This window comes from Ornithorhynchus anatinus, chromosome 11 (assembly GCF_004115215.2).
Source record: "Ornithorhynchus anatinus isolate Pmale09 chromosome 11, mOrnAna1.pri.v4, whole genome shotgun sequence".
Taxonomy (NCBI): Eukaryota; Metazoa; Chordata; class Mammalia; order Monotremata; family Ornithorhynchidae; genus Ornithorhynchus; species Ornithorhynchus anatinus.
In genome coordinates this window covers 53,832,214-53,893,161 of record NC_041738.1, presented here as the reverse complement: position 1 = coordinate 53,893,161, position 60,948 = coordinate 53,832,214, and the positions used below count along the sequence as shown (strand labels likewise).

General features: G+C 58.1%; 2 protein-coding genes across 2 annotated transcripts; one reads left to right on the top strand and one right to left on the bottom strand.

Moving 5' to 3' along the window:
* The first annotated feature begins 299 nt into the window (after nucleotides 1-299).
* Nucleotides 300-16,479, top strand: CXCR5 (C-X-C motif chemokine receptor 5). Its single transcript, XM_029075819.1, has 3 exons — nucleotides 300-447; nucleotides 756-867; nucleotides 14,890-16,479. Exons 2-3 carry the CDS (start codon nucleotides 820-822, stop codon nucleotides 15,991-15,993), a joined length of 1,152 nt encoding a protein of 383 aa, XP_028931652.1. The 5' UTR covers nucleotides 300-447; nucleotides 756-819; the 3' UTR covers nucleotides 15,994-16,479.
* A 2,902-nt stretch (nucleotides 16,480-19,381) lies between these two features.
* On the bottom strand, nucleotides 19,382-53,218 carry BCL9L (BCL9 like). The gene is made up of 8 exons (XM_029075690.2): nucleotides 52,543-53,218; nucleotides 28,329-28,702; nucleotides 26,791-26,913; nucleotides 23,942-24,146; nucleotides 23,723-23,807; nucleotides 21,171-23,526; nucleotides 20,743-21,009; nucleotides 19,382-20,564 (listed from the first exon to the last, which is right to left on the bottom strand). Exons 2-8 carry the CDS (start codon nucleotides 28,627-28,629, stop codon nucleotides 19,423-19,425), a joined length of 4,479 nt encoding a protein of 1,492 aa, XP_028931523.1. The 5' UTR covers nucleotides 28,630-28,702; nucleotides 52,543-53,218; the 3' UTR covers nucleotides 19,382-19,422.
* Nucleotides 53,219-60,948: the final 7,730 nt, after the last annotated feature.

Sequence of the window (60,948 nt, the reverse complement as noted above, 5' to 3'; positions counted from 1 at the left end):
TTCTCCTCTTCCAGCTGCAGCCCGGTGGGGGCCCCCAGCCCCGAAACATTCCCTTCCGTCCCTGAGATTGGAGGGGCTGCCCGCCGCCCCAACCGAAGCCCCGGCCCCCCTCCCGGGGCCCACTCCCAGAAGCCCCCATCCCCTCCACCCCTTCCCCGGGCCTGGGCCCTGTGGAGAATGGGGAGGGACCTGGGGTGGGCAGGTGGGGTGGGGATGAAGGGAGAGGGGCAGAGGGAGGCCCAGGGGAGAGGAGGCGAATGATGGGGAAGGGCTGCGTCTAACCTGCTTTGAACACTTGGGGATTTCCCTCTTTCTTTCTTCTAAAATCAGTAAGACTTAACAGTGTAGAGCAAGAGCAAGCGTGGCTGGAGGACGAGTTGAAGGTGCTGCTGGTGCTGGTGCAAAGTGTTTATATTGTGTTGGCCTCCGTGTGTAGCTGGGAGAGAGGTGAGGGCAGCTGTCTGTTCGTCTGCTTCTGCACGGCTATGTGTGTGCCCGGGAGGACACGTGTGTGGTTGTGAGAAGGTTTTGTGGCTATGACCGTCTGGTTATGAGAGGTGTGTTTCGGGGGCGGGGGGCTGTGAACGTAGGATAACCATGCTGCGTCTAGGGGAGCAGCTCTCTCTCCCTCTCTGGCTCCGACTCCAGCCCCATCTCCTGCTCCCGCTCCCTGCCTGGCCCCGGCTCCCTCTCCGGCTCCGGCTCCGGCTCCGGCTCGGGGCCCAGCTCATTTGTTTAAATTTGCCGCCCCCCAGGGAGCCTCGTCGCCTATTGCTTCAAAAGGGGAAGCAGCCCCACTCAGACCAAGCCCCGTGTACCATGAGCTCGGCCACCATGGACTCCCTGAACTTCTCCGAGGACGAATTTGTGAGTAGCCTGGGCCCTGGGACTTCTCGCTTCTTCCCCCTAAAAGCAACGTCAAGCCCAGGGTGTGGGAGGTCACCCAGGCTGGACAGGTACCCTCTTCACATAACCTCACCTTTAGGCCCAGTAAGGTCATTTGAGCTTGAGGAGGATGTCTTATCTCCCGGGAAGGAGAATCCTAGAGGGGAGGAAAGGCTGTGGGAAGAGGAGGCCATGGGTCCGGCCGGGGGACCTCCAGAGAGAGAGTCTCTCCTCAGAGAAGCAGCGTGGCATAGTGGATAGAGCACGGGCCTAACAGTCAGGAGGTCATGGGTTCTAATCCCCTTGCTGCCATTTGTCTGCTGTGTGACCCTGAGCAAGTCACTTTGCTTCTCTGTGCCTCAGTTACCTCATCTGTAAAATGGGGATTGAGACTGTGAGCCCCATAAGGGACAGGGACTATGTCCAATTTGATTTGCCTGTAATAATAATTGTGGTATTTATTAAGCGCTTACTATGAGCAAAGCACTGTTCTAAGCGCTGGGGGATACAAGGTGATCAGGTTGTCCCACGTGGGGCTCACAGTTTTTTTAATCCCCATTTGACAGATGAGGTAACTGAGGCACAGCGAAGTTAAGTGACTTGCCCAAGGTCACAGCTGACTAGCGGCAGAGCTGGGATTAGAACCCATGACCTCTGACTCCCAAGCCCGTGCTCTTTCCACTGAGCCATGCTGCTTCTCTATATCCACCCCAGTGCTTAGTACAGTGCCTGGCACAGAATAAGCAAGTAACGAATACCATCATTAGTATTACGGACCCACCCGGCTGTCCTGAAATGAACAGACACTGGACCCCAAGCCTTGAGCCTCACCTCTGCTTGCCTTTCCCACTGGACCCCGGACAGAGGAGGCTGCTTGGAGATCTCTTGTGAAGAGGTGGCAAAGACGCAGGAAGTCGGAGATCCTATGATGATAATAGCAATAACTGTGGTATTGGTTAAGCTCTTGCTCTGGGCCAAGAGCGAGGGAACATACAGTAGAAACCCCCGACCCGACCCAGCCCCTGTCCCACATGGGAGAGAGGATGGGTACTGAATCCTCATTTTACAGAGGAGGCAACTGAGACCCAGAGCAACTAAGTGACTTACCCAAAGTAGCCCAGCAGGCCCAGTGGCAACTTCTAGACCTGGGCTTTGTCCGATAGGGCCCGCTGCCCTTCTCTAATAATAATAATTGTGGTATTTGTTAAGCACTGTTCTAAGCGTTGGGGTAGATACAAGATAATCGGGTGGGGCACTGTCCCTGTCCCACACAGGGCTCCCAGTCTTAATCCCCATTTTACAGATGAGGTAACTGAGACACAGAGAAGTGAAGTGACACGGTCGACCAGTGATGGAGTCGGGTTTAGAACCCACGTCCTCTGAATCCTAAGCCTATACTCCTGCCACTTGACCATGCTGCTTCCCTGGCGTCTCTCACGCTGCCCAGGGAGGACAAAGTGGATGATTAGAACTGCAGGCAGTAGGGGTCTGGGCCCCCCCACCTTCATCCCCCCAGCCCTCACACTCAGACCGAAAACCCCTCATTGCACTCACTTGGTTCAGGTCATTGCCCTCCTCCTGCCCACACAGTCCGCCAAAGTTGAGTCAGCGGGGAGCGGCATTTAACCCCTGACCTGGTCCAACCAGATCCCCTCATCCACCGTCTTTGGTCTCGCCCCTGGGCCTTGGGAGACTCTCGAAGATCGGAGGACCTAAGGCTGGGAGAGGATGAGTCACCCAGGGTGATAGGGTGGAGGATCCCGTCACCTCCCACTGGGGCTGGGTGGAGAAGAAAGTGGGTCCCTTGTAGATCAGAGGGGGTCGGAGTCCCAGGCCTACTGGTGTGGGGAGGGGTGAGCCGGGGAAGGGGCTGTTCCCCGGCTGAGCTACTAGAGAAGCAGCATGGCCTCAAGGAAAGACCACGGGCCTGGGAGTCAGAAGGACCTGGGTTCTAATCCCAGCTCTGCCACAGGTCTCCTGTGTGATCTTGAGCAAGTCACTTAACTTCTCTAGACCTCAGTTCCCTCGTGTGTAAAATGGGGATAAAGACTGTGGGCCAGGGACTGTGTCCAACCCGATTAACTTGTCTCTACCCCAGTGCTTAGAACAGTGCTTGGCACATAGTAAGCACTTAACAGGTACCATAATAATAATTATTATTATATTGCCAAAGAAGGAGCACAGAGTTTGGGGATTCTCCTGTTGGAAAGAGGATGGTAGGGGGGGCGAGCCTCTGACAGGGGCCTGTTTGGATCCCAGACCTCAAATCCCCCTCTGACCTCTTGTGGGGGGGGGGGTCCCTCCCACGGGGGCAGGGGCAGGGCAGGAAGGGGAACCGAAACCCCATTGGCCCATCTTTGGCTCACGACCTCCTGGTGTGCAGAGTTGGCCACAGGCAGCTGCAGAGGAGGGATTGCTTGGCGGGGGTGGGGGACCAGATGCTGCAGGTGGCAGCTCCGTGGCCAGAGCTGGACCTTCCCGCAGGGGAATGGGGGGCCCCCTAATAAAAATAATCATCATCAGAATAATTGTGGTACTTAAGAGCTTACTGTATGCCAAGAACTGGGGTAGGTACAAGACACCACCCCTGCCCCACACGAGACTCACAGCCCAAGGGTGAAGAAGGGGTATTTAATTCTCCATTTTACTGATGAAGAAACTGAGGCATAGAGAGGTTAAGTGATGTTGACCAACAGGCAAGTGGTAGATCCAGGATTAGAACCGAAGACTTCTGACTCCCAGGCCCATACTCTATCCTGAGAAGCAGCGTGGCTCAGTGGAAAGAGCACGGGCTTTGGAGTCAGGGCTCATGAGTTCGAATCCCAGCTCTGCCACTTGTCGGCTGTGTGACTGTGGGCAAGTCACTTAACTTCTCTGTGCCTCAGTTCCCTCATCTGTAAAATGGGGATTAAGATTGTGAGCCCCACGTGGGACAACCTGATTCCCCTATGTCTACCCCAGCGCTTAGAACAGTGCTCGGCACATAGTAAGCGCTTAACAAATACCAACATTATTATTAACATTATTATCCACTAGGCTACACTACTTCTGCACACTTCCTCCTACTAGGGGCTTTTGAGCTGATCCCCAGGGAACCCCTGTGAATCTCCGAGAGCAGAGTTGTGGTGCCAGATGTCAGTAGACCGGAGCACAGTGGAGGCAGAGCTCTGGGCACTGGGGATGGCAGAAAGATGGTGGCATCTGGAGGGTATCCACCTGCCCTACCCCAGGCTCCCCCAACTAGACCTGTGGCAGCCATGTTACCATCTGTTCTCTAGAGAAGTAGCTTGCGATGGTGGAAAGAGCATGGGCCTGGGAGTCAGGAGAACTTGATAACAATAATAATCATCATCATGTTGGGATTTGTTAAGTGCTTACTGTGTTCCAGGCACAGTACTAAGCTCTGGGATCGGTACAAGCAAATCGGGATGGATACAGTCTCTGTCCTACATGGGGGTCACAGTCAAAATTCCCATATGACAGATGAGATAACCTAGGCAAAGAGAAATGAAATGATTTGCCCAAGGTCAACTGGGATGAGAACACAGGTCCTTCTAACTCCCAGGCCCACGCTCTCTCAGCTAGGCCATGCTGCTTCCCATGGGATGAGGGGTTCTTATCCCAGCTCCACTGCTTGCTTGTTGTCTGACCTTGGGACAGTCACTTAACTTCACTAGATCTCAGTTTCCTCTTCCATAAAGCAGGAATTCAATAAGAGAAGTAGCATGGCCTAGTGGATAGAGCAAGGGCTTGGGAATCAGAAGGACATGGGTTCTAATCTCAGGTCCACCACTTGTCGGCTGTGCCTTAGTTACCCCATCTGTAAAATGGAGATTAAGATGTGAGCCCTATGTGAGACAGGAACTGTGTCCAACCCAATTACCTTGTATCTACTCCAGGGCTTAGTACAGTGCCTGGCACAGAATAAGCACTTAACAAATACAACAGTTATTACTTGTTCTCCCTTCCCCCTTAGACTGTGAGCCCCATGTGGGAGAGGGACTGTGTCTGACCTGATTATGCCGTATCTCTGCCAGGGCTTAGTAAGGTGCTGGGCACAGAGCAGGCACTTAACAAATAGCCCAGTTATGAGTTTCCCCCATCCCAGCAACAGCATTCAAACCAGCACTAAATCCTGCTGGTTCTACCTTCACAATATCGCTAAAATCCGTCCTTTCCTCTCTATCCAAACTGCTACCAGATTAATCCAATCACTTATCCTATCAAGACTTGATTTCTGTATCAGCTTCTTTGCTGACCTCCCAGTCTCCTGTCTCTCCCCACTCATTCTTTAGTCTGCTGCTTGGATCATTTTTCTGCCAAAAAGTTCAGGCCACATTTCCCCTCTCCTCAAGAACCTCCGGCGGTTGTCCATCCATCTCCACATCAGAGAAGAACTCCTCAGCATTGGCTTTAAAGCCCTCAATCACCTTGCCCTCTCCTATCTCACCTCACTATTCTACTACAACCCAGTCCGCACACTTCACTCCTCTAATGTTAACCTTCTCACTGTGCCTCGGTCTTGCCTGTCTCGCCACCAACCTCTCGACCACATCCTGCCTCTGGCCTGGAATGCCCTCCTTCCTCATTATCGGACAGAGAATTACTTTCCCTCTGTTCAAGGCACACTGAAGGCACATCTCCTCCAAGAGACCTTCCCTGACTAAGTCCTCCTTTCCTCTTCTTCCCATTCGCTTCTGCATCACCCTGACTTTCTCCCTTTATTTAACTGTGCTCCCAACTGCACAGCACTTATGCACCTATCTGTAATTTATTTATATTAACATCTGTCTCCCTCTCTAGACCGTAAGTTATGGACAGGGAATGTGTCTGTTATATTAATAATGATGGTTTGTTAAGCGCCTACTATATGCCAAGCACTGTTCTAAGCACTGGGGTAGATACAAGGTAATGAGGTTGTCCCACATGGGGCTCACAGTCTTAATCCCTATATTACAGATGAGGTTACTGCCCAGAGAAGTTAAGTGACTTGCCCAAAGTCACACAGCTGACAAGTGGTGGAGCAGGGATTAGAACCCATGACCTCTGACTCCCAAGCCCATACTCTTTCCACTAAGCCACGCTGCTTCTTTTGTCACTGTATATCATTCTCTCCCAAGCGCTTAGTATGGTGCTTTGCACAGAGTAAGCACTCAATAAATATAATTGACTGACTGACTGACTCTGGGCAATCAATCAGTGGTATTTACTGAGTGCTTATTGCATGCAGAGCACTGTCCTAAGCGCTTGAGAAAGTACAACATAACAGAGTTGGTAGACGAGATCCCAGAGTTGGTAGACGGGAACCCTGCCCACAAGAAGCTTACAATCTACAGGGAGATGAACATTAAAATAGATTAGAGTGAGAGGGTGGGCCAGCTGGAGAGAGTTCTCCAGTTCAGGGCATCACAGGAGATTGCATTTCCCAAATGCCCCCAGATGGCAATCCACCGAACCGGCAAAACCTGTGCTGCCAGCAGAGAAGCGGGATCAGTCAATTGGTGGTATTGACTGAGCACTTTTGCCCTGAGCAGAACACTGCACTGTGGCTTGGGAGAGTACAGTAGAGTTGGTCGATCCCATCCCTGCCATCCCTGCCATCCCTGCCCTCTAGAAGCTTACCATCTAGTGGGGCACACAGATCTCAGGATCACTTGTGTCTGTTTATTGTTATAGAATAAACAAAGAACAGAGAAGCAGCATGGCTCAGTGGAAAGAGCACGGGCTGGGGAGTCAGAGATCATGGGTTCAAATCCTGGTTCTGCTGCTTGTCTGCTGTGTGACTTGGGGAAGTCACTTAACCCCTCTGGGTCTCAGTTACTTCATCTGCAAAATGGGCATTAAGACTGTGAGCCCCATGTGGGACAACCTGATCACCTTGTATCCTCCCTAGCGTTTAGAACAGTGCTTTGCACATAGTAAGTGCTTAACAAATGCCATCATTATTATTATTAAGGATGGGGAAAATGATAGAGATTTGGAATATTTATGTGTTACGGGCCTGGGGTGAGTATCAAGGGGCTTAAAGGGTAAAAAGCCAAGTCGATGCAGGGGAAGTGAAGGTAGGGGAAATAAAGGACTAGTCTGGGAAGGCCTCTTGGAGGAGATGTGATTTTAGGAGGTTTTTGAAGGTAAGGAGAATGGTGGACTGTTGGATATGAAGGGAGGGTTCCAGGATGAAGGGAGAATAATAATGAAGGGAATAATAGGGTAATAATATGGTACCTATTAAGCACTTTCTATGTGCCAAGCACTGCTTTAAGTGCTGGGGTAGATACAAATTACTCAGGTTGGAAGTAGCACCTGTCCCACATGGGGCTCAGACTCTTAATCCCCATTTTGCAGATGAGGTAACTGAGGCACAAAGAAGTAAAGTGAGTTGCCCAAGGTCACACAGAAATCATGAGGTGGAGCTGGGATCAGAACCCAGGTCCTTCTGACTCCTAGGCCCGGGCTCTATCCATTATGCCACACTGCTCGCAGAGAACTTGGACAAGGGGTCGGTGGCAGGATAGATTAAATCAATGCAAAGAGTAGGTCGGTGTTAGAGAAACAGAGTGAGCGAGCTGGGTTGTAGTAGGAAATCAGTGAGGTTAGATAGGAGAGAGAGAGCTGATTGAGTATCTGAAAGCCAACGGTGGGGAGTTGCTGCTTAATACAGAGGCGACAGTCAACCATTGGAGGTTTTTTGAGGATGGGAAGATATGGAATGAAGTTTTTTTTATTCCAGAAAAATGATCTGGGTAGCAGAGCAAAGTATGAACTGGAGAAGGGAGAGATAGGATGCAGGGAGGTCATTGAGGAGGCTGATGAAATAGTCAAGGTGGGATAAGATAAGTACTTGGATCCACAAGGTAGCATGGTAATAGTTTAGATGGAGAGGAAAGCGTGGATTCTATAGATAGTGTGAAGATAGAACCGACAGGATTTGATGCCAGATTTAATGTGTGGGTTGAATGAGAAAGTAGAGTCAAGGATAATGCCAAGGTGACAGGCTTGCGAGATAGGGAAGATGGGCTGCACTCTTCAGCGATGGGAAATACTGGGGAGGACAGGGTTTGGGTGGCAAGATGCGGAGTTCAGTTTTGGACGTGTAATGTTTGAGGTGTCGGTGGGATATCCGAGTGGAAGTGTCCTAGACACAGGAGGAAGTGTGAAACTGCAGAGAAGGAGAGAGGTCACGGTTGGAGAGGTAGATTTGGAAGTCATCCATGTAGAGATGGTAGTGGAAACTGCAGGAGTGAATGAGTTCTCCAAGGGAATGGGTGTAGATGAAGAATAGAAGGGGATCCAGAACTGAACCTTGAGCCACCCCTGCATTTAAAGGGTGGGAAGCAGAGGAGGAGCCTGAGAAAAAGGGGTCAGAGATCTAGAAGAAGAACCAGGAGAGCACAGTGTCAGTGAGGCCAAGGTTAGATCGTGTTGCAAGGAGAAGGAGGTGGTTCATAGTGTCAAAGGTTTATTATTTTGTTCTTTTTCTATGGAATTTGTGAAGTGCTTACTATGTGCCAGGCACTGTACTAAGCAGTGAGGCAGATACAAGCAAATCAGTTTGGACAAAGTCCACGTCCTACATGGGGCTCACAGAGAAGCAGCTTGGCCTGGAGAATAGAGGGACGGGCCTGGGAATCAAAAGGATCTGGGCTGTAATTCCAGATCTTCCATTTGTCTGTTGCATGACCTTGGGCAAATCACTTCACATCTCTGGGCTTCAGTTACCTTATCTGTAAAATGGGGATAAAGACTGTGAGTCCCATGTGGGATAGGTACTGTGTCCAACCTGATTAGTGTGTATCTAACCCCAGTGCTTAGTACAGTGCCTTGAACATAATAAGCGCTTTACAAATACCACAAAAAAAACCCTCATTTTACAGGTGAGGTAACAAACACAGAAGAAGTGAAGTAACTTGCCCAAGGTCACACAGCAGACAAGTGGCAGAACCAGGATTAGAACTCAGGTCCTTCTGACTCCCAGCCACGTGCTCTATCCACTAGACCTTGCTGCTTCTGCTAGGTAGCAGAAAAGTCGAAGAAGATTAGGATGGTGTAGGAGCTATTGGATTTGGCAGGTAGGAGATCTTTGAAGACTTTAAGGCAGTTTCCATGGAGTGGAAGCAGGAGCCAAGCCCACATACTTCGCTCCTCTAATGCCAACCTACTCAATGTACCTCGATCTCACCACTGTCTCACCCCCGACCTCTCGCCCATGTCCTGCCTCTGACCTGGAATGCCCTCCCTCTCTGTGTCCAAAAGACAACCGCTTTCCCCACCTTCAAAGCTTTGTTGAAGGCCCATCTCCTCCAAGAAGCCTTCTCTGACTAAGCCCTCATTTCCTCTTCTCCCACTCCCTTCTGTGTCACCCTTGCACTAGGATTTATTATTCACCCCTCTTTCAGCCCCAAAGGACTTATGTACAAACCTGTAATTTTTCTATTTATGTTAGCATCTGCTTTCTCCTCTAGACTGTAAGTTTGTTGTGGGCAAGGAAGGCATCTACCAACTTTGTTATATTGTACCCTCCCAAGCATTTAGTACAGTGATCTGCACACAATAAGCGCTCAAGGAATACAATTGATTGATTTAGGGGAGGGGAGAAGAGGGGAAAGAGGATGAGGGGAAGGGAGAGGAGAGAAGGTGAACAGGAGCCTGTTATTCATTCATTCATTCATTCATTCAATAGTATTTATTAATAATAATAATAATGTTGGTATTTGTTAAGCGCTTACTATGTGCCGAGCACTGTGCTAAGCGTTGGGGTAGACACAGGGGAATCAGGTTGTCCCACGTGGGGCTCACAGTCTTAATCCCCATTTTACAGATGAGGTAACTGAGGCACCGAGAAGTTAAGTGACTTGCCCAAAGTCACACAGCTGACAAGTGGCAGAGCCGGAGTTCGAACCCATGACCTCTGACTCCAAAGCCCGTGCTCTTTCCAGTGAGCCACGCTGCTTCTTGAGCACTTACTATGTGCAGACCACTGTACTAAGTGCTTGGAACGTACAATTCGGCAACAGTTAATTATCCATTACTCCAGGTTGGGCTGGGGGCTGGGGACAGAGGCCATTCCTACACAATCAATCAAATGTATTTATTGAACACTTACTGTGTGCAGAACACTGTACCACGCGTTTGGGAGGATACACTATAACAGAGATGGTAGATCCTTCCTCCCCTCAAGGAACTTACAGTCTTGAGGACTTGTAATCAATCAGTCTTATTTATTGAGCACTTGCTGTGTGCAGAGCCCTGTACTGAGCGCTTGGGAGAGTACAATATAGTGGAGTTGACAGACACTTTTGTATAGTCTAGAACTTACACACTTAGCCACTTGGACCTATAAGTGATTAACCTGCAAATCACTTGCAAATAGAGCACAAATCAGCCTTTGCCTCTTTTGAGGTCCTCAGCTCAAATACTTGTTGAGCTCCCCCTCCCCCTCTAACCCTAAACCCCCTTCCTGTCCCCCCCACCCCCAACCCGCCTTTGAATCCTGAATCTGGGGCAGCTCGGAGCGGGTTTCAGCGCACCGTCTCAGCGACTGTACCCCCTTTGCCCCCGCCCGCCGAGGAGATCTTGTCTCCTTTCTCTGTCTGACTCTCATAGCCCTTCATCCACCCCCACGGGTGACACTGGGGCAGATGGTTTAGCTCATCGGTGCCCTACACGTGTTCTGTGAGTTATAGGTTCCAGGAAAAAGAAGTGGGTGGTTGCATCGCAATGGGCAGGAAGGGTTACAGGTGTCTGGGCAGAGCCTTGCAGATAAAGCCCTCATCTTCTCTCCCAAATCCTAATCATCAAAATCATGGTGGCATTTGTCATGCTCTTACCATAGAAAAAGACAGGTAATAATAATAGTATTTGTTAAGCGCTTACTATGTGCCAGGCACTGATCTAAGCATTGGGGTAGATATAAGGCAATCAGGCTGTCCCGCGTGGGGCTCACAGTCTTAATATCCATTTTACAGATGAGGTAACTGAGGCACAGAGAAGTTAAGTGACTTGCCCAGAGTCACATAGCTGACAAGTGGTGGAGCCGGGATTAGAACCCATGACCTCCGACGCCCCAGCCTATGCTCTTTCCACTGAGCCATGCTCCTTCTAGAGTTAGAGGCAAGACCATCGGGATCAGGTTGAACTCGGTGTCTGCCCCTATGCAGAGTTCACAGTCTGACAGGGAGGGAGAGGCGAATAATGATGGTATTTGTTAAGGGCTTACTATGTGCCAGGCACTGTACTAAGCTCTGGGGGGGATACAAACAAATCGCGTTAGACACAGTCTCTGTCCCGCCTGAGGCTCACAGTCTCCATCACCATTTTCTAGATGAAGTAACCGAGGCACAGAGAAGTGAAGTGATTTGCCCAAGGTCACACAGCAGAAAACCGATGGAGCAAGGATTAGAACCCATGACCTTCTGATTCCCAGACCCATGCTCTATCCTCTATGCCATGCTGCTTCAAGACGTGAATTGAAGCCCCATTTTACAGAGGAGAAAACCGAGAGACAGGGAAGTTATGCCATTTGCCCAAGGTCACACGGCAGGCAAGTGGCCGAGTCAGAATTAGAACCCAGTTCCTTTGGCTCTGAGGACAGTGCTCCCTCCAGTTCTCCCTCCTACTGAGACTGTGAGCCCCATGTTGGATCTGATTATCATGTATCTACTCCAGAGTTAGTACAGTGCTTGGCCATAGTAAGAACTTAAATACCACAATTATTATCATTATTATCATTTTTCTAAAGCACTGTTCTGTCCACATCACTTCACCCCTCAAAAACCTTCAGCCTATCCAAACCTCCAGTGGTGGCCTATCCACCTCCACATCAAACAGAAACTCCTCCCCGTCGGCTTTAAGTCACTCCATCGGCTCTCCTCCTTACACGCTCTCCTCTCCCACTCCACCTCAGCTCGCACGCTTCATCCCTCTCAACCAACCGACTCTCCTTCCTCCTTCTAATCTCTCACTTCCAACCTTTCGCTTAGCCCCTCCCCGCTGGAATTCCCTCTCCTTGGAGTCAGAAGGACCTGGGTTCTAATCTTGGCTCTGCCATATGTCTACTGGGTGACCTTGGTCACTTCACTTCTCTGTGTCTCAATTACCTCATCTGTAAAATGGGGATTAAGATTATGAGTTCCGTTTGGGATAGGGACTGTGTCCAACCTCATTTGCTTGTATCCACCCCAGCAAGTACAGCAGTGTTTGGCACATGGTAATCACTTAACAAATTGTGTAAGTCCATCAATGGGCAGGGACTGTCTCTATCTGATGCCGATTTGTACATTCCAAGCGCTTAGTACAGTGCTCTGCACATAGCGCTCAATAAATACTATTGAATGAATGAACAAATACCACAATTATTATTATCTGGCAGTCCACTGCTTTCCCTATCTACAAAGCCCTTCTGAAAGCCCATCTCCTCCAGGAGACCTTCCCTGATTAACCTCTCCTCTCTCCCCCCGTAATCCCCAACAACTGCTGCCTCAGTGCTTTCATGTCTCTAGACATGTCACTATTCATTCATTCAATTATATTCATTCATTCATTCCACTGTATTTATTGAGCACTTACTGTGTGCAGAGCACTGTACTAAACGCTTGGAAAGTACAATTCAGCAACAGAGAGAGACAATCCCTACCCAATAATGAGCTCACAGTCTAGAAGCCGGAGACAGACAACAAAACAAAACAAGTAGACAGGCACAATAATAATAATAATGTTGGCATTTGTTAAGCACTTACTATGTGCAGAGCACTCTTCTAAGTGCTGGGGTAGATTCAGGGTAACCAGGTTGTCCCATGTGGGGCTCACACTTTTAATTCCCATTTTTCAGATGAGGTAACTGAGGCACTGAGAAGTGAAGTGACTTGCCCATAGTCACACAACTGACAAGTGGCCGGAGCCTGGATTAGAACCCACGACTTCTGACTCCTAAGCCCATGCTCTTTCCACTGAGCCACGTCCATCAAAATATATAAGCATAATCGTAGATATATACACATCATTAATAAAATAGAGTAATAAATATGTACAAATATACACAAGTGCTGTGGGCAGGGGAAGGGGGTAGAGCAGAGGGAGGGAGTAGGGACAATGGAGAGGAGAGGAAGAGCAGAGGGAAAGGGAGCATTTTATTTATTGAACGCTTACTATGTGCAGAGCACTGTACTAAGTGCTTTCCCACCCCACCCTATCCCTAGATTTTATATTCTATTGCTCTTCCTCACCTGTCACATATAACGTCCGTCTCCTCCTCTGGATGTTGAGCTCCTCGTGGGCAGCGATTGTGTCTACTCACTCTAACGTATTCTTCCAAGTGCTTAGTAGAGTGCTGTGCGCAGAGTAAGCGCTCAGTGAATTCTATGGGCTGAGGTGGCCGGCCTGGAGCTCTGAGGTCCTCTGGACTGCGTCGGTCTCTACTCCTTTTGATGCCGAAAGCTCAGAAAGGTTGAGCCAACTGCCCTAAGTAACCCAGCAGAAAGGTGTGGAAGCCTGTATTCTAACAAATAACCCCACCTGGACCTCACCTCTGCTTGTGGGGCTTCCTCTACACTGTAAGTTCATTGTGGGCAGGGAATGTGTCTATTATATGGTCATATTCTACTCTCCCATGTGCTTAGTACAGCTGCTTAGAGAAGCAGCATGGCTTGGTGGAAAGAGCCCAGGCTCAGGAGTTAGAGATCTTGGGTTCTAATCCAGGCTCCACCACTTGTCCCCTGTGTGACTTTGGGCAAGTCAATTCACTTCTCTGGGTCTCAGTTACCTCATCTGGAAAATGGGCATTAAGACTGGGAGCCCCACGAGGGACAACCTCATAACCTTGTATCTACCCCAGCGCTTAGACCAGTGCTTGGCACATAGTAAGTGCTTAAGAAGTGCAATAATAATAGTAAGTATCGTTATTAATATTATTATTATTATTAGCTGAGGCACCTACCCTCCCTTCTCCCTGCTCCGCCTAATGACGAGATTGGTGGGGTGGTTGGGTGGTGTGGGGGCAAAGGGGAGTGTTGATGGGGTCCAGAGAGGGAAGGGTCTACACAGGTCGGGGAGGAGGATGTGGGGGATGGATCCGGTGGCACTAGGAGGTGGGCTGGGAGGGAGAGAAGCCCAGAGGTCAGAGGATGGGGGCAGAAGATCCCCAAAACCCAGGAGCCCCACTCCCCTTAAAGTCAGAGCAGCTTCGATTAGTTGGGGATTCTGAGTCATTTCCCAAACTGGGAGAGGGTTGAGGAAGGAAGGGGGGAGGGGGGAACAGGCAAACAGGTGTCACTGCCGCAGCTGTGAGTGAAAGGTATGAAACACCCAAAAAGGCCTTCCGCTGTTGCGGTTAGCCGGATAAACAGCCTGAGAATGGGGGATGGGGGGAGGGAGAGGGTGTGCCAGGGCGGGGAGGGGAGAGAAGGGAGGCCGCATGGCCTCCAACACCTGGCCCGTTTCCTCCCCCTCCTCTATCTTCCCCGCCACCCTCTCCTTCCCCCTTCCCAGCCTTTCCTCCTCCCTTCTCTCTCCCAAGTCCTTTCCCCTTCCACCCATCCGGTTGGGGGGAAACGGGAATCCTGTCCAGAGCAGGGAGGGAAACGGAGGCAGGGAGGATGCCAGAGCTGTGGGAGGTGAAGGGGGTGTCCCCAGGAGGGGTGTAGTGACCTACGGCGAGTCACTTCACTTCTCTGGGCCTCAGTTACCTCATTTGTACAATGGGGATAAGAGCGTGAGCCGCAAGTGGGACAGAGACTGTGTCCAACCTGCTTACCTTAGATCTACCCCAGTGTTTGGGACAGTGCTCGACACATAGTAAGCGCTTAACAAGGACCGCAATTATTGCTATTATTAGTAAAGGGCCTTGCGGAGGGGGGCGGTCCCCTGTGGTCCCCTTGGCCGGCTCCCGCCCACTGAGCCGGACTAAGCCTCCAGGATTCCCCGGCGACTCCCGTGGGGGACGTGGGAGGGGGGAGGCCCATCCTGACCGTGTCCCCGCCGCCACCGCCCCCGTCACTACTGTCGTTCCAGAACCACCTGGACATGAGCGAGTTCACCAACTACATGGATGGCAGCAACTTCAGCGAGGTACCCCCGCTCCTCTTTGGCGAGTTCGTGTGCCCCCTGGAGGTGGGGGGCCAGGACCCCCTGGGCCCCTTCAAGGCGGCGTTCGTCCCGGCGGCCTACACTCTGGTCTTCCTCCTGGGCACGGCGGGCAACACCCTGGTCCTGGTGGTCCTGGAGCGGCACCGGCGGGCCCGCAGCTCCACCGAGACCTTCCTGCTCCACCTGGCCGTGGCCGACCTCCTCCTGGGGCTGACCCTGCCCTTCGCCGTGGCCGAGGGGGCCGCCGGCTGGATCTTCGGCCTGGCCCTCTGCAAGCTGGTGAGCTCCATGCACAAGGTCAATTTCTACTGCTCCAGCCTGCTGCTGGCCTGCATCGCCGTGGACCGCTACCTGGCCGTGGTGCACACCATCCACGCCTACCGCCGGCGCCAGCACCGCTTCTCCGTCCACGCCACCTGCGGGGCCATCTGGCTCCTCTGCCTCCTCTGCGCCCTCCCCGAGCTGCTGGTGGTGGAGGTCAGCCCCGTGGGGGTCAACGGGACCCTCCTCTGCAGCTTCCCGGCCCACCTGGGCCTGCTGGGCAGCGACGTGCGCCTGGCCTCCCGCTTCCTCTACCACGTGGGCGGCTTCTTCCTCCCCGTGGCCGTCATGGGCTGGTGCTACGCCGCCATCGTGCGCTCCCTGTGCCGGGCCCAGCGCCGGCCCCAGCGGCAGAAGGCCATCAAGGTGGCCATCGCCGTCACGGTCATCTTCTTCCTCTGCTGGTCGCCCTACCACGTGGTCATCTTCCTGGACACCCTGGTCAAGCTGGAGGCCCTGAGCCGGTCCTGCCGGCTGGACCGCCAGCTGGGCGCCGCCATCACCGTCTGCGAGTTCCTCGGCCTGGCCCACTGCTGCCTCAACCCCCTGGTCTACGCCTTCGTGGGCGTCAAGTTCCGCAGCGACCTGCTGCGCCTGCTGGCCGACCTGGGCTGCGTGGGGCCCAAGCGGCTCCGCCGCCTGCTGCCCAGCGGGCACAGGGCCAGCAGTTCCGAGTCCGACAACGCCACGTCCCTCACCACCTTCTAAGCGCGTGCCTCCCTCGTGTCCACCGCCCCGCCCCCTTACCCCGAGACTCCTGGCCGGTTGTGGGAGCGGAGGGGGGCGGAGGCAGGGACCCCGGCCCTGGGGTGCCCAGGACAGAGTGGGGGGCTCTGCGAGCCCCCGGCTGCAGGAAAGATGTTCCAGCTCCTCCCGGGCCCACCGGCCACAGGGAAGCCCAGCTGGTGGGGAACCTCTCCCCAACAATTGACAGAGCTGAGTGAAACTGCAGCTTCCCTTCCCCCCTCCCTCATCCTCTGACCGGCCACTTGTAACCCCAGGGGTTTTCTCGGCAAACAGGAAGCTTCGGTTGACCCAGTTCAGCTTCCCAGAAACCAAGACTGCCCTCGACCCCCACCCTGGGCCCTCATCCCCCCACTCCCACCCCCAACCAGGGCAGAGCAGTGGGGAAAAGGCCAAGGTGTGGGGTTGGTCCACTGAGCCCCAAAATAGACTGATGGGCAGTGATGGAACTGGGGCCTGACAGGTCCCCACCCACCCCCCTCCCCCGCCACCTCCCACAGGCCAGTCAGAAGGGACCCTGGGGCAGAGGAGGGATGAGCCCCGCTCAGGATGAAGCCTAATCAATCCATCAATGGTATTTGTTGAGTGCTTACTGTGTGCAGAACACTGTTCTGGGTGGTTGGGAGAGTTCAATCCAACAGAATCAGCAAACAGCTCCCATGTCCATTGTGAGTTACAGGCCAGGGTTGCGCCCGCTAATTCCTCAGCCTGGGCCAGGTCGGGGGGAGGACGAGGGCGCGGAATCCTGCCGGTCACCACAGGAAGAGACAGAAGCCCAGAGAGGCCAAGGAAACAGAAGTCATAGTGGGCAGGGATTTTCAAAGGTCACCTCATCCGGCCCCCCGTTTCTGAGCCTGCCCTAGTCCAGCCGCTCACGGTCCCGGGACCTGGACGCCCCCGGGGGGTCTTGTGAAGGGTGTGGAGTTAAGTCTGCGGGCCCCGAAGGCCGGGCCCCCATTTCTCTGGCAGGCACCGGGTGGACCCCTCCCAGAATGCCTCCACCCTCTCCCCCCAAGGGGTTCGGCCCGTCAGAAGGAAGCAGCCTCGGTGGGGGAAGTTCCGTCCATCCTTCCCCCCCAACCTCCGCCCGCTCCCCATCTCTAAGAGAACAGCACTCGCTTGGAACCAGAGGAAACTGCTTCTCGGTTGGTCGGTGCCCAGGGGGCACGGGGACCGGGACCGCCCAGTGCCGTTCTGGACCCGGACTCCAACACCCCCCACACCCTTCTGGACCACCTCAGAACTGTACAAAAGACTTTACCAGCTCAAGCTGATCTAGAGTCAGACCCCCTTCACCTGCCCCCACGCCCCGCGCTTCCCCAGCCCCGGAGGGCCCCAGAGGGCAGGGGTGCCCGGACGAAGCCAAAGATGCGGGCCCCTCCCCTAACCCGGTGGGCCCCACGGATCAGGGTGTGAGTGGAAACCGCCGGACACAGGATGCGGGCACGGGCTGGGTTTTGATTTCTTTTTAATAAAAAGGCACCTATAAAACAGGTCAATACAGTACAGCCAGCACAGAGACCCCCAGAACAAGCCTAAAAATTGTCTCAAAATAAAAACCGAGAGGATGTCTTCACATATTGTATTTATATATTTATATTTATATATATTTATATAATGATACAATGGGGGGAGGCGTGGACACGGGGTGACATCACTGTGACTGGGAAGCTGGTTTGGGGGTGAGGCAGAGGAGGCGGGGGGAAGTTGCGGGGGAGGAGGGGGACCCCCTACCCCTTTGAGGGCAGAGGACACAAGTCCAGAAGAGAAGCGGGGAGCTGGGAGGCGGGCACCGGGCACACAAGCTGAGCAAAGAACCACGAGACACAAGACGGGCACAGCTCCAAGCTCCCGGGCGATGGGCAAGGGGAAGGGGGGAAGGGATGCCCAGGCGTGGCATGGAGAGAGGGGCTCACCCACCTCCTAGACCCTCAAGGATGGGTGGGAGGTGAGGAGTCAAACTCAGAGCCATAGGACTCAGGAGCCAAACACTGACTCATCACGGACAAGATGGACCAGTCGGCCTGCTGGGTTCCACCAAACCTTCTTCCCTTTTGTTAATCCTTGACTGAGAATGGGGTGAAGGGCAGTGGGACCCAAAGAGGCCTCTGCCACTAGCCTGCCTCCCCCGACCCCGACCCAACAACCCTCCTCACAAGTGAAGAAAGGAGGTTTCTTCATTGGAAGGGAGAGAAAGGCTGGGTATGGCTTTTAATCCCCTAGACCCCCACCCCCCCAGCTCCTGGCTGCTGGTGGGGAGCAAGGGCGGAGAGAGGGCAAGGTTGGTGAAGGGGTAGAGCTCTGGGGCTGGGGCGGTCCCTGACTTTACCTTCCTATTCGAGGAGCTGGGGACGGAAGGGAAGGGGGTCAGAGAAGGGGCCGGTGGTGCCGGGGCCCTGAACCTGCTGGCCCCAGCCTGGCGTTGGGGGTGATGGGTGGGCGCGGAGGCAGGCCCGGGGAGGGCATACCCATTTCAGCCACACTGCCTTCCTGGGGGCAGGGTCTCGGCTGCCTCACTGGCAGAAGGTGGAGGCCCAGCCGGAGCAGAAGCCAGCGGCAAGAGGGCACCCCCTCCCCACGGCTGGCAGCTCCCCTTGGCAGCTGACAGGATGAGGAGGTGGGGTCAGAGATGGTAGCGGAGCCCACACCCCCTCGGCCCCTCGCCGCCACCCCTCCACCCCCCAAATCCCTACAATTCTTGGCTCCTGGAGGAGGGGTCTGGGAGGGGAGCCTGCCAGAGGGAGGGGTCAGAGGCCTGAAGGACCCGCAGGTGGCAGGGCAGGGGCCAGCCATCAGACCCTTAACCCGAGAGGGCGGACGGGGGGCTGAGTCGGGGGTGAGCCGGGGGACGGGGGGTTAGGGGGTGCTTTTCATCCTTTGAGTCTCCTCTTAAAACACAGAAATACAGAACACTCTTGAACCGGCACAAGCTCAGGGCTCTATTTACAGCACAGGCCAAGCCCACCCACCCATTTTCTGCTGCGGGGGTCGGGAGGAAACAGGAGGACCCCAAACCGAGGGAGGGGCAGGAGAGAGACAGAGAGCCGGAGCAACAGACAGACCGACACGGGGACAGAGCGGGAGGGAGGGAGGGCTAGGCGGCGAACGCCAAAGGAACGGGAAAACGAGGATGGTGGAGACAGAGGGAGGGAAGAGGGGAGACGGTGGGTCCCGGTGGCTGGAAACAAAGAGCAATTCCCCCCTCGCCCCCCGCCCCAAGCCGCCCACCCGTGACAGCACACGTGGATCCCCCCGCCCCGTCGCCACCCCGTCAGGAGAGGGGGACCGGTGAGTCCGTAATGTCGTCGCGAGACCCCTCCCCCGCCCCACTCCCCCACCCGTGTGCCACGCCGGCCCCTCTCCCCGCCCCCCCTACCCCACCCCGGCCCCCGGCTAAAAAGGCAGGTTGGCCATGTTGCCCGGGCCGGGGAGGTAACCCATCTGGCCGTCCAGGGAGACGCTCCGCTGGCGCAGGGGGTGGCTGACCATGAGGTTCTGCTGCGGGGGCGGGCCCAAGAGGGGGCCCTGCGGGGAGAGCATGGGCCCGGGCTGGGGGTACACCTCCCCCCCGCCCACGCCCCGCTGCTTCATCAGCATGAAATTCTGCTGCGTCATGAGCCCCTGGGGCGGCGACAGGACCCCCTGGTGCAGCAAGCCCTGCTGAGGGGGGCCCCCCGTCCTGCCCAGCATGGGCATCTGTCCCGGGTGGCACAGGGGCAGGCCGAGGCCCCGCTGGACGCCCTGCTGGCCCGGGGGCGGCCGGGCGGAGGCCTGCTCGGCCATCATGTTCTGCAGGTTCAGGAGATGCAGGTTGGTGGCCTGGGGCTTGGGGCCCGGCCCCTCGCTCTTGGGAAAGTACTGGAGCGTGCTGCTCGGCTTCTCGGAGGGGATGATGCGGGACAGGTCGAACTCGGGGATGCCCGTCGGGGTGGGCCGGATCACCTCCCCCAGCTCCGGATCGTTGAGCACCGAGGCCACGCCGGGCAGCACGCCCGGGTACGGCGGCTCCCCGAGGCGGCCCGCCAGCCCCTTCCCCATCAGGTGCTGCTGAGGGGGCAGGGGCCCCGGCGGCGGGCCGGGCAGGTCCTCGGGGGGCAGGGGCAGGGGCAGGCCGGGCGGGTAGTGCTGCTGCTGCTGAGGCTGCTGCTGCTGCGGCGGCTGCTGGAGGCCCGGCCCGGCGCCCGGGGGCATGGCCGGCGAGGGCAGGGCGCCATGCGGGGGCGGCTGCTGCAGGCGCGGGGGGAAGACCAGCGGGCCCGAGGGCATCATGGGCGAGGCGTTGGGCATGGGCCCGCAGGCCGGGTTCAGGGGGTCCTGGGCGCCTGGGGGCAGCATCATGGAGCCCGGGGGCGGCCCGCCGGGGCCCTGCGCGTTGGGGTGCAGCGGAATGTTGGCGCCCAGCGGGTTGGGCGACGGCAGCATGGCGGGCGGGGGCTCGTGGGACAGGGGCTGCTGGCCAGGCAGAGCCATGCCCATCGGGCTCTGGGCGGCGGCTGAGGTCAGGTGCAGTTGGCTGGGCTGGCTGCCCCCGAGGCCTGCCGGGAGAGAAGCCCGGGGGAGGGGTCACGCCCGCCGGCCCCTCCCCAGGCCGGCACCTCCCCCCCGCCCCACCGACCCAAGTCCCTCCCGGCTCCGGCGTGACGACCGGTCCTGGTCCCCCTGCCCGACCCTTCCCTCTCCTCCCCCGGGGGCGGGCGGAGGCGCCTCACCCACCTGGCATGGACCCGGGCGGGAGCATGGGCCGGTCGGGCAGCAGCTCGTCGTCGGAGGTGGCGATGGTCTTGATGGCGTTGTGGTAGAGCGGGGTGGAGCTGGGCATGGCGTACTTGGACATCTGGGACATCATGAGAGACAGCGGGTTCTGCGAGGGGGTGGGGTCCGGGGAGGAGGCGAAGGGCAGGCTGGGGTTCAGGAGGCCGGCAGGAGGATTGGGCGGGGGCGCCGCCGAGCTGCTCTGGGGGCCGCCGGGAGGGAGGGCGCCTGCGGGAGAGAGCGGGCAACTTCAGCGGGATGGGGAGGGAAGAGGCCCCGGGAGAAACCCAGCCCCCGGCCAACGCCGCGTGACCCCGGCCTCCCCCCTGCCCACACCCACCGCTCCGGGCAGAGGACGGTCCCCTCCCCCGCCGGCCCCGGCCCCGCACCTGGCTCCATGCCGCCCAGCGCGTTGGAGGCGTTCAGGCTGCCCGGCGGCGGCTTGCCCTGGGCGACCCCGGGGCTGGGCATGGCTGTCTTGGGCGAGGGCACCCAGCCAGGCGAGGGCACGGCCATGGACGGCGACTTGAGCCGGCTGGGGGAGCCGGTGGGCGAGCGCACGCTGAGGGAGGAGCCGAGCACTTGGGGCGACTTGAGGGGACCCGGGGGGTTGGCAGGCGGCAGGCCGACCATCTGCGAGGGCGTCTGGGGCGACTTGAGGTTGGCGGAGGGGGAGGTGACCAGGGGCGAGTGGACCTGGCTGACCGGGGGAGACTTGAGGTGCCCCAAGCCGGGCGAGTTCATCTGGTTAATACTGATGGAGAGGTCGGAGGGACGGCGGCCCAGGCCCCGGCTCTGGTGCAGGGGGGCCAGGGGGCCCGGGGCGGCCGGCGGGTTGGGGGCCGAAGGGGGCAGGGGCATGTGGCTGAGGCGGGTGGTGCCCAGCCCGCCCACGGGCAAGGAGCCCTGCTCGGGGCCAAAGAGATCCGAGGGATGGCCCAGGTCCTGGTAGGGGCCGGGCCCGGCGGGGAAGCCCGGCTGGGCCTGGCCGGAGAAGGGTGCGGCGGGGAGCAGCACCTTCTGGGCGGGGCCCCCCAGCCCCCCTCCGGCACCGCTGCCATTGGGGGCCCGGCCCCGGCCCAGTTCCTCCGGGCCCAGCCCCACGTCCTGGGGCCCCCGCAGCTTCTGGGCCAGAAGCAACTGCTGCTGCTGCTGCGGCGTCATCTGCACGTTCAGGTTCATGTTCATGTTCATGTTCACGTTCATGTTCATGTTCAGGTTGCCCGGGCCCATGGCCGCCTCCACCTCCCGCAGGCCCGACTGGCCCAGGCTGGGACTCAGCAGGCCCCGGCCCGCCCCGAACTCCAGGCCCAGGGGATTGCCGGCCAGCCCGTCCCCGCCGGCCATCGGCCCGGCGAACATGGCCGGCTCCAGCTGCCGGTGGGCCTGCATGACGCGCTCCATCTCCAGGCCCAGCGGCCGCTGCCCGGGCCCCGGGCGCTTCTCCATCAGCTGGTGGCGCAGCAGCTCCTCCCGGGCCCGCGGGGTCAGGAAGCGCTCCGCCTCCCCCTGCCCGCCCGGGGGGTAGGCCACGGCCCCCTGGGGGAAGCCCCCAGGCCCCGCCGCCATGGGGGGCAGCTCCTCGGTCCAGCCCAGGCCCGGCCGGGCCGGCCGCGCCACGGCGTTCACGGGCACCTCCAGGGGCACGCCCTGCATGCCGCCGAAGGCCGGCACCCGCTGCATCTGCCCGCCCGGGAAGCGGGGCCCGGGGAAGGGGTGGCCGCCCCGCAGCTGGAGCGGGTCCGGCAGGTCCAGGGGCCCACGCAGCTGGCCGCCCAGGCCCGGCGACCACTGGTCGCCCGGCTTGCTGTGGTAGGGGGGCGGGGGGCCCCGCAGCATCAGGCCGCCGCCCAGGGCCTGGGGCAGCAGCATCTCCTGGCCGGCCCGCCCGTGCAAGCTCAGCTGCTCCTCCTTGCGCCGCTTCTCCTCGTAGTACTCCTCCTGCAGCTTGCGCCAGGCCACCTGCTCGGGTGTCAGGCTGTCCTGGCTCAGCCGCTGGATCATCATGTTCATCTGCTGTCCCACGTCCCCGGCCGAGGGCGGCGGAGGCGGCGGCTGCTGGTGGGGGTGTGGGTGCGGGTGGTGGGGGTGGGGGGCGGGGGGCGGTCCGTCCGCCTCCAGCCCGGGGCCCCCGCCCAGGCTCTGCGTCTGCGAGATCATGGACTGCAGCGGCTCCTCGTACTTCTTCAGGGTCCCCGGAGGTGGCTGCGGGGGAGGCTGCGGGGGCGGCTGCGGGGGCGGCTGCGGGGGCGGCGGCTGTTGGGGCTGGGCCGGGGTGCCCCCGTCCCCTCCCGGGGGGCCCTTGAGGAAGGGCTCGGCCTCGCCGCTGCGCAGCAGCAGCCGCTCGATGTCCCGCAGGGTCTGCAGGGACCGCTCCCGGTGCTCCAGCTGCTCCTTGGAGAGCCCCTCGGCGTTCAGGGGGCCCCGGGGGCCCAGGCTGGGGGGCCCGTTGCCCGCGGCCGAACCCTCGGTCAGCAACGCGGGGCCCGGGGGGCCGGGGGGCTCTCCCGGAGGGGCGGTGGTGGCGGCCGTGGGGGTGCTGGGGTGGGTGCCCCCGGCCGCGCCGGACGGGTTGGGCGTCAGGTCCCGGCGGGCGTCCTCGGGCGGTCCTTCTGGGGGCAGGGGGCCGGGGGCGGGCAGGGCCGGCGGGGCGCTGCCCGGGGGCGCGGGCGGCTGGGACTGCGGGGTGCCGGCGGAAGGCGGGCCGAGGGGCAGCGATTCCGGGGCCGGCGGGACCTTCGGGGCCTGCGGAGGGAGAGCGGGATGAAGGGGGCAGCTGAGCCGGCACGGCGGGAGCCAGCCCCCTGCCGGCCTGACCCCCGCACCTGCTAGCGCTCGGTCCTTCGTCCCTCCCCCTGGGGCCGAGGAGGAGGGGAGCGAGGGGGAAGAGGACCGGGAGGATGGGGAGGAGAGGGAGCAGGCCTTGACTAGAGACGCTCACCTGATCGAGCTTGGCACGGGGCACATTCTGCTGGTGGTAGGTCAGGATGGAGTCAGCCCGGCCTTGCAGCACCGCCTCGGCAGCCCTGGAAGGGGGAGGGCGACCCTGAGGTGGGGGAGGGGGAGGAGCTGGGACGGCCTCCCCACCCCCCCTCAGTACCAACACCCCACCCCCACCCCCAGGCCAGCCTCTCCCGACGGGCGCCACCCGGGCACTTACGTGTTGGCGAGATGAGTGGTGAAGACGTAGACGAACTGGGCGGGCGGTTTCCCGGGGACCCCCCCGCCCGCGGGGGCTTCGGGCCGCAGGCTTGGGGGGGCCCCGTGGGGAGCGCCAGGGGTGCTGCTCTCGCTGAGGGGAGGCGGGGGGGCGGCACCCGGCCCCAGCTGCGCGGCAGCCATGGCTGGGTCGGCTACATTACAGTCTGCGGCGGAGAGAGGAGGGGTGAGGGGTCGTTCCCCTCGCCCCTTCTGCGTCGCCCTCGCTTCGGATCGGCACCCTTTATTCACCCCTCCCTCAGCCCCACAGCACTTACGTACGTAGGCATAATTTATTTATATTAATACCTGCCTTCCCCCGACCCCCGCAACTTTTTTAAATGGTATTTGTTAAGCACTTACTACGAGCCAGGTACTGTTCTAAGCGCTGGCATAGGCAAAAGGTCAACGGGTTGGACGTTGTCCCTGTCTCTCACGATAATAATAACAGTAATCACGACGGTCATTACTAAGCACTTACTATGTGCCCGGCACTGTACTAAGCACTGGGGGGAATACAAACAAATCAAGTTGGATGCAGTCCCTATCCCATGTGGGGCTCACAGTCTCAATCCCCATTTTACAGATGAGGTAACTGAGCCACAGAGAAGTGAAGTGACTTGACCAGAGTCACTCAGCAGACAAGTGGCAGCGACAGGATTAGAACCCTTGACCTTCTGACTCTCAGGCCCATGCTCTTGCCACTATGCCACGCTGCTTCCCCAAGCATGGGGCTCACAGTCATAACCCCCATTTTACAGATGAGGAAGCTGAGTCCCAGAGAAGTGAGGGGACTTGCCCAAGTCACTAGACTAGATGAGAACCGACTCCCAGGCCCTGCTCTATCCACTAGGCCACGCTGCTTCTCCATTCCCTCTCTAGACTGTAAGCTCGCTGTGGGCGGGGAATGTGTCTACCAACTGTTGTAATAACAATAATAATAACGTTGGTATTTGTTAAGCGCTTACTACGTGCCGAGCACTGTTCTAAGCGCTGGGGTAGATGCAGGGTAGTCAGGTTGCCGCCCGTGAGACTCACAGTCTTCATCCCCATTTTACAGATGAGGGAACTGAAGACCAGAGAAGTGAAGTGACTTGCCCAAAGCCCCACAGCTGAAAGGTGGCGGAGCAGGGGTAAATAATAATAATGTTGGTATTTGTTCAGCACTATGTGCCAGGCACTGTTCTAAACACCGGGGTAGATACAGGGTAATCAGGTTGTCCCACATGAGGCTCACAGTCTTCATGCCCATTTTACAGATGAGGTAATTGAGGCCCAGAGAAGTGAAGTGACTTGCCCACAGTCCCCCAGCTGACAGGGATTCGAACCCATGATCTCTGGCTCCCAAGCCCTGGCTCTTTCCACCGAGCCACGCTGCTTTCCAAGCGCAGAGCACAGTGCTCAGCACACAGGGAGCGCTCAACGATTAGGGTCGATCGATCGACTGATTGAGGAGGCCAAGCAAGGGTCCCGGCGCCGGCTGTGCGCAGCGCGGCCAGCAGGTGGCAGCACAGGCCCGGGATTCGCGGCCCGGGGCCTTCCCGGGGAGCGAGTTAAGGGGGTCGGGTCCCCTGCGCCCCCAGACCCTTCACCCGTCCACCCCAGGCCCCCGCCTCACCCTCCCGGGCCTCCCACACACCCAGCCTGGAAAGAAGGACACTCTCCCTCTTCTCTTCCAGACTGGGACCCCGTTGTAGGGATCGTCTCTCTATGTGGCCGAATTGTATTACCCAAGCGTTTAGTACAGTGCTCTGCGCACAGTGAGCGCTCAATAAATACAACTGAATGAAGAAAACTGAGGGGTATAGACAGTCTCCCGTCAGGGTCGAGAGGGCAAGGCCAGGAAGGGACTCTTGGAGGTGGGAATCGGCAGGGCGTTCTACCAGGGGTTGGGGAGGTAGGAAGCGGGGAGCAGGTCTCTTGGGGACTTTGAGGTTAATAAGTAACTTATTACTATGTGCAAAGCACCGTTATAAGCGCTGGGGCATACAAGATGATCAGGTTGTCCCACATGGGGCTCATCGTTTTAATCCCCATTTTACAGATGAGGTAACTGAGGCAAGTGAAGTGACTTGCCCACAGTCACACAGCTGGCAAGCGGCAGAGCTGGGATTAGAAGCCATGACCTCTGACTCCCAAGGACGGGCTCTTCCCACTGAGCCACGCTGCAAGCAACATAGGGAAGGCAAAGGAGGGGAGGAAGAGAGATGGGGGGACAGGAGGGAGGAGTCCCCTCCATCCCACTCCCCTCTCTCTCTCCCCACCCATCCCATCCCACCAGGTCCCGGCTCCCTCACACAGACCTTGGGCCTGCTGGGAATGCGAGCTCCAGGCCCATCCAGGCACTGCTAATAATAATAATTATAATAATAATAAAAGTGGCATTTGTTAAGCATTTACTATGTGCCAGGCACCATACTAAGCACTGGAGTAGATACAAGCAAATCAGGTTGGACACGGTCTCTGTCCCAATGGGGCTCACAGTCTTAATCCCCATTTTATAGATGAGGTAACTGAGGCCCAGAGAAGTGAAAATACTTGGCCAAGGTCACACAGCAGACAAGTGGCTGAGCTGGGATTAGAACCTAGGCCCTTCTGACATATAAGTCCAGGCTCTATCCTCTAGACCATGCTCATTCCTGCTGAGAAGATGGGGGAGGCAAGAAGCATCGACCCTGGCATTCAGGGTTCTGGGGCAGAGTCCCATTTGACAGCCTGGTAATCTGCACGGTAAACAGACAGGAAGTGTAATTAGCCCCCAGCCCCCCGGGCAGACCCCGAGGATGCCCGAGGTGGCCAGCGGGCACTCACTGTGGGCAGCGCCGACCGGTTTGTCGTCGTCTTCGCTGTCGGGCCCGGAACACCACTCATCCCCGCTGTACGGCTGCTTCCGCTCCAGCACACAGCGCCGCTTGCTCCGAGGCGCCACCTCGCCTGCCCGGGAGGACCGGGGAAGGGGAGAAAGGTGTGGAACCCTAAGAAAGGCCCACGGGCACCCTCGGCACCCAGCCTGGCCCATCCGCCACTCCCTTCCCCCTGGAAGCCCAGCATCCCATCAGTGCCTGGGCCACGGCCCTTGCCAGCGTCCGGTGACCCCTCATGGGCAGCGGGCCAACCGCAGCCCCTAGCCGCCAGCCCCGGCCCCTGCCCGGCCATTTGTTTCTGATTTCACTCTGAAGCCAGAGCCGCCCGCTGCCCCTCCCCCCCGTCCCGTTCCCTCCCTCGACCCCCGCCCGTCGTGTTCCCCCCCACAGCCCTGAATAATCTCCCAACCACAACTGGTTCCAATTAGAGCAGGGGAGTTGGGGGGGGAGGGGGGAGGAGCCCTGGCCCAGAGCCCCTGAACCCATCCAGTGGCTCTCTCCAGGCCAGGATGTTGGGAGCTGGGACCCCAGGGTCCTTGATCTTCACTGGGAGGAGTTTAATTAATAATAATAATGTTGGTATTTGTTAAGTGCTTACTATGTGCAGAGCACTGTTCTAAGCGCTGGGGTAGATACAGGGTTATCAGGTTGTCCCACGTGAGACTCACAGTCTTCATCCCCATTTTACAAGTGAGGTAACTGAGGCACAGAAAAGTAAAGTGACTTGCCCACAGTCACACAGCTGACAAGTGGTAGAGGCGGGATTCAAACCCATGACCTCTGACTCCCAAGCCTGGGCTCTTTCCACTGAGCCATGCTGCTTCCACACCCACCATCCTTTCTTATATATGTGTGTGTATATATTCTACCCCAGTGCTTACAACAGTGCTCTGCACATAGTAAGCGCTTAACAAATACCAACATCATCATATACACACACACATATATAGAATGGTATTGGTTAAGTGCTTACTATGTGGCAGGAACTGTACTAAGCACTGGGGTAGATAGACGCTAATCAGGTTGGACATGTCCCAAATGGGGCTCACAGTCTTAATTCCCATTTTACAGATGAGGCAACCTAGGCACAGAAAAGTGAAGTGACTGGCCCAAGGTCTCACAGCAGACAGGTGGCAGACCTAGGATTCGAACACAGGTCTGACTCCCAGGCCCATGTTCTATCCACGAGGCCATGCTGCTTCCCCTGGCTCCAGGTGAACGAGAAGGGGGCGAATGGACGGGGGCGTCTCCTGTCCAGCCTCCCACGCCAGGATGGGGAGGGGGGTGGGTTGGAGGTCGGGGGTAGAAGGCAGGAAGCAGGCTCCAGCTGAACTCTCACCCTGCAGCAATCCTGATTTTCCTACCTGGCACCACTTTAACCAACTTTGTGGGGGGAGAGCGGGGTGGTAAGGGGGGCAGAGGGGCAGGGAGCACTGAGGGGCACGGGGCAGTGGGCACAGGTGGGTGCCTGGGGGAGCACAGTACCTTTGACCTCGGGGTCCAGGGACGGAGTCCCGGCCTCCCTCTGCTCCCCTGGGTCCACGGACACACTCCGCTCCCTCTTCCCCTTCCCCTTGAGGGAGCCAAAGGCAGCCACGGCGTTGGGCGGGTTCTTCAAGCTCGAGTTCCCTGGAGAGATCTGGTTGGCCTTCCCGCCATGACTCCCGGCCCCCACGCCCTTTGACCCCAGGTTGCAGGTGGGTCCTTGGCTCACATTCTGGTGCTGGGATTGGCCCCCGCTGTTCCCCGTCTTGCCATGATTGGTCAGTTTATTTTCCGGGTGCATTGGATTGGCTGGGGCTTGGAAGCAACAGAAGCAGGGGAGAGATGCGGGGCTCCCTGTCCTCGGTGGAGGGAACCTAGGAGAAGAAGGGAAGAGAAAGTGTGAAGGTGGCCGGGGTCGCCCCCAAATCCCAGGCCCCCTCCTCTCAACCCCCCGAGGCTTCCCGGACCACCCGGTGGCCTCCAAAGATCTCCTGGATCAAGCAAGATGGTGTCCGTGGCTTCTTAATCAATCAACAGTATTCACCAAGTCCCTCCTCGATACAGAGTATTGTCCTTCGTACTGCATTTTTTTTTAAAGGTATTTGCTAACCCCAGCGCTCAGTACAGTGCCTGACCTATAGCAAGCACTTAATACCATAAAAAAAAGTGCTGCGACAGATACAAACTAATTAGGTTGGACCCAAGCCATGTCCCACGTGGGGCCTCACAGTCTTAATCCCCATTTTACAGATGAGGTAACTGAGGCACAGAAAAGTGAAGCATCTTGCCCACCATCACACAGCAAAGTGGCGGAGCCGGAATCAGAAACCGGGTCCTTCTGACTTCCAGGCCTGCGCTCTACCTGCACTGCTTCTTTGGGGAGTGCTTGGGAGAATACAAAAGAATTCATAGACGTGAGCCATGCCTGCCCTTAAGCAGTTTACAATCTAGTGGGGGAGGCAGACACCAAACAAATTACAGCTTGAAGGAGGTAACAGAATGCAAAGATAGGCACACACATGTTCGGGGGTGGGGGGTTGTGAATACTTCAGTACTTGGGGGAATGCAGAAATGTTTCAGGGGGTGAATTATTCCCCATCCCTTGCCCCAGGTGAGGATAGTGGCTAAATCCAACCCAGGCCAAGGGGTTGGAGTGTGGAGATCACAACCCCTTCCCAAGTGTGAGGGTGGGGGCCCAGTCTGGGTCCATCAGCCCCCAATCCACAACTAGATGGTTGCTATAGCAACTCCCTCTCCCCTACACGGGAAACCCCTGGAGGTGGTGTAGCCTCCAACCTCATCCCTTTAGCCCTCCCCCACCCCAGAGTGCTGAGATTAGGCTGATGGGTTTGGGTGAGGGTTTAGAGGGGTAATATTTTTTGTGTGTGTGTGTGTGTTTAGGGGACGCTATCGGTGGAGACACCTGACTTCTGCCCTACCTCCCCCCCCCAGCTCTCACTTCACTCCCCCTCGGAACAATGGGGAAACTGAGGCAGGGAAGAGGGGGAATATGCTGGGGCCCAAAACCTAAGTACCAAAGCTCCCTGTTCTCCAGTCCCTGCTCAACCGGGAGCTGGGGGGCGGGGGAGGGGGAGAGGCAGGGAGGCCCGGGGGCAGGGGGAGACAGAAGGGCAGACAGGGCGGTTGAGGGGTGGGGGTGGAGGAGTGAAGAGGAGGCTGGGAAGCCTGCTGCAGCCGGCCCTTTAAGCGCCAACCACGCTCTCCCTCTCTCCCCGGAGACCTATTAATAGCTGCTGGAAAGATCACATCACCGAGAGGATATGTGTGTGTGTGCGCGTGTGTATGTGTGTGTCCCCCTCCATCCCCCCCCACCTCATTCCACCACCAGCTCAGATTTATTTCAGCTCCCACTGCCCCCGCCAATGCCACCCGGCTCCCCCGACGGGGAGGCGAGGCGCGGGGGGCACCGTCTACACCTTCCTCTCCCGTGGGCACAGTCCAGGAGCAGGGAGCCCCTGAGAGCTGCTCGGGATGCGGCGGCCCGACCCATGGTGGGAATCCCTCAGCTTAATGCCATTCATCTGCCCCCCCCCCAACCATGTCTGGCCGGGTGCCCCCTAGCCCCTGCCCAGGGGCGGGACTCTGGGTGTGCGGCCTCCAGCCCCAAACTCCTCGCCACCCCCTGTGTCCTCAAGCCCCTCCATCTCCAAAGCCCTGAAACCAGCCCCCCTGCAGGCTCGACGCCCCTCCCCGACCCACCTTCTCTGACCCTGGGCCAGGGCCCCCCTCACCAGGAGCCGCATCGCAGGACTGGGCCGAGCAGGGCCGGGCACCCTCCTGCCCTTTCCTGACAACAGGAGCAACTGGGGAAGTGGGCAGGGGAGAGGCGAGGCTGAAACCGGGTGGGGTCGGGGTGGGAGTGGGCCTGGGGCTAAAGGCTGCAGGGCCCGGAGAGGGGCCCGTGGGTGCGGGCTGGGCGGGGGGCGGTGAGGTCGATTAGGCGCTAAGCGCACCCCCGCCCAGGTGACCTCTCCCAGCCCCCCACCCCTCCCTCCCTGACCTCCGAGGGGCTTCCGGTGTGAAGCTGGCAGGCCTGCTCTGTACCCACCCCGAAGTCCCCCAGCCTGGCAGGGGCACAGGGTCCTGCTTTTGGATGCCCCTGATCCCTGGCAAGCCGCCCTCCGTTGGCCACGGGCACAGCCTAGCAGCCTGCCCCATCCTCCCTTTCCCACCCCCCAATTCCGGAGGCCGTGGGGGGCCTGGGCTGACCCCTTCCCGGAGCCCCCGGCTGCCCGCACCGCACGTTGCGGGGAGGGTGGGGGGTCCGGCGGGGAGGAAGGGGGAGGGGGTCCGGCTGTGGTGGTCGTCAGGAGCAGGAGGAGGAGGAGGGCGGGCGGTGTCAGGAGGCCCTGCAGGCCTGGAGCTGCAGCTGGGCTCCTTCTGAGGCCAGTTGGGCTCGGATTCCTCTGCGACCGCAAGAATGCGGGAGGCTCCCCGCCCCCGGCCCCGCTCCCCCGCCCCCCCGGCCCGGCCCGGCCCGGCCCCGACACAGCTCGCCCGCCCCCCGAGCCCGGCCCCCGGACCCCCGGACCCCCAGCCCACCACGTTTCACGTGGGAGCTGACATGACTGCAGTGTAATTCCTCAGCCTGATGCTGCTGCTGCTGCCCTGCGCACGCACACACACACAGACACACAAACCTCCAGAGACACACAAATTCACCAGGAGCCACCCCCACATACACACACACACACAAAGAGGAAGGCACACACTGGGAGACCCCTACACAAAGACACACTGATTCACACACACAAACCTCCAGAGACACACAAATTCACCAGGAGCCACCCCCACATACACACACACACACAAAGAGGAAGGCACACACTGGGAGACCCCTACACAAAGACACACAGATTCAGACACACAAACCTCCAGAGACACACAAATTCACCAGGAGCCACCCCCACCTACACACACAAAGAGGAAGACACACACACTGGGGAAATCCCTACACAGATTCAGATACACAAACCTCCAGAGACACACAAATTCACCAGGAGCCACCCCCACATACACACACAAAGAGGAAGACACACGCTGGGAGACCCCTACACAAAGACACACATTCAGACACACAAACCTACAGAGACACACAAATTCACAAGGAGACACCCCCACCATACACACACACAAAGAGGAAGACAGACACAAAGACATATACTGGGAGACCCCCTATACAGATACAGGCACAAAAATTCAGACACAAATTCACAAGGAGACACCCCCCACGTACACACACACACAAAGAGGAAGACAGACACAAAGACACACTACCTGCATAGACAGATACAGACACACAAATCACTACACACACACTGATATATAAAGAGACCTCCTCACCACACACATAAGGAGAAAGGGAGATTGACACAAAAGCACACATCGGGAGACCCACAAGGCAAACGTTTAGAGAGAAATACATACATTCATAAGAAGAACAGCACAAGCCCAGTCACACAGACTCAGACACACAACCCACCAGAGACCTATACACAGAGATTCACAAAGAGGATCCCCCTCCCGACACACACACACACAGGGAGATAGACACAAAGGCACACAACGGGAGACCCACAAGGCCACACGTTTAAAAATAAAGACATGTACACCCACAGATCATTTAATATCTGAGAGTTTCCCGACACAGATATGCCCACGCAAACTCAGGCCCAAAAGACCCCCCACCCCAAGAGGCATCACAATCGGCAGCTACTTTCAGCCAGACTTCCACATCCCTGGACCCAGGGCTGCTTTTCCTTTTCCCTGTGACCCCGGAAAACCCTAAGGGCCGGATCTGGATTCCCATTCTTCCCCCAATCTTGGGTCCCAAAATGGGGGGAAGGGGATGGAATGTGCCAGCTGGAGCTTGGGCCCAGGTTGGGCACCCAGGTTGTACCCAGGAGGCGGGCACCCCCTCCCCCTTCCAGGTCTTCTCTGCCAGGCCCTTCCTAGAGCCAGCCCACACCGATGCCCCTGTTCAGGCTACTGCTCATTGAGGGATTTGGCTTGGGAGAGTGAAGGGGAGAGACAATAAGATAGCCATCGGGTTGGTTGCCCCCCCCAATAAAAGACTTTTGAACCCTTCCAGCCCTGCCCTCTCCAAACAAAACCCAAACTTTTCCTCAGAAACTCCACCCCCCAGCTCACCCCAACCCCAACCCCAGCCGCCGGCAAGTTGAGTCAAGAGGAGGATGAGTCAAGAGCAACCTGGGTCCCTCCATCCCTCCCTCCCTCCTCCTGCCCCCCACCTTCTTGCCCTCCAGGTGCTGGGCGGGGGGTGGGGAGCCCCAGAGAACAGACTGGTTCCAGGGTCCTGACAACCCCCACACCATGCCAGTGCTCGGCCCAACCTTCAACCCCGGTGGAGGGGGTGCCAGCCTTGAGGGAGAGGGATAGATTTGGGAGACGGGAAATCCTGGGAGCTGCGATCTCTCTCCCTGGAGGGGGGTGCGACACACAAACAGGCCGCAGGTGTGAGTCACCTGCGTCGGTGGGGGGAGGGGGAGAGGAGAGCATGGGGGCCACCAGATCTCATCCCAGGCAATGTCCCACACTCTTCCCCCACAACCCGAGCTCATCTTGGACAGAGGAAGGATTGCCCAGCCCCCATTCTCACTCACAACTGCCAAGGAATTAAGGGGAATCAGAGGAGGGTGAGGGGAAGGGCAGCTGGATGGCATCAGGGCCACAGCCAGTTTGGCATTCCAACAGCCAGAGTGGATCGGCTTCTGGGCACCAAGTTGAGCCAACCTCCACCACGACGTGTTGGCCTGAAGTGTGGGGAGCAGGGTTTCCCCCATCCCCGACCAACACCCAACTCTCATGGGCACCAAAAATGCCACCTTTCCCTCCCAACTGCTGGAGACACACCCTGGGCACCTCCCTCGTAGGTCTCCCAGCCAGCCCTCGCTGCCCTCACCCAGACAACTCTATCTCTGGGGGACAAACAGCAGGGCCCCGACCCCTTGCCCCCACTGCAGCTGGCAGCCAGGGTGTGGGTGCTGTACTCCCTACCTAGGAACAAAGGTAGAGAAGCAGCGTGGCCTAGTGGGTAGAGCTTCAGGGCCTGGGAATCAGAAGGACCTGGGTTCTAATCCAGGCTCCACCCTCGTCTGCTGTGCGACCTTGGGCAAATCACTTCATTTCTCTGTGTCTCCGTTACCTCATCTGTAAAATGACTGTGAACTCCATGTGGGACATGGACTGTGTCCAACCTAATTAGCTTTTATCTCTCCCAGCACTCAGTACAGTGCCTCGCACAGGATAAGCGCTTAAATACCATTTAAAAAAAGGGCAAAGATGGCACCATTGCTTCGGGCATTGCCTAGACATTGCCTAGGCAATGCGAGAAGCAGAGTGGCTTAGTGGAAAGAGCACGGGCTTGGGAGTCAGGGGTCATGGGTTCTATTCCCGATCTGCCACTTGCCAGCTGTGTGACTTTAGGCAAGTCACTTAACTTCTCTGTGCCTCAATTCCCTCATCTGTAAAACAGGGATTAAGACTGTGAGCCCCAGGTGGGACAACCTGATGACCTTGTATCTATCCCAGTGCGTAGAACAGTGCTTGGCACATAGCAAGGGCTTAACAAATACCATCGTTATTATTAGACCAAGAGAGCATGACCTAGTGGACAGCACCCAGGACTGGGAATCAAGAGACCTGGGTTTTAATCCCAGCTCTGTCACACGCCCGCTGGGTAACCTTGGTCAAACCGCTTTGCTGCTCTGAGCCTCAGTTTCTTCATCTGCAAAGTGGGGATGAAATTACCTTTTCTCTCTCCTTAGACCGTGAGCCCCAGATGGGACAGGGGCTGTGTCAGATCTGACTGTACTGAATTTATCCTAGTACAGTTCTTGGCACCTAATAAGTGCTTAACCAGGACCAGTATTATTATTGTCATTATTACTGTAAGAGGACAAGTGCCTTTCGAGTTGGGAAGTGCCCCTCCAGCCAGGGGCCTGAGTGATGGGCAGAGGCAAGCAGTCCCCAGGGAGTCCCCAAGGCTGGGAGCCCACCCCCTCCCCCGCTCCTGCACAGCTCCCACGCAGTTCCCTCCCCCGTCACTTCCGCTTCCGCGCCGGGTTGGAGATGGTGAGTCAGGCAGTGGGCGCTGCTGGGGGCAAAGGGCAGCCCAGGGGACAGGAAATCCCTACCGGGACCTCCACCCCCAGTCTGGGGACTTCCAGATCCCGGGGCCTCCCCACCCTCATCAGTTCCCGTCAGTCTCCCCGAGGCCCCCCACCACCCAGTGCCATGCAAATGCAGATGTTTTTAGCTGGGGGGTTTCCGGGGTCAAACCCACCCCCCCACACACACACCCAAACACACACACATGGCCTTGGAGACCCTGCTAGGAGCTGGGCAGGCCTGGATCCCAGCCACCTCCTAGTGGGCTACCGGAGAGTTTGCTGGGGAAGCCCAGTAGGGAGCCTGTTTTTGTCTCTATCTGTTGCCAAATTGCACATTTCAAGTGCTTAGTACAGTACTCTGCACATAGTAAGCACTCAATACATACTATTGAATGAATAGAGAAGGCAGGGGACTAAGGGGGAGAAAATGACTGGCTTGGTTGAACCTAAGCCAGCCCGGGAACCTCTCCCCTCACTCGCCCCCAGGCAGCCACTGCTAGGCCTAAGGTACTCAGCGTGGGTTTTCCATTCCCCAGAGCACTGCCCAATCGTACCATGCCTTCCCTCTTTACTCAGGGATGCCCCCAACCTTCAAAAGAGCCCCTCACCCTCCTCTCCTCCCCACAAGGGCCCCTGGAGTTGGGCCTGGAGGGGTCGAGGGGCAGGAGGAGGAGAAGTCTGGGCAGGAGACGCAAAGGATCCAGGCACAGCGGGGACCAGGCGCAAACAACCAACACAGGAAACCACAGCCCACCCCCGCCCACCCCACCCTCCCACCCCACCCCACCAAGCCCAGGCCAGAGGGGCCCCACCGAGGGGAGCCAGGAAGCAGAGAAGGTTGGGAGCAGCTCCGGGAGTCTCTGAGAACCAGCATGGAGAGACAAGGCCTGCCTGGGTTCCCCCTCCCACAGAGGACAAGTGGGATCAGAGGAAGTAGTACACTACCCTCACCACACCCCCCTCCCCAACCTCCTCCACGCCCCCCCAATTGAGGGCGAGTGAATAGGGCAGACTCGGTCCCTTTAAATCCACCGAAATCCTGGGCCTGGCCCAACCCCAGCTCAAGTTACACAGGAAGGAGATCAGGATCCAGGGGGCAGGCTGCCTCAGAGGCCGGAATGGTGCCCGGCCTCCCCAAAATATCTGCCCTCCGCCTGCCCGCCCTGCTGGCACTTCCTGTCCCTCTCCTCCTTGTCCCCCCTGCTGGGCACCCGTACCTGGGCTGGAAGGGCAAGCCCAGCTGTGCTCTTCTCTGCCCCCTCCAAGGCCTCACTCCCCAGAATGGGGCACAGGTTCTCTGGGCATGGCTGCCCAGGGACAAAAGCGGTCCAGCTCTACCTGTTTTGGAGGGCAGGCATTCTCACAAACCCAGATCTGGGGGGCACCCCGTTTCTGCTCATGGCCAACCCCCAAGGAGTTAAGCGTACCCGGGTTGGGGGTGGGGGGGATGGAAGAGGCAGGGAGTCTCCTTAAAGTAGGGAACAATAGGACCATTGTGGGAGGAGAAGAGTGCGGGCAGACTCCTGGCACAGCCCCCTTTGCCACAGGGAATAGTTCTGCCCACCCCCCAGGTGCTGCCGGAGAGCAGGCCACAGGCTGGTGGCAAGTCAGGACCACCAGCGGCTGCCCTGCCCTGCCCCTCTGGCCTCCACTCTGCCCAAGTGAGGCTTATTACCCTCGGATGCTTTGCCACCCGCCCCAGAAATGACCCTGGCACCTGCCCCCAGATGGAGGGGGGTTTGGCTGTGGATGAATCCAGGTCCCTGGGTGACCCTCTCTGCCCACAAAGTTGGGCATCAGAAGCTTCAGAGCCAAAGGTGGGGTCAACAGTGGGTACTGAAGAAAGGGCTGGGACAGGAACCAACCCTCCCCACAACATCAAAGAGGTGGGGAGGCCAGAGGGGGGCTGAGGAGGCAGAGACAGTGCCCAGGGGTCTATAACGTGGCAAACCTGGGCCATTGGTGGCTAGGGCTCGTGGGTGAGACACAGATTTGGACAATCCCCCGTCCCAGCCCCCTGCTCCTGACAGGTGGGGGAGTGGGAAGGGGGGGCGGTCCCAAGAGCCTGAGAGGTCAGCTCCTGAGGAGAGAGGCCCTAGAGGCTGGCCCATGACCCCAGCCTGCCCTCCCAACTGGACTTCCCTCCCCTCAGCCCAAATGGGGGGGGGGGGCGCCGCCAGGGGGCTCAGGCATAAGGGTATCTACCCAGCTGGGCCAGTTGGGCCCCCGGTCTTCCGTTGGTTGTGGAGGAAGGGAGATTGACTGGCAAGAAGACCCTCCTTCACCCATGCTCCCCTCACTCCTCAGACAGACCACTGCCCAAGGCTAACCTCTGGTTAGCAAAGTGGGCTAACTCTCATTTCCCCTCCACTAGCCCTTCTCCCAGCTCCAGCCTGCTTTACAAAGCTCCTTCCTAGCCAGCCAGCAAAAAAGAGTTTTCTTTTCTCCTCAGAAGCCCCCAAGAGTCTTGCCCTCTCCCTACTGGTCTCCCCAGGCCCTGCCCAGAAACACTCTCTATTCCCCCTTTTCCCATCCCCGGGGTCGCTCTGCTTACCCCCTTCCCAGAGTCCCCACTCTGCGAAACCTCAAATCCCAGGGCGGAGGAGGGTTAATGGGGGCTGTGGAGACCCCATAAAGGGTTAACCCAGCCCTATAAATATCGGGCTCCCAGCAGGGCTAGCTTCTCTCCGGTCTCTCCGGCCATCTGTTCTGTTCTCTCTCTCTCTCCTGCTCACATTGTAATATCTGAAACCAGCCTCAAGTCCCCAGCCCACTCCCAAAATAGCCCTAGGCGGCTGGGGGGAGTACATGGGGGGGGGGCTGATCTGGGCGGGGGGCCACAGGAGGGCAGGGGAAGGGCCAGACCCTCCTGGAGGAAGTAGCAGGAAGGAGGAGAAGGGGGCTGGCCAGACAGAGTTGCCCACCCCACCCACTTGTGTCCTGGTCTAGAGCGCCCAGAAAGGAAGGGCACGGAGAGCTGGTGAAAGCTTCTGGAGGGTCTGCTGGGAGCGGGTGACCGATGCCGCCCCCCGCCCCCGGGGCAGCCGGCTAGATAGGGGCACCGCCAGGGACCCCGGCGTCCTGGCGCCTGGCCACTGGCACGGGGAAGGAGTCGGGCCGTTTCCGCCTCTAATCCCGGGCCGCGGCCTCCACGTTCCCCGCGTGGCACACCGGCCACCTGTCCCAGGGTCCTCTCCTCGACCGACCCCAGCCGTTCTGGGGACTCTGCCTTCCGCCCGCTTCACACCCATTGCACCTCCTGGGCCCCCCACCCTCATAGCCCTTTGGACCCCAGGGCTGAGCTGCTGCTGATGAGGGTGGTATTTATTAAGTGCTTACTGTGTGTCAAGTACTGTTTTAAGCGCTGGGGTAGATGCAAGGTAATCAGGTTGGACACAGTCCCTTGTCCGACCTGGGGCTCACAATCTTCATTTTACAGATGAGGTAACTGAGGCCCAGAGAAGTGAAGTGACTTGCTCAAGGTCATGGAGCAGATAAGTAGCGGAGCTGGGGCTAGAACCCAGGTCTTTCTGCCTCTTGGGCCTGTGCTCTATCCACTACATCATGTTGCTTCTCTTCTGAGCTGCCAAATCTGCCTCCTCTCTGCCCTCCACAAGGGTCCTGTGGAATCCTTTAGGGTCAGAGTTCGACCCCCACCCTCGCCATCTGAACCCAAATTAACAATTCCTCCCTGAGCCCAGCAGCTTCTCCTGGATGACCCCTACCCCCAGCCCTGCCCTCCTTCCCAATGGTCCCACACTCTCCTCTCTGGCACCTTTTCGATTCCTGGCATCCTGCCCCCCTCCTGCCCTGTCACCACCCCAGCCAAAAACCAAGATCCAGACTGGTGCCTGTGCCTAGGCTTCAAGGAATTCTGACCCTGCCAACAGCCCCCCAGCCCTCCAGGGGAAAACAGTAGGAAACCGAGGGTCCAGGAACACGGGCCCCAGAAACCTGGGCCCCCAGCAAGGGTTCCCCCAAACCCTTTGCTCACTGCAGTGCCCCTGAAGAGTAGCCCCTGGTGGAGAAGCAGCATGTCATAGTGGAAAGAACATCGGTTTGGGAGTCAGAGGATGTCGGTTCTAATCCCGGCCCCGCCACTTGTCTGCTCTGTGACCTTAGGTAAGCCACTTAACATCTCTGTGTCTCAGTCACCTCTTCTGGAAAAGGGGGATTAAGACCGTGAGCCCCACATAGGATAACTTGATGACCTTGTATCTACCCCAGCGCTTAGAACATTGCTCGGCACAGAGCAGGTACTTAACAAATGACATCATTACTATTATTATTATAACTTGATGACCTTCTATCTACCCCAGCATTTAGAACAGTGCTTGGCACACAGTAAGCACTTAACAAATACCATTAAGTAGTATTATTATTGGAGGGGAGGAGCAGAGGGAGTAGAAAAGGGGCAAAGGAGGAGGTGTCTCTCAGGGAAAGAGGCATCACATGGTTGGAACTGGCCCCAGGGGAATACGAGATCAAAACAAGGCAGAGTCTCTGCCTCCATGCCAACACTGGCACCCAGCCAAGGGGGCAAAGTCCCCCTCCGGTCCCCCAACCTTCCCTGTCCCGCTGGCCTCACACCCGTGAGGCCGGCTGGCAAGAGGCAGGGTTGAGGGGGCATGGGGTGGGGGGGCAGGGGGGTAGCGGAAGGGAAGGGGAGAGGCAGGCATGTATAGGTTACCATGACGATGCCAAAGCCATGCAGTCCTGGCTCCTCCACCTGTCTGGGCAGCCGGGAAGGAGCCATGCCATCATTCCAGCTGCCTTGGGGGCTGGGGACTGGGGTCAGTGCCAGCAGGACCAGTCTGGCAGGGATGGGGGCGGCCGTCCGAGGGCCAGAGGTGGGATCGGGGAGCGGTTCAGCCACCTATCAGGTGCCCTCCCCCCCCACCAACCTGAAAGAAAGGGCAGGGCGGTCGCGGTGACCCCCCCCACCCTCCCCGACTCACTATCAAGCCGAGGGCAAAGGTCACGCGGGGCCAGGCTGGGCCGCCCCACCCTTCCCCCACCACCTGGCTCCAGCCCCGGTCCTGTTGCCCAACTCACCTGAAAGGGACTCAGCGTGTCTGCCTCCGCCCAATCCAATCCCCCTACCCCTCCACGGCCTCCCCTGCTTCCCGGGGCAGCCGAATGCCCCTGGCGGACCTCGGTTTCTCCATGGGCCTGGGTGGCAGCCATCTCTGGGGGGGAGGAGCCCCTCCTCGCCCAAGGGGAAATCTTGGGACGGTTGGGGGCGGGGGGTGCCCTCAGGACACTCTCGGCTCTCCCGGGGGGGGGGGGCCCTGGAGACGTGGCGTAGGGGAGAACAGCGAGGCACCCGGTGTTTGTTGTGCATACAGGGAGCTGTTGCTAAGTAGGGAAGAAGGGGAAGAAAAGAACAGGAGGGTTGGGAGGTTGGGGGGGGGGTGGGGGGGAGAGGGGGCGGTTTTGTGGCCTGCCACCTTCCAGGACTGTGACTCAGCCAGCTGGGGCTGGAGCCACTGAGCACAGTGGGCTCTAGCAGACACTGGGTGGTGGGGGGAGGGGGAAAGGGTCTCTCTGGTCTCCTCTGGGAGGGAGAGTGGCCCACCTCGGCTTCAACTCCGGGGGTCCCTTCGGGCCCCCTGATCCAGGGCACAGGCCGAGCCGAGGGGAGGCAAAGTGACGGAAGACACGATCTCAATCAATTTCTTTCTTTCTCCCCTCCCCGAACAACCCCAGGATCCTCTTATCAAACAATGGTATTTATTGAGCACTTACCGTGTGCAGGGCACTGGACTAAGCATTTGGAGAGTACAATACTTGGCAAACAGGATTTCTGCCCACAGGGAGCTTACAGGCTATAGGGGGAGGCAGACATTAAAAGCATTGACAGAGGAAATGGGGTAGTGTAAAGATTTGGACAAAAGTGTTGTGGGGTTGGGGTGGGGTGACTATCAAGTGCTTAAAAGGGACAGATCTGAGTGCATAAGGTGGTCGGTCAGATGAGGTTTATGTACATATCTCTAATTTTATTTATCCCTTTGTTCTTCCCCCTTCCCAGCCCCAAAGCACTTATGTACATATCTGTCATTTTACTTATTTATATTGATGTCTGTCTCACCCACTCTAGACTGTGAGTTTGTTGTGGGCAGAGACTGTCACTGTTCATTACTGTATTGTACTTTCCCAAGCGCTTAGTACTGTGCTCTGCATGCAGTAAGCACTCAATAAATATGATTGAATAAGTGAATGGATGGGGGTGGGAGGGTGGGAGCAGAGAGGGAAACCTCCTGCCCTTGAAAGGATTACCTGGGGGCGGGGGTGGGGGGGCACCCAGCTTTTCTTCTGCAGGCCTGCAGACTGGCAATTCCCTCCATATTCTCAATCCAATGAACCCCCAAATCACTCTCCTCCTCGACCTCCAGCACTTATTCCCCCTCTCTTCCAGTCCAGAGAACTGTTCACTGCCTATCTGTTTACAGTTTCTCTAGACTGTAGGCTCCTTGTGGGCAAAGTCTACCAACTCCGATATATTGTTATTCTGTACACTCCTAAGTACTTAGTAGTAATAAGTACTTTTTTTTTTTGTCCATGTGTCTCCCCCGATTAGACTGTAAGCCCATCAGTGGGCAGGGACTGTCTCTATCTGTTGCTGATGTGTACATTCCAAGCACTTAGTACAGTGCTCTGCACATAGTAAGCGCTCAAATACTATTGAATAATAATAATAATGATAATGATGGTACTTGCACATACTATGTGTCAACCACTGTTCTATAAGCACTGGGGGAGGTACCAGGTAAACAGGTTGGTCACAGTCCCTGTTCCACATGGGCTCACACTCTTATCCCCATTTTACAAATGAGGTAACTGAGGCACAGAGAAAAGTGACTTGCTCAAGGTCACACCGCAGAGAAATGGCGGATCCGGGATTAGAACCCAGGACCTGACTCCCAGGCCTGTGCTCTATCCATTACACCATGCTGCTTCCCAGGGCTTAGTACAGTGATTGCCCCACCCCTCATTGCCCCCGACCATAGGAAGTCAGGGGAAGGTCCATGCCCTCACAGACCAGGGGATTCCCTCCCCCACCCCCAACCAATCTAACTACAGGAGTGTTTGTTGTGGGGGAGGGGTCCTGGTACGCCAAGCAGGTAGGGAGAAGCCTCACGGGACAGGTGGCCAAACTACGGCACCCCACCTTCCCCACATCTCAGAGTACCCATCCCACACTTAAATAAATAGCCATAATTTATTTTAAGGTCTGTTTCCCACTCTAGACTGTAAGCTCCTAGTCGGCAGGGAACGTGTCTACCAACTTTGTTGTATTGCACTCTCCCAAGAGCTTAGTGTGGTGCTCTGCACAGTAAGCATTCAATACATATTACTGATTGAATGGTTGTTTGAAGGTTGGGGCCACAACTTAAGGACAGAGAACACAGAGCTAAGCCCAGCCTCAGTTTCCCCCGACCAGTTGCCCCAGTCTTCCCACTGGACCACCCACTCCCCACCACTCAGGCCTTCCCGGCTCTCATCTCTCTTCTTACTCTGTTCTCTTCCCTGCTACCGCAGCCCTCTCTCCCCCAGTCCCTCCCCAAGACCGGTGGAGACTCTTCCTTGACCTTTCTGACACTCCTGGGATATGGCTATACCCAGGGACCAGGAGATAGGCCATCCCAGAACACGGCCAACAATAATAATAATAACTGTGGTATTTGTTAAGTGTTTACTATGTGCCAGGCACTGTATTAAGCACTGAGGTAGATTCAGGCTAATCAGGTTGGACACAGTCCTTGTTCATTCATTCATTCAATAGTATTTATTGAGCGCTTACTACGTGCAGAGCACTGTACTAAGCACTTGGAATGTACAAGTCAGCAACAGATAGAGACAGTCCCTGCCCTTTGACGGGCTTACAGTCTAATCGGGGGAGACAGGCAGACAAGAACAATGGCAATAAATAGAGTCAAGGGGAAGAACATCTCATAAAAACAGTGGCAAATAAATAGCATGGGGCTCATAAGATTAATCTCCATTTTACAGATAAGGGAACTGAGGCACAGAGAAGTGAAGAAACTTCCCCAAGGCCACACAGCAGACAAATAGCAGAACTGGAATTAGAACCCAGGTCCTTCTGACTCCCAGGCCACTAGGCCATTCTGCTTCAAGAGCCAATCCAGACCCCTAGACCCTCCCCAGCAAAAGACCCCCTCCCTCAGCAAATTCTTGTGGCCACAATCAATCAATTAATTGTATTTACTCCCTGCCCCTCACCTGCCCACAGCCACACATAGGGGTCCAGGAGACTTGCTTTCGAGCCCCTTTACCACCCACCCCATCCCGGTTCTTAGAAAGTTTGCCTGAACACCGCAGCAGGAAAGATGGAGGCAGACACTGAGAAGAACTATTCAACTGGGAGGAAAGGGAGAGCTAGAACGGAGGCCCACAGATGTCACCGGAAACCAGTTTGGCCCAGTCCCCCCCCCCCTTCACCCAAGGTCCTGAACCTTTGTCTTTTCTCCCCCACAGATCCTGGCATAACCTACCCTGGGACTCAGTTTCTAGTCCTGACATGCTAGGTGACTCTGGGGAAGTGTCTTTACCTCTCTGGACCTTGAGTGGTAACGTATTTCCTTTAGAGCAATCAGTCAGTGGCATTTACTGAGCTCCTAATAATAATAACAATAATAATAATGGTATTTGTTAAACGCTGACTATGTAACAGGCACTATATTAAGCACTGGGGTGGATACAAGCAAATGGGGTTGGACACAGTCCCCATCCCACGTGGGGCTCACAGTCTCAATCCCCATTTTACAGATGAGGTAACTGAGGCACAGAGAAGTGAAGTGACTTGCCTAAGGTCATACAGCAGACAAGTGGCAGAGCTGGGATTAGAAGTTATGACCTTCTGACTCCCAGGTCCATGCACTATCCACTATGCCAGGCTGCTTAGCTGGGTGGCAAACCCTTTACTAAGAGCTTGAGAGAGTACAACACAACACACCTGGTAGATAGGTTCCCTGAAAACAAGGAGCTTGCAGTCTAGAGGTGGAGATGGATATTAAATTGTGGATGTGTAGTTAAGTATTGTGGGGCAGAGGGTGGGTGACTATCCAAGTGCTTAAAAGGGACAGATCCAAGTGCCAAGGTGATGCAGAAGAGAGAGCAAGTACTCAGGGCAGTAAGGAGAAAAATCGTGCCCCTAGTAGCAACCCCTTCACCCCTCCCCACAAAAGAGCAGTCCTCATCTGGACAGGAGGAGCCCCAAAAGGTCAGTTGTGGGCTCCCATTTCCCACATGGAGAAGCCTGAGGGATGGAGTTGGTCCCAGGTGTCCACCTCTCCAGCCAGTCAGTGACCAAGCCATCTCAGGTGAGGAGAAGCCCCCTCAAAGGGTGTTCAGGATACCCTGAGAACGGAGGGGGACTCAATGGTGGTAACTGGCTGGGGGGTGGCCCCTCTCTCTCCCCGTCTTGTTGCTGGGCCCTGGTTGAAAGTTCACCCTGTCTCCACCAAACACACACTCTCATGCACACACACACCCCTCTTCCCCCATCTCCTCTCCTGCACCCCACTACCCTCGATGAAGACGTCACAAGCACCTGCACCACACTCAATGGTGTGCAACGGGCAGCAGCGGTGGGGTGGGCGTTAACAAGTGGGGGGCGTGGCTCACCTTCATCTTCTGGTATTTCTTATGCGCTTACTATATGCCAACAAGCCCTGTTTAGGTAGAGGCAAGCTAATCAGGTTGGTCACAGTCCCTGTCCCACATGGGACTCACAGGGCTAAATCTCCATTTTCCAGATGAGGTAACTGAGGCCCAGAGAAGTGAAATGACTTGCCCCAGGTCATCCAGCAGACAAGTGGCAGACCTGCCAGTGGAACCCAGGACCTTCTGACTCCCAGGCCCGTGTTCTGGCTTTAAAGATCTCCATCGACTTGCCCACTTCTACCTCATCTCGCTTCTCTCTTTCTACAACCCAGCCGGCACACTCCGCTCCTCTGGTACTGCTCACCTTCTCGCTGGGCCTCCATCTCTCCTGTCTCACCTCCGACCTCTGACCCACGTCCTGCCTCTCACCTGGAACGTCCTCCCTCCTCAAATCCCACAGATGATTACTCTTCCCCCCTCCTGAAGGCCCATCTCCTCCAAGAGGCCTTCCCAGACTAAGCCCCACTTTTCCTCATCTCCCACTCCCTTCTGCATCACCCTGACTTGCTCCCTTTGCTCTTCCCCACCGCCGACACGACAGCACTTATGTATATATCTGTCATTTTACTTATTTGTATTGCTGTCTGTTTATTTGTCCTGATAGCTATCTCTCCCTCTCTAGACTGTGAACTCGTTGTGGGCAGGGATTGTTGCTGCTTATTGTTGTAGTGTACTTTCCATGACCTTCCACTTAGAGAAGCAGCATGGCTCAGTGGAAAGAGCACAGGCTTGGGAGTCAGAGGTCATGGGTTCGAATCCCGGCTCTGCCACTTGTCAGCTGTGTGACTGTGGGCAAGTCACTTCACTGCTCTGGGCCTCAGTTACCTCATCTGTAAAATGGGGATGAAGACTGTGAGCCTCATGTGGGACAACCTGATTACCCTGTATCTACCTCAGTGCTTCAAACAGTGTCTGCACATAGTAAACGCTTAACAAATACCAACATTATTATTATTATTATTTCCTGTGGCTTAGTGGCAAGAGCCAGGGTTTGGGAGTCAGAGGTCCTCGTCCTAATCTCCGCTCCACCACTTGTCTGCTGGGTGACTTTGGGCAAGTCACTTAATTTCTCTGTCCCTCGCTTACCTCATCTGTCAAACAGGGATGAAGACTGTGAGCCTCACGTGGGACAACTTGATTCCCTTATATAATAATAATAATGGCAGTATTTGTTAAGTGCTATGTGCAAAGCACTGTACTAAGCGCTGGAGGATATAAGGTGACGAGGTTGTCCCATGTGGGGGCTCACAGTTTTAATCCCCATTTTCCAGATGAGGTAACTGAGGCCCAGAGAAGTGAAGTAACTTGCCCAAAGTCACACAGCTGGCAAGCGGCGGAGCTGGGATTAGAACCCATGACCTTTGACTCCCAAGCCCGGGCTCTTTCCACTGAGCCACGCTGCTCCTCACGCTATTTGTATCTCTCCCAGCACTTAGAGCAGTGCTTGGCACATAGTAAGTGCTTAACAAATGCCAACATTATTATTATAACTACAGTGCTCTGCACACAGTAAGCGATCAATAAATCGTGGTTTAGTGGAAAGAGCCGGGGTTTGGGAGTCAGAGGTCGTCGGTTCTAATCCTGTCTCCGCCACTTGTCTGCTGTGTGACCTTGGGCAAGTCACTTCGCTTCTCTGGGCCTCAGTTACCTCATCTGTAAAAATGGGGATTAAAAAAATGTGAGCCCCACGTGGGACAACCTGATGACCCCGTATCTACCTCAGCGTTTAGAACAGTGTTCTGCACAAAGAGCTTAAAAAATACCATAATTATTATTATTATGATTAAATACAATCAAATGAATGTATGAATGAATGGAGGGGATGTGGGAGCCCGGGGGGGGGGGGGGCGGGGGTGTGGTCTAGCAAGATCGGGGGCGTGGTAAGGGACCTGGGGGTGTGGTCTAGGAGGCTCTGGGCGTCGTCTAGGCAGTTAGGGGCGTGGTCTAAGAGGTTTGGGATTCATTCATTCAATAGTATTTATTGAGAGCTTACTATGTGCAGAGCAGTGTACTAAGCGCTTGGAATGGACAATTCGGCAACAGAGACAATCCCTGCCCATCGACGGGCTTACAGTCTAAGCGGGGGAGACAGACGGACAAAAACAAGACAACATCATCACGACAAATAGAATCAAGGGGATAGACACCTCATTAACAAAGTAGGGTAATAAAAATATATACGAATGAGCATGTGTTCTAGGAGCTGGGGGAGTGGCCTAAAATGTTATGGGCGCGGTCTGAGTCTTGGGGCGTGGCCTAGGCAGCTGGGGGCGTCGTCTAAATGGCTTTGGCTGAGGTCTAGGCAGTTAGGGAGCGTGGTCTAGGAGCTAGGGGCGTCGTCTAAGCATCCCGGGGCGTGGTTTAGGCCGCTCGGAAGCGGCGGCCTCGGCCAGGCCCCGCCCCCGGTCCAGGCCCCGCCCCCGGCCCGAGGGGCAGAGCTGGGGGAGGGGAGGGCCCGGCCCCCTGCCCGCCTGCGGGACCGACTCTGCCTGCTGGCGCCAACCCTGCAGCCCGGCCAACCCTCCCCTGCCTCTGCCCCTCATGCCCCCCTGCTTCTCTCCCTCAATAATAATAATAATGATGGTATTTGTTATGTGCCAAGCTCTGGTCTAAGCGTTGGGGTAGATGCAGGGTCATCAGATTGTCCCACAGGGGCTCTGTCTGAATCCCCATTTTACAGATGAGGCACAGAGAAGTGAAGTGACCTGTCCAAAGTCTAAGCCTCCCCTGCCTTGGCCTCCCATGTGCCCCCCGCCTCTGCCCCCAAGCCCCCCGCTCCTGTCCCTCAAGTCTCCCCTGCCCTGACCCCAAGGCCCCTCCCTTCCCCTAAGCCCCCTTCCCCTCAAGCCTCCCCTGCCCCTACTGCCCAAGCCCCCCAAGCCTCCCCTGCCCCTCAAGCCCCCCTTGCCCCTGCCCCTTCCTCTCCCCGAGGCTGAGATCCGGGCGGCCCCTCCGCCCTCCTCGCCGTCCGGATGGTCCGGGGTGGGCCCTTCCCCACCGTAAGGCCTTGCCCTCTCCCCGGTCCCCGCCCCCTCCCCGCGGGCCCCGGGGGCGTTGCCGGGCGGCTGCTCCGTCCCTCTCCACAAGTGGCCGCATGCCAGTCCTGGGAAAGGGGGAGCAGCCTAAGGGAGGGGCACCAGGGGTACCAGGGGCACCAGGGGCAGGCCATCCCTGCCGCAGGCCCCGGCCACGGAGGGAGACCCCGGCCACAGAAGGCCTCCCAGACCCGAGCTCCTGGGGGGGGCAGGGGGAGAGGGTCGTGGGGAGAAGGGGCGGCGGTGGGGGGAGGTTCTGCAGAAGGAGCCGGTGGCCGGGCCGCGCTGGCAAAGGAAATTCCAGCTTGTTGCTTCTGGCAGACGGGCCGCTGGCTCCTGGCACCCAGACAGCTCGGCCCGTGGAGGGCCTGCCCGCCGCCCGCCCCCTCCCCAGGCCCCGATTCCCAGGCCCCGGGGGAAGGAGGCGGGCGAGGCCGGGACCGGAGAGACAACGGGGGTGTCCACTGTCCTCGACCTCCCACCGGGCCCCGCTCTTCGGAAGAGGCTCCTTCTCGGCGTGGCCTGGTGGCAAGAGCCGGGGCTTGGGAGTCAGAGGGCGTGGGTTCCAGTCCCGGCTCCTGGCTCTCATTCATTCAGTCGTAATTATTGAGCAGTGACTGTGTGCGGAGTCCCGTACCAAGCCCTTGGAAAGTACAGTTCGGCAACAGAGAGGGACGACCGCTGCCCACAACGGGCTCGCAGTCTAGAACCTGACCTGTGCCTCAGTGATCTCATCTGGAAAATGGGGATTTACGACACGTGGGACAACCAGATTGCCCTGTATCTACCCCAGGGCCTTAGAAGATTGCTTGGCACAGAGTAAGCGCTGAACAAATACCTTTAATATTAGTATTCTCTGACAGAACTCAAGGCAGAGATTTCCTCCCTTCCCCACGCAGACCCGTTCACTGGCCCGTCCCCGGGGCCAAACTGGTGCGGGGTGGGGAGGGAGAGCGGGGGAGAGCTGGGACGGAGGAGGTAGACATACAACAAACAACAGGTCAGGCCAGTGTGTGGAACAATGAACCCCGCCCTGCCCCGCCCCACGCTCCCGGCCCCCGGGGCCGGCTGGGCCTGGCACAGCCTCCCGGCCCGCCTGCTTTCCCACGGCCCCTGCGGGGGAGAGTCCTACCCATCCCCTGCCCCTAACGGGACCGGGCCGGCTGGGGGCCCGGGGAGGGAAAACCTCCCGTTCCCGGTCCCGTTCTGGACCCCTCCATCGGGAATAATAATAAGTGTGGTATGTGTTATATATAAATGCTTACTCTGGGCCAGGCACTCTACCAAGCGCTGGGGTGGACGCGAGCAAATGGGGTGGGTCACAGTCTCTGTCCCACGTGGGGCTCCCAGTCTCAATCCCCATTTTACAGTGACTTGCCCAAGGTCACGCAGCAGACAAGTGGCGGAGCCCATGACCTCCGACACCCAAGTCCATGCTCTATCCACTGGGGCCGCGCCGCTTCTCCAAGCCTAGGAAGTGAGGAGGTGGGGGGGGAAGGTCCACCCCTGGATCTGGGGTCGAGTTCGGGGAGAAGAGGCGAGCTTCGACTCCGTGCCCCAGCCGGGGCCCAGGTTTGACATGTGGACAGTGCCGGGGATTCCAGAAGGCTGGGCCTCCACTATAGCCGCAGGGCACCCAAGCCTGAGGTTGACCGGAGGGTGGGCACGGCAGCCAAACCTGAGCTTCAGGTTGAAGCTGCAGAGAAGACTCTCACGCTCCGGCCACAAGAAGACTCCTCAACAGGAGGAAACTTGCTACTGGGATGCCAGGGTCCCGGCTCTGTCACTGGGCGGCTACCTCTGGAGCTCCAGCCCAGGACTCACAACCACCACATTAGCCACTCTGGGCTGCCTGGGGCAGCTTGCCCTGCCCAGAGACCCCCAGGGTCACGGTCGGGTCATTGGAGCGACAGACTGGTGGATAGAGAGCAGAGTAACCCTGTGGATAGAGCCCGGGCCTGGGAGTCAGAAGGATCTCAGTTCCGGGCCCAGCTCCGCCACTTGTCTCTGCGTGATCTTGTGCAAGTCACTTCACTTGTCTGTGCCTCAGTTCCTTCATCTGTCAAATAGGGATTAAGACTGCGAGCCCCATGTATGACATGGACTGTGCCCAACCCGATTAGCTTGCATCTACTCCAGCGATTAGAACAGTGCCCGGCACATAGTAAGCGTTTGACCAATACCACAATTATCCTTAAAACGATCTCCTCTATTTTGACGGGGGAATTGAGGAAGGGGCTGGGAAGACCAGGGAGGGGAGCAGCACCAGGCCAGGCTGACTCTAAACTGGGGCCACTCCCCACCGCCCCGAGGGGCTCCCTGCTCCTGTCCCCCACCCCCAGGCTCAGGGCCGCACCGTTCCCGCCAGCTCGGGCTGCTGGCAGGCAGCCCCCCTTACGTGGCGTCTCCTTTAATCTAAAGCAGGTGCCAGGGAAACCGGCCGCGGCCCCCAGCTCTCGTGGCTGCCGCCTGCTCAGTATCCCCTCCGCCTCCAACGAGCCCAGCCCCGCGAGGGGACGTGAAACCCTCCCCCGCCTGCTCCCCTGACGGAGGACCAAGCGGACCCACGATGGCTGGCCGGACACCCGGACCCTTTGCCTCATCAGCCAAACTCTGACCCCAAATCTCCACTGCATCCCCAGCCCCCCAGCCCTGGCCTCCACCAGATCCCTGACCCCAGCTGCCCTCCCCAAAGCACCAGACCTTGAATGCCAGACAGCCCCTCAGATATTACCCATCCCTCCCCTGACCCCTGACCCTGGTCGTCCATCCCCCTGAGGGAGGGTTCTCTCAGAGGCCACAGACTCAGCCAGCTCTCACCAGAAATGCCCTCCCTAAGAGCAAGAGTTCATCCAAGCCAGGGAAGCCACCCTAGCCCTGGCCACGACGCCAAACGGGTTTCTCACCCCAGAGGGGGCTTCCTGAAGTCACTGGGCACAACCTGCCCTGGGGTGAAGGGGAGGGCAGTTTCCCTATGGGGAGCGAGGCAAGGGAGGAAAGAAGGGAGGTGAGAGCCCTTAGACCAACTCTGGCCTTCTCTCCTCCCCTGGGCAGAGCCCTGCAGCAGTGACCGAGAGGCAGAGAGCAGAGTGAGGAAGCTCGCTTGTCAGTGCCCAGCCTCCTAATTATTATTATTATGACATTTGTGAAGCCCTTACTGTGTGTCAAGCACTGGGGTAGATGGAAGTTAATCAGGTCGTACATGGTCCCTACCCTACATGGGGCTCACAGTCAAAGTAGTGGGGAGAACAGGCATTGAATCCCCAGTTAACAGACGAGGAAAGTGAGGCACAGAGAAGTTGTAAAGAGGGTCGCAGAGCAGGCAACTGGAAGAGCAGGGATTAGAATCCAAGTCCACTGACTCTCAGGCCCATGCTCTTTCCACTAGGCCACCCTGCTTCCCTAGAGCAGCCACAGCCAGCCCATCCCCTTGCCCCCCCACCATCTCCAGCAGGCATCCTCAACGGGAGAGCTTAATACAGTGCTCTGTACACAGTAAGAGCTCAATAAATACGATTGACTGACTGACATGGCCGCTGACCCCAGATCCCACCGGGAAGCCCCAGGCCCAGGGACAACTGCCCTGAGGTGGTACGGGAAAAGGAGACAGAAGATGTCTTTTAGGGTGGGGGTGGGGGGGAGGGTCAAGGGGAAGGTCTGGGGGGAGGAAATCTCAGGGGGGACAGACCCCAGGAGCCACAAAATAGCCACCTGCCCCATTTAAGAATCAACTCCATCTCCCTAAGGAGGGAAGGAAGCAGAAAGAAAGACCAAGCCCTGCTCTGAGGCCAGGCCACCAAAGCTACTCTGGGGTCCGTTTTCTGGGCCCCGCCCCCTGTCTCCCATCCCCCACCTCCACCCCCCTACACATGGCTCACCTCTTAGGATAGGAAATTCTCCAGCAGCAGGCAGGGGGTGGAGAGGTGGGGGGGGGGATGAGAAGGGGTGAAGGGTCTGAGACCCCACAGAAAGGAAACCAGACAAACCGACACCGGCCCCGCGGCCCTGGTCGCCTCAGGCAGAGGCTGGCAATGCCTCCCGGATGCCTTCTGTGACTGGGCACTGCCCACGGAAAACCACCTCCCAGGATCCCTCTCCCTTCTCTCCCGCTCCCCCATCCCAAAAGACGAGACCGGGGAGATCCTGAGGAGTCTTGGGGGTCGAGGGACCCCGGATCTCTCGACCCCCTGAAACTGCCCCCCTGCAGTGGGTCAGGCAGAGACCTGGGGAGAGCTCCTATGCTGCACCTGGGTAGAGATGGGAAGGATGGGCACCACAGAGGCGCCCCCCCCCCAAGAGGTACCCCAGGCAGCAGGACGGCATGGGCTTCCCAGCACATTGGCATCCCCATGTGACTCGTGGGCAGGGTGGCAGTAGCCAGGGCCACAAGCCAACCCCCACCCACTGGGGTTCAGGGAGAGGGGCAGTGTCCACCGCCCAGGGGCTAAGGGGGGGCAACCCAACCTCCACGGCCGTGCCCCCCCTTAAATTGGGGACCCAGAGTTCCCCGGGGGGGTGGGGGGGACACGACTACATCTCCCAGAAGCCCTTGGGACTGGTGAACCAGTCCTCCAGCTGGTCAGGGGCCTTCCTCCTCCTCCTCCTCCTCCTCCTCCTCCTCCTCCAAGCTGGGGCTGCAGCCCGGCCCCCTTCCCCGCTCCCGCGGACCCTCGCCCACCCGGCCGATGGGGGTGAAGGCCTGCCCCGGCCCGGGAAGGTGGGCAGACACCTGGGGGAGACGATCAAGGCGACCCGGGCAGCACCCCCCGGGGGTGGGGGGGAAGCCCCCCGTCCCCTCCCCCCCACCTCCCCTCGACGGCCGCCCCCCTCGACCCTTACCTCGCTCGGCGCGGGGGGAGGGCGTCCTCACGCCAGGCCGGAGTTAAGTCCCATGGTCCGAAAGGTTATTTGTCTTTTGATCTTTTTTTCGATGATTATTTTTTTTTTTGTCTTGGAGGCGGGAGACGGCCTTCCCTCGGATTCCCGTCGCCTCGATCTCAACGGCGTCCGGAGCCGGGCGGGGGAGGCCGGGGGTCGCAGCGGGGCGGGGGTCCTGCCCTCCGGCCTCGGCGCATGGTCCTGGGAGGGGTGGGCGTCCCGGCCCCGCAGCCGCACCGTTCCCCTTCCTCCTCCTCCTCCTTCCTTCCTGCTCCTTCCCCCTTCCTCGGGAGGGGCCCGGGGTTTATTGTTGGCCTGCGGCCGAGGGTCCGGCTGCAGCCCCCCTCCCCTCCTCCTCCTCCTCCTCCTCCTCCTCCTCCCGGGGCGAGCGGGGAACCCAGGCGTCCAGAGGTCCGGCAGGCGGGAGGGTTGCGGGGGGCGGCTGCTGATGCTACATGTCCCGGGGGGTGTCCTCGGGGCCCTCCTCCTCCTCCTCCTCCTCCTCCTCCTCCTCCTCCTCCCCCTGTCCGTCTGTCCCCGTCTCTGGGCTCCTCTCCCAGCCCGAATAATCGCCGGGACCCAGCCTGCCTCCTTTCGCCTTCATACCAGAGCCGACAGAGGCCCCTGTCAAAATAAAAGCTCTCCCTCCCTCCTTCCCACCCCCCTCCCCCTCCCCCCATCCCCTCCCCCTCCCCCCCATCCCCTCCCCCTCCCCATCCCCGCCCCCCGCCCAGCCTGGCTCCCCCAGGCCGCCCAGCGGTCTAACTGGGTAAGGCGCCCGGCTGGCGGGGAGCTGGACTGGGGGGGGGGTGGGAGGGGGCGGGGGGCGGGGGGCGAGGGCGGGGGGAGGCGGAGGGGGAGGGGGGCGGGACTGGGGGAGGGGCCCGGGGGCGGGGCTGGGGGCTGAGCCCAAGCTGGGGACGGGGGCTGGGCCTGGGAGGAGCCGAGAGGCTGCTCTGGGGCTGGGCTGAAGCTGGGAGGAAGATGGGCTGGGCTAAGGAAGAGTCGAGGGGCTGGGGGCTGAGCTAAAGGTGGGTGGGAGATGGGCTGGGCTGAGTTAAGGAGGAGCCGAGGGTCGGGACTGGGGGCTGAGCTAAAGCGGGGCCTGGGAGGAGCCGAGCCTGGGCTGGGCTGGACTAAAGCTGGGTGGGAGATGGGCTGGTCTGGGCTAAGGAGGAGCCGAGGGGCTGGGCTGGGCTGGGCTGGGCTGGGCTGGGGGCCTGAGCTAAAGCTGGGCTGGGGAGGAGCCGAGGGGGGCTGGACTGGGGCCTGGGCTAAGGCTGCGGGGGGCTGGGCTGGGCTAAGGAGGAGCCGAGGGTCTGGGCTGGAAGCTGGGCTAAAGTTGGGTGGGAGCTGGGCTAGGGAGGAGACGAGTGTCTGGGCTGGGGGCTGAGCTAAAGCTGGGTGGGAGATGAGCTGGGCTGGGTTAAGGAGGAGCCGAGGGGCTGGGCTGGGGGCTGAGCTAAAGCTGGGTGGCCGATGGGGTGGGCTAGGGAGGAGCCGAGAGTCTGGGCTGGGGCTGGGCTAAAACGGGGTGGGAGATGGGCTGGTCTGGGCTAAGGAGAAACCGAGGGTCTGGGCTGGGAGTTGGGCTAAAGCCGGGTGGGAGCTGGGCTGGGCTAGCTGCGGAGCTCGAATGGAGGGCTGGGTTAGGTAAGGTCCCCTAGACTATAAACTCGTTATGGGCAGGGAAAGTGGCCGTTAATTCTGTTGTAGTCTACTCTACCAAGCGCGTAGTACAGTGCTCTGCGCATAGTAAGCACTCAATAAATACCATCGATCGACTGACTAGGGGGTGGCTGAGCAGAGCTGGGTTGGGATGCGGCAACCAAGGGTACTGCTGTGGGTGATTGGGTATCCTGTTTCTGCCCCCCACCCTTCCAGGTGCCCCAAAAGGGACAGCGAGGGAGAGCACGACCTAGCTTGGGCGGTGGAGAAGAGGGAGAGGGTCAGAGGTTCAGCCTGGTTCAGGTTGTTAGGAGCTTGGCTCTGGGCGTCAAGGGACGGGGAGCCCCCAGGAGAGGAGGTGGGGCCCGAGGGGGTGGCATGCTCCAGAACAGTTGGGGTGGAGAGGGCTACAGGGGGAGAGTTTAACTCGGCGACCCCCAGGTTGGAAGGAGAGCTCTAGGTCTCACGGGTCACCCCACTAACGGTGCCAAGCTAAAGGGCAAGGAGGGTCCCCAGCCGGTCCTGGCCGCCACCTGGAAGACAGCTGCCGGCCGGCCCGGGGGAGAAGGTCGGAGTGGGTACAGCTGGCAGGGCCTCGGGCGGGGTGCGGTGAGGGGTGTACCGCCGGGGACCCAGATGAGTCAGCCTCCTGCAGTGCCGCTGGGCATCACCTGGGGAGAAGAGAAGCCAAGGGAGCTGACCCAGGGCGGGGCGGGTATGCTGGGTCTGGGCCGGCGGGGAAGGCGGAATGGGGCAAACCAGTTGGAGGATTGTAGGGTTCATGTTCCATGTAGGCTTCGTGTTACATGTTTGACTCGAGGTCCAACATCTGGCACCAGGGGAATTCAGGCACTGGGGATGGGGGGGGGGGGACGAGGGGGGGACGGGGCAGCAGGAAGTCCAAGCGTTTTGCTTATTTGGTCCGGGGCACCAGGGAGCAGCCCCTGGGCTGGGGAGGGAGGGGCAGGGCCCGGCAGGGTAGGGCTGACCCATGACTCATTTGTCCCACAGAGGCTCAACGCTCGAGGAGGCTCAAGAATCCCGAGCTGGGGAATTCTATAGTCAGTGTGTGTAAATGCAAATACTGTGTGCAAGGTCATGGGTCAGAATGTGTCTCTGTTACTGGGGGACTACATGTGATTATGTAATCATCATAATAACTGTGGTATTTGTTAAGCGCTTACTATGTGCCAAGCACCGTTCTAAACACCAGGGTGGACGCAAGGTGATCAGGTCGTCCCACTTGGGACTCACAGTCTTCATCCCCATTTTCCCTATGAGGTAACTGAGGCACAGAGAAGTGAAGTGGTTTACCCCAGGTCACACAGCAGACAAGTTGCGGGGCCGGGATTATGTGACATGCAACGGGGTGTGAGAACATCAATGTGTGTGTGCCAGTGTCCTCCCGTGCCTGCATATGTGCAACTGGGTGTGTTCATGTGTGGGTGCGTTGGCTCACATGGACTGGTGCCTGAATGGGCGTGTGACCATGTGCCTGTTACATGAATGTGTTTTGTGTGGGACTGGGTATGTGTATGGTAATGTGTGCATACTACGGGGAGGGGGTGGGGCAACTGGATGTCCAAGCGCTTAGTCCAGGGCTTCGCACACAGTAAGCGCTCAAGAAATAAGAATGAATGAATGAATGTTTGTGTGTATGCGTGTGTGTGTACACGTCTGAATGAGCGTAAATGCGGGTGCGCGCTGAAGCAGAGTCGCTCCCTCTACTGGCCAAAATGGGAAACTACCTTGGAAAAAATAAGTGTAAATCTATTAGGCCACTGATTCTCCAAGAATTTCTGCGCGCTTCATTCCTTCAGTCGTGTTTATTGAGCGCTTACTGTGTGCAGAGCACTGGACTAAGCCCTTGGAAAGTACAATTCGGCAACAGATAGTGGCAACCCCTACCCAGCAACGGGCTCACAGTCTAGAAGGGGGGAGGCTGACCACAAAACAAGTAGACGGGCATTAATGCCATCAAAATAGATAAATAGAATTATAGATATATACACATCCTCAGTAAATACCGTTGGATGAATGAACATCATTTTAAAAAGTAAATTAAAAATACGTACAAATATACACAAATGCTGGGGAGAGGGGAAGGGGGAGGGCAGAGGGAGGGAGTCGGGGCGATGGGGAGGGGAGGAGCGGAGGAGAAAGGGCAGCTCAGTCTGGGAAGGCCTACTGGAGGAGGTGAGCTCTCAGTAGGGCTTTGAAGAGGGGAAGAGAGCTAGTTTGGCGGAGGTGAGGAGGGAGGGAGGGCATTCCAAGCCGGAGGTAGGACGTGGGCCAGGTGGGCCAGGGGTCGACGGCGGGACAGGTGGGAACGAGGCCCAGTGAGGAGGTTGGCGGCACCAGAGCGGAGTGTGCCGGCCAGGCTGTAGACGGAGAGAAGGGAGGTGAGGTAGGAGGGGGCCAGGTGATGGACGTTTTGGTACGGCAAAAAGTGTATCTATGTCAGGCAGCAGTGTTTGTATGTATCGGTGTGTGTCAGTGGGGCGGCTCGCGTTCCGGTGGAACACATACATCCACTCGCACGCTCAGTCGGCTTGCTCTGGCAGCATCTGCTGGGCGAGCCGGAGGTGTTCGTGTCCCTAGGACTGGTACGGGCGGACCCCTCCATCCCCGGTACCTTGTCCTGACACCGGAGGACCCCTCCGTCCCTGATACCTTGTCCCAGCAGAGGCGGGCCGCTCCATCCCTGGTACCTTGTCCCGGCACAGGAGGGCCCCTTCGTCCTCGGTACCTCGTCCTGGCACCGGAGGGCTCCTCCATTCATTCATTCAATAGTATTTATTGAGCGCTTACTATGTGCAGAGCACTGTACTATGCGCTTGGAATGGACAATTCGGCAACAGATAGAGACAGTCCCTGCCCGGTGACGGGCTCACAGTCTAAACCTGATACCTTGTCTCAGGAGGGGTGGACCGCTCCATCCCTGGTACCTTGTCCCGGCCCGGGCAGGCCCCTCCATCCTTGGTACTTGTCCTGGTCCCGGAGGACCCCTCCATCCCCGGTACCTTGTCCCGGCATCTGGAGCACAGCAAGTCCCCCTCCCTTCCCGGGGCTTCCGTGACCCCCGGGCCGCGGAGTCGGTGCCCCGGGAAAGGGTTAAAGCGGAGGCCGGAGCCGATTCCCTTCATTGGCCTAGGGCGATGCCAGTCAGGGGGCGGGAGGCGGAGCTCGGAGGGCAGCAGCCCAGACTACACAAGCCCCCCTTCCCCCCCGACCCCCCCCCAAAAATACATACTCTTCCCACCCCGCCTGCAGCCTGCCCCCGGGACGACGCCAGACGGAGCCCTCCCGGGGAAACCGAGGCACGGGCGGCTCCGAGGCGTTCCCCGCCAGCCCCCCCCTCCACGTCCTGGAGGGGCAGGGAACCCCGGCGTCCCGGTGGTCCCCCTCCCCCCCGACGGAGATCATTATATAATAGACTCCCCTCGCCCCCCCGCCCCCGCCCCAGCGGGTGGCAGGCCGAGAGGAGGTGGGCGGGCCGCCCTGGCAGGACCTGAGCCAAGGCCGGGGCTGGCTAAGGGTCAAGTTGGGGCTTGCCCTCCCGCCCCTGCCGGGACCCTCCCTCCCCGTCGAGGCCCGGGAAGCCGAGGCGGCCGGAGGAGGGGGAGGGGATCCCCCCCGGGGTGGGGGGTCGGGGAGGGGAGGGGAGGCCGGACTCTTACGCTGACAGGGTTCCCACTCTGGCCGACTGGAGGGTTTGGAAAAACTGAGCCGGCAGACAGGCCTCGGGCCCGCCGAGCCCGGGGAGGGGCCCAGGCCGGAGGAGGCAGGGAGCTCCCGGGCCCCCAGAGGACCGGACGGCCGGGGGCCCGGGCTGGGGGGCCGTCCGGAGCCCCCCAAAGCCAGGGGCCGGGGACTCGGTCCTCGGCTCCTTGCAATCCCCCTTCCCCTCCCTCCTCCTCCCATCCCATCCCCCTCCTGGGCCCGAGCTCCGCGGATTGCAGCCGTCTTAACCTCTTCGATGCCGCCCTGGTTTGGCCCCAGCCCTTCGCAGAAATGTCGTGGACCTTCCCCCCCAGCCTCTCCCCGGCATCTGTCAACCCGGGCGTCCTACATCCCGACCCTTTCCCCGCCACCTCCACCCTCTAGCTTCACCCCTTGTTTAGATGTCTGTCTTCCCCCCCTTCTCGACGGTGAGCCGGCTGTGGGCAGGGATCGTCTCCGTTTGATGCTGAACTGTACCTCCCGAGTGCTCGGTAATGATAATAACGTTGATATTTGTTAAGCGCTTGCTATTTGCAGAGCACCGTGCTAAGCGCTGGGGTAGATGCAGGGTAATCAAGTCGTCCCACGTGAGGCTCACAGTCTTCATCCCCATTTTACAGATGAGGTCACTGAGGCCCAGAGAAGTGAAGTGACTCGCCCACAGTCACACAGCTGACAGGTGGCAGATGCGGGATTCGAACCCATGACCTCGGACTCCCAAGCCCGGGCTCTTTCCACTGAGCCACGCTCGGTACAGTGCCCCGCACACAGTAAGCGCTCAGTAAATACGATCGAATGATTGACTGAAGGAATGAATGGAGCCTGAAGTCCCTGGAACACGGGCTCTGGCGTGATATGTTCGCAGGAGATCCACGCATGTGGGAACTGGTGTGCTTTTCGGATGTGGAAGGCATGTTCTCCCTCCTGGTCGGGAAACTCAACTCTCTCACTAGAGAAGCAGCATGGCGTCGTGGCAAGAGCCCCGGGCTGGGGAGTCAGAGGACGTGGGTTCTAATTCCGGCTCCGCCGCTTGACTGCTGGGTGACCTCGGGCGAGCCACGTCACTTCTCTTGCCTCAGTTCCCTAATATGGAAAATGGGGATGAAGACTGGGAGCCCCAGGTGGGACAAACCGATTACTTTGTATCTACCCCAGCGCTGAGAACAGTGCTTGGCCCATAGTAAGTATATAAGAAATACCATTGTTCTTATTACTAGAGATGAGGTAACTGAGGCACAGAGAAGTGACATGACTTGCCCAAGGTCACATAGCAGACAGAGGTGGTAGACCTGTTCCCTGCCCGGTTCTCCTGGGGCCCAGGGCATCCCTCCTGTCACCCCCCACATCACAATGCTGGGCCCAAGGAGAGTCTTTGTCAGGGATCCGGCCCCAACCTGGGCGGGAAGGGGTCACGCGGGCTCCTTCCGGCAGAGAAAAGCAGCAGGGCAGAGTGGATAGAGCAGGGGCTTGGGAGTCAGGAGGTCATGGGTTCTGATCCCGACTCTGCCACTTGTCTGCTCTGTGGCCTTGGGCAAGTCAGCGTGGCCCAATGGAAAGAGCACCGGCTTGGGAGTCGGAAGTTGTGAGTTCTAATCCCGGCTCCGCCTCTTGTCACCTGTGTGACTTTGGGCAAGTCACTTCACTTCTCTATGCCTCAGTTCCCTCATCTGTAAAATGGAGATGAAGACTGTGAGCCCCATGTGGGACAAACTGATTACCCTGTATCTCCCCTCCAGTGCTTAGAACAGTGCTTGGCACATAGTAAGTGCTTAACAAATGCCATCATCATCACCATCATCAAGTCATTTCACTTCTCTGTGCCTCAGTTACCTCCTCTGTAAAATGGGGATTGATGATGATGATATTTGTTAAGCGCTTACTATGTGCAGAGCACTGTTCTAACTGCTGGGGTAGATACAGGGTAATCAGGTTATCCCACGTGAGGCTCACGGTCTTCATCCCCATTTTACAGATGAGGTAACTGAGGCCCAGAGAAAAGTGACTTGCCCACAGTCACACAGCTGACAAGTGGCAGAGCTGGGATTTGAACCCATGACCTCTGACTCCCAACCCCGGGCTCTTTCCACTAAGCCACGCTGCTTCCCACAGCAGCGCGATTGAGACTGTGAGCCCCACGTGGGACAGGGACTGTGTCCAACCCAATTTGCTTGTATCCACCCCAGTCCCTGGCACATAGTAAATGCTTAGCAAATACCATGATAATAATAATAATTATTATTATTATCTGAGCCAGGTGAGGGGCCAGGTGTGGTGGGGGGCCAGGATGGGCCTGAGGAATGGGAGCAATGGCCACCTCCTGGTGGTTCGACCTAGACTCGCCCTTGGCAGGGGGTGGACACAGCCCCCCGCCCTCTCAGGGAAGGGGGCCAGGGAATGGCCGGGTCCCAGGAGTGGGAAAGGGGTTCCCGCAGGGACCAGGACAGCCCCCCTGCCCCCGGTCCCATAGGAGGCAGAGCTTTGATGGGATTCAGGAACCTTGGGTTGGTCCCAGTCGACCCCTACCTCAGGCCTGGAAGTCAGAGGACCTGGGTTCTAATCCTGGTTCTGCCCCTTGTCTGCTGTGTGACCCCGGGCAAGTCACTTCGCTTCTCCGTGCCTCGGTTTCCTCATCTGTCAAATGGAGATTCAAAGCCTTTTCTCTCTCCTTTTAGACCGTTGAGCCTCATGTGGGACAGGATACAAGCTGATTAGCTTGTATCTACCCCAGTGTTTAAGATTGTTTGACAAATACCATAATAAGAGAAGTAGTGATAATAATAAGAAGCCACTCTTCTCAAGTAACCATAGCACGGGCTTGGGAGTCAGAGGTCATGGGTTCGAATCCCGGATCTGCCACTTAGCTGTGTGATTGGGCAAGTCATTTCACTTCTCTGTGCCTCAGTTACCTCATCTGCAAAATGGGGATGAAGACTGTGAGCCTCACGAGGGACAACCTGATTACCTTGTATCTACCCC

Coding starts and splice junctions, on each gene's coding strand:
- BCL9L (XM_029075690.2), bottom strand. CDS start 28,629: ATGCACCCGGAAAATAAACTGACCAATCATGGCAAGACGGGGAACAGC. Junction 26,914..28,328: donor CCTGGACCCCGAGGTCAAAG/GTACTGTGCTCC, acceptor CCTCCCGGGCAG/GCGAGGTGGCGCCTCGGAGC. Junction 21,010..21,170: donor GCTGGGCGGCATGGAGCCAG/GTGCGGGGCCGG, acceptor TCTCTCCCGCAG/GCGCCCTCCCTCCCGGCGGC.
- CXCR5 (XM_029075819.1), top strand. CDS start 820: ATGAGCTCGGCCACCATGGACTCCCTGAACTTCTCCGAGGACGAATTT. Junction 868..14,889: donor ACTTCTCCGAGGACGAATTT/GTGAGTAGCCTG, acceptor CTGTCGTTCCAG/AACCACCTGGACATGAGCGA.